At 42.3% G+C, this 72,089-nt stretch overlaps 1 protein-coding gene and 1 pseudogene across 1 annotated transcript; one reads left to right on the forward strand and one right to left on the reverse strand.

Moving 5' to 3' along the window:
- The first annotated feature begins 16,444 nt into the window (after window positions 1–16,444).
- On the forward strand, window positions 16,445–38,237 carry LOC147917916 (CD48 antigen-like; annotated as a pseudogene).
- A 14,118-nt stretch (window positions 38,238–52,355) lies between these two features.
- Window positions 52,356–62,853, reverse strand: LOC147917917 (SLAM family member 9-like). The gene is made up of 4 exons (XM_087417646.1): window positions 62,781–62,853; window positions 57,208–57,591; window positions 54,357–54,647; window positions 52,356–52,759 (listed from the first exon to the last, which is right to left on the reverse strand). The coding sequence occupies exons 1-4, from the start codon at window positions 62,851–62,853 to the stop codon at window positions 52,356–52,358; spliced, it is 1,152 nt and encodes a 383-aa protein (XP_087273772.1).
- Window positions 62,854–72,089: the final 9,236 nt, after the last annotated feature.

Below are 72,089 nucleotides of genomic sequence, written 5' to 3' on the forward strand. Positions count from 1 at the left end.
ATTTATCCATCAATGGGCACTTGGTTGTTTCTGTGTCTTGGCTATTGTAAATAATGCTTCAATGAACATGGGGGTACATATATCTTTTTGAATTAGTGTTTTCATATTCTTTGAATAAATATACAGAAGTGGCATAGCTGGATAATCCAATAGTCTTATTATTCATTTTTTGAGGAATCTACATACTGTTTTCCATAGTGGCTGGCCATTTTACATTCTCACCAACAGTATATGAGGGTTCCCTTTTCTTCACATCCTCTCCAACGCTTGTTATTTCTTCTCTTTAAAAATAGCCATTCTGATGAGCATGAGGTGTTATCTCATTGTGGTTTGACTTGCATTTCCCTAATAATTAGTGATGTTGAACATCTTTTCATGTGCCTGTTGGTCATCTCTATGTCTTCTTTGGAAAAATGTCTATTCAAATCTTCTTCCCATTTTCTACTTGGGTTGTTTGTTTTGCTGTGGTGAGTTGTATGAGTTCTTTACATATTTTGGATATTAACGCCTGATCAGATGTATGATATACAGATATCTTCTCCCAATTGGTAGGTCATCTTTTGGTTTTGTTGATGGTTTCTTTTGCTGTGCAGAAGCTTTTTAGTTTGATGTAGTCCCATTTGTTTAGTTTTGCTTTTGTTTCCCTTGCCTGAGGAGACATATTTGAAAACATACTGTTAAGACCAATGTCAAAGAGCATACTGCCTATGTTTTTTTCTAGGAGTTTTATGGTTTCAGCTGTTACATTCAAGTTTTTAATTCATTTTGAGTTAATTTTTATGTATGGTGTAAGATAGTGGTCTAGTGTCACCTTTTTGCATGTGACTGTTGACTAACTGCTTTATATGCTCTATTATCTTCTATTTCCTTGATGATCTTTTCTCTGTACTTTCTATCCATTACTAAAATTGGAGTATTGAAGTCTGCAACTATTATTGTTGAATTGTATATTTCTACCTTCTATTCTGTCATTTTTTGCCTCCTGTATCTTGGGGCTCTGTTTGTATGTTCATATAGGTTTATAATTGTTATATCCTCTTTATGGATATACCATATTGTCATTATAAAATATACTTCTTTGTCTCTAGTAACAATTTTTGTCCTAAAGTCTATTTTGTCTGAAATTAGTATACACACTCTAGCTCTTTTAGTTATTGTTTGTATGGCATATCTTTTCCCATCTTTTTGTTTTCAGCCTATTTGTATCCTTGGATCTGAAGCATGTGCTCTGGTTGCTGCATATAGATGGATCGTATTTTCATTTTATTTATTCTGTCAATCTTTGCCTTTTAATTAGAACAATCAGTCTATTTACATTGAATTTAATTATTAACATAAAATTTAGCTCTGCCGTTTGTAAAGTTTATATCTGCCATTTTTCTGTTAATAGTCTATATGTCATGTATATTTTGTTTCTCTATTTTGCCATTGCTGTCTTCTTCATGATAAACATATATTTTCTATTGTACCATTTTAGTATCTTGTCATTTTTTTTACTAGATATTTGCTCGTTATTTTCTAAGTGGTTGTCCTGGAGATTACAATTTACATATTAATTTATAAATATTTAGTTTCCATTAATACCAGTTTAATATATATATTAATATTATTATAACACATATAATATTTATACAGAATTCAACTGAATAGGCTGAATTTAAGATCACATATCAAAATTAATATGCCATAATACATCAGTTGTAACCACACAAATATAATTGAAGGAAAAAAGTTATCATTCACAAGAGTAAATTAATGCCTGTGATTAAATATTATAAATGGTTTGCCTTAACTGAAACCTGTCTCTCCCATGCAGATCATGATCTCCACCTGAACTCCCATGAACTTCTCAAGAAGAGGATGATCTTTTTATCACACCCACACACCTTAGGGTATAGAGGTGGTCAAGCCTTCCTTGCTTCTTCCTCTTGGAGCGAGGTCACAATTCCTCCCCCACATGTTCATTCCCCAGTGCTTTAAGGATATATCTGGCTATATTACACACTAACTGCCACAGCACAGTCATCTATCAACCATGCTCCTGATCACCTCTCACCAAAGACAGGATCAGATATTTTCTTCAGCAAAATTCCTGCAGTCATTCAGTATGGCATCAGCACCCACGTGTGTTTCACATAGGATACGTGGCTGCAAGCAATAGAATGCTCAGCAGTCAAGAAGCCACCACAAGCAATGTTGGCTGCAGAGACATGTCTAACCCTCTAGATACACATTAGTAAAAATTCAATATCCAACAATTTGTCTCCCAATACCCATGGATATAGTGTTGCAGAAAATCCAGGGGCCCCCTGACTGGCCTTAACACAGAAACAGAAGAAATAGCAAAGAGGTGGCTTCTGTTTCACTTCTACCTTCCAAGCCCACCTCTGAAAATAACACTTACATCACATCCAGAATGCTAGCGGCAAGACAGTCTGGGAAATGTGGGTTAGCTCTCTTGCTCCTGCAGTACAGTAATCCCACTGAGTGCCTGCATGCCATATCCACCACAATTTCTTCAGTACTCTGCTAAAATTCCATGGGTCAATTCATAACACTTTGGCCAGTCTCCTAAATGCACGTTTCCCACTGTCACTCAGTATCACTTACTTAGTAAATTATAAACCTTGGATCAAGCTAACTGTCCTCTCCATCTGCACAACACTCTCGCTGCCTGACAAAATCACTAGCCTCCCAGACAACACCATTAAAAATTCACAATATCTAGCCTCAAACAATATTTAACATCACTCAGTAATCATTCTTGTGCATGACAGCTACTTAAGTATAATATAAATTTATAATATATAATATATTTATAATATAATAATAATTTATTTATATATAATATAATAATTTATAATATATATTTATATTTATTTAAATTTATAATACCTAGCACATTTTGAGTTCTTGCTATGTGATATACATTGTTAGAATCATTCTGAATGTTTTAACTCTTTCAATACTCATAAATACTCAGTAAGATAGGCATTCTTATCCCCACTTTCCTGATTAGAAAACTGAGACATGGAAAGACTCAGTCATTTGTTCAAGTCCATATGGCTGAAAAGTATCAGAGACAGGATTCAAATACAGATAGTTTGTCGCCAAAGCCCACCTTTTTTCATCATGCTGCTGACTGCTTCTCACATTCAAAGACATCCATCAGCTATGGACAAAATCGTGTCCCCCCAAAATTAATATGTTGAAGCTCTAACTGCCAATGTGATGGTATTTGGAGACGGAGCCTTTGTGAGGATTTTATGTTTAGATAAGGTCCATGAGTGTTGGACCCTCATGGTGAGATTACTGTCATGAGACAGATCTCTCTCTTTCTCTCTCTCTCTCTCTCTCTCTCTGCCGTGTGACGACACAGGGAAAGGGTGACCATTAGTAAGCCAGGAAGTGATCTTTCACCAGAACCCAACAAGCTGGCACTCTGATCTGCTCCTTCCAGCCTCCAGAACTGTGAGAAAAGTAATTTCTGTTGATTAAGCCGCCATGTATGTTATTTTGTTATGGCAGCTGACCAGACTAAGACACCATCCTACCTTATCACTCTTGTCAAATGACAGGGCCTCCTGTGTCTCAGGGGAAAATAGAAAGCAGAAAGGGATGATTTCAACTTCCTATCACCAAATTTTTAATTGACCTGCATTTATTTATGTCTATCCTAACTTTCTCTCCTGTCCCCATGGAAGATACTGAGCTCCCAGTGTCTAAAGTTAGTACCTTCATTGCACCTCAATTCCCTTCTCCTCCTACTTTTTTGGGAACTTGGCTTTCTAATTTTTTTCTTCTTTCTTTGGTATGTTACATTGATCCATTTCTGCACACTCCTTGTTCACCCCTCAGATGTTCTCAGTACTCTCTCTTCATAACACCCCCCTTAACCTCACATCCCCAACTATTGTCCTATTTCTCCCTCTTCTACATCACAGTAACACTTCTACACTTTCTCCAAGACACTCTCTCTTCACTTTCCTCTCCTAGTATTCAGAGCATCGGCAGGTGACTTCTCCAGTAGTTGACATTGTTGACCTCTCTCTCCTTCACAAAACACTCTCTTCCTTCAGTTTTCTTGATATCTCCTTTGCATTTCCCACCTGCCATCCTCCTCAGGCTCTTTTGCTGGCTCTTCTTCCTCTGCAGCCATTCTTCCCTCAAATGTTGGTACTTCCAAGGGTTTTGTCATAGCCCCCTTTCATCTCATTTTTCATTGTCTCACTAGGACATCTACTCTGTGGGTTCCAGTTATCATTCACATATTGCTAATGTCCAAGTCTATATCCCCACCCCACACCATCTGCTTAGCATCAGACCCTGCAGTCAACTCAACAAGTATCTCCATAGGGGCTCACACTCAACATGTCCAATGAATGCTTCATTCATTATCATCATTTCCGACCTATTTCTGTGTTCCTACTTTCAGTCAATGGTCCACTCCAGAAATCTGGACCTTTCCCTTGGCTCCTACCTGTCCCTCTACCCCTAGAGTGGTTGTTCAAGCACCTACAACATGTCAGGACCCATGCTAGAACCTCATGTGCAATAATTTTATTTTATTTTCACAATCTTATGAAGGATAAAAGAAATAGTGAAACTTTAGCTGTTTCTAGCACTCATTGGTAATGAAATTGGATCAGAATTCCCTAACGACATCAGGCGGTAATATTATTATCACCTACTCTCCAAACAGTCTGTGGGAGAAGTGCCCAACTTGGATTAAAAAATGTTTCATATTTTCAATTTAGAACAAACGGTAAGAGAGATGGATCAGAGACTGGAGGTGAGTACACAAGATAATACCTACAGAGCCTTAACAGGGTTCCGTGCCAACAGTGTCTTGCGTCGCCCTCTAATCCATTTTGTATAACTTGGCTAGATTAATCTTCATGTATGTAGACTCCTTCAAGAATTTCAATACACTCCCTACGACCTGGAATCCAAACTTTTTACCTAGCTGTTCATGTCTTTCATTAGTATATAGAAGTATGAACATATTTTTCTACTGGGTTTCTTTCCTGTAATCTTGCTAAACTCAATTATTAGTTCTAGAAGGTTTTCTACATAGACAAGCTTGTTATCTACAAATAATGATAGATTTCCCCTGCCTCTTTCCCAATTTGTATAGTTTTTATTTCTTTTTCTTGCTATAATGCACTGGCTAGAACTTCTATTACAATATTGAGTAGAACTGCTGAAATTGAACATCTTTTCTTATTTCCAATACCAGGGAAAAGGCATTAGTTTTTCCCCATTAAGACTGGCTTAAATGTAGTTTTGGGGAATATACCCTTTGCCAGATGTATCAGTTTCATTGGTTTCTGCTCTTATCTTTATTATTTCCTTCCTACTGCTTATTCTAGGTGTTTTCAATTTTCAAGTCAGAAGATGAGAGCTTAAATTATTTATGATATATTTCTTCTTTTCTAATATAAGCTTTTACTTCTACAATTTTTCTATAAGCCCTAATTTAACTTCATCCCATATAGGTTGATATGTTGTATTTTCATTTTCATTTAGTTCAGCTATTTCCTAACTTCCTTGGAGACTTCCTGTTTGACCCACAGAATATTTACAAGTGTCTTGTGTAATATCTAAGGGTTTGGATATGTTTCTGTTCTCTTTCTATTACTCATTTCTAGTCTAATCTATTACGGTCAGACAACAGACTTTATATTTTTCAAATCTTTTAAATTTGTCAAAGTTTGTTTTATGACCCAGGATAGAACCTATCTTGTGGAACTTTCCACATGCTTTGAAAAAATTGCATAGCCTGCTGTTGTTTGATGGAATATTCTAAAATATCAATTAAGTTAAGTTGGTTGATGGTGGTGTTCACATATTCCATATTCTTGCTGATTTACTACCTACTACTTCCACTTCTGGGAGAGGAGTATAAGAGCCTCTGACTGTAATAGTGGATTTGTCTATTTCTGCTTTCAGTTCTGTCAGTTTTTGCTTCATGTGTTTTGAAGGTCTGTTAGGTGAATACAAGTTGAGGATCATCATCTCTTCTTTATAACTTGACCTCTTCATCATTATGTGATACTGTGATACTGTGATTTATAATACAAATATAATACAAATGTATTATTATGTGATATATCCTTATGTAATACTATGATACCATGATTTAAACTACTAATGTAATACAAATACAAATACAAATATATTTGGTCTTCCTCTCCATTTCTGGCACAGAACCCCTAAAGCCCTTAGAATTCCCTGTGATGAGAGAGATAGAGGTGGCTTTTGTTATGTTAATGAGGTGACTTTCAGAATGCACCTGAAGACGGAGGCTGGTTGCCAGTGGAGCCAACCATGTGGTTAGAGGATTGGAGCTTTCAGTTCTATCTCTCAACCTCTAGGGATGGGAAAGGGACTGGAGATTGAGTTCAATCACCAATGGTCAATGATTTAGTCGAACATGCCTATGCAATGAAGCCTCCATAAAAACCTGAAAAGACAGGGTTGAGAGAGCTTCCAAGTTGGTGAACAGGTGCAGATTTAGGGAGAGTGACACACTCAGAGAGGGCATAGGAGCTCCATGCCCTTTCTCCATACCTTGCCCTATGCATCTCTTCCATCTGGCTGTTCCTGAGTTATATCCTTTTATAATATACTGGTAATCTAGTGAAATGCTTCCGTGAGTTCTGTGAGCCATTCTAGCAAATTGATAGAACCCAAGGTGGGGGTCATGGGAACCTCTGATTTGTAGGCAGTCAATCAGCAGTGCAGGTAACAACCTGGACTTGTGACTGGCATCTGAAATGAGGGGGGACAGTCTGGTAGGACTGAACTCTTAAATGGTGGTCTGATGCTATCTCCATGTAGATAGTGTCAGAATTGAGTTGAATTGTAGGACACACAGCTAATGTCCAAGAATTGCTTTTTGGTATGAGGAAACACACACACACATTGAAGTTGGTACCAGAACCCTATTACATATCCATCATTATTTCCAGGAATTTTTATCCTCTGAAGTCTGCTTTATCTATTAATAGGCCATTCCAGCTTTCTTTGCATTAGTGTTTGCATATTACATCTGTTTCTCTTCTCTTACTTTTAACATATGTGTATCACTAACTTTAAGGCCAAGCCAGATGGAAACTGATGATTACTATGTAATTAGGGCCCTTTAGTCCTGTGTCCATTTGCCTGCTCCCCCAGCCAAGGTGCCCCCTCATCCATTTTCTGCCTCTTCCTGTTCCTCACCACCTGGGTCCTTGTTAAAGGCCCCACACAAATTCCATCACCCCATTATCCATGCAGGCTCTCTGGTTTTCCTGACTGCTGATTTTTCTGAGATCCTGTCTCTCTCAAACCTCTTTTCTTCCTAGCTCCTCTCCATTCTTGCTTCCCATCACACTATCAAGTTTTGCTTGCTATCACAGGGACCATGCAGCCTGAGATGGTTCCCAGGACCCCACCTACTCCTATCTCCCTGCCCCTGTGGGGCTGCATCCAGTGTGTGACAATGATAATGGTTTCCTTTGTGCTAAAGTTCCAGAACTCGACCTAAGGGACAGGATAAATGTGGGGAAGACATCACTGGGTGAGAACTGGAGGGTTTCCCTCACCAGTCCAGCCCCTGCTGAGGTTCTAAGGACAAGAACAGTGACAACAATTATAGTCGTGTCTCTTATCAGAGTTGATTTACCTTTCATGAATTAAAAACACGCTATAAAAATGAGTCAAGGGGACAATGGTGAAAGGAGAGATAGTCGAATATGGACCAGCGTCCACCAATGGCCATGGTCCATATATGGCAGTCTAGTAATTGACAGTACAGTCCAAAAGCAGGCGAAGGAGGCCTTAGGACACTAGAGGTGCAAACTCCCTAAAGAAACAGTTCTGATTTTTTCTTTCTTTTTTTTTATTGCGGTAACATTGGTTTATAACATTGTATAAATTTCAGGTGTATATCATTATACTTCTATTTCTGCATAGATTACATCATGTTCACCACCCAAATACTAATTGCAATCCATCACCACACACATGTGCCAAATCATCCTTTTTGCCCGCCTCCCTCCCCACTTCCCCTCTGGTAACCACCAATCCAATCTCTGTCTCTATGCATTTGTTCATTGTTGTTTTTACCTTCTACTTAGGAGTGAGATCATGTGGTAATTTACCTTCTCCCTTTGACTTTTTTCACTTAACATAATACTTTCAATATCCATCCATTTGTCACAAATGGCTGGATTTCATCGTTTCTTATGGCTGACTAGTATTCCATTGTGTATATATACCACATCTTCTTTATCCATTCATCCCTTGATGGGCACTTAGGTTGCTTCCAAGTCATGGCTATTTTCAATAATGCTGCAATGAACACAGGGGTGCATGTATCTTTACACATTGGTGTTTTCATCTTCTTTGGATAAATACCCAGCAGTGGAATAGCTGGATCATATGGTAGTTCTATCCTTAAATTTTTGAGGAATCTCCATACTGTTTTCCATAGTAGCTGCAACAGTTTGCACTCCCACCAGCAGTGTATGAGAGTTCCCTTCTCTCCGTATCCTCTTCAACACTTGTTGTTTCCTGTCTTATTAATTAAAGCCATTCTGTCTGGCATGAGGTGACATCTCATTGTAGTTTTGATTTGCATTTCCCTGATAGTTAATCATGTTGAACATCTTTTCATGTGCCTGTTGGCCATCTGTATATCTTCTTTGGAGAAATGTCTGTTCCGATCTTTTGCCCATTTTTTAATTGGGTTTTTAGTTTTTTTGTTGTTGAGATTTATGAGTTCTTAATATATTTTGGAGATCAACCCCTTATCAGATATATGGTTTGCAAATATCTTCTCCCAATTGCTAGGTTGTCCCTTCATTTTGTTGATGGTTTCCTTTGCTATGCATCAGCTTTTTAGTTTGATGTAGTCCCATTTGTTTATTTTTTCTATTGTTTCTCTTGCCCAGTCAGACACGGTACTGGAAAATATGTTGCTAAGACCAATATCGAAGAGTGTACTGCCTATATTTTCTTCTAGAAGTTTCATGGTTTCAGGTCTCATATTCAAGTCTTTAATTGATTATGAGTTAATTTTTGTGTGTGGTATAAGACAATGATCTACTTTCATTTTTTTGCATGTGGCTGTCCAGTTTTCCCAACACCGTTTTTTGAAGAGACTTTCCTTTCTCCATTGTATGCTCTTGGCTCCTTTGTTGAAAATTAGCTATCCATAGATGTTTGGGATTATTTCTGGGCTCTTTATTCTATTCCATGATCTGTGTGTTGGTTTTTGTGCCAGTACCATGCTGTTTTGGTTACTATAGCTTTGTAGTATATTTTGAAATCAGGGAGTGTGATACCTCCAGCTTTGTTCTTTCTTCTCAGGATTCCTTTCGCTATTCGGGGTCTTTTGTTGTTCCATATAAATTTTACGATTCTTTGTTCTATTTCTGTGAAAAATGTTGTTGGAACTTTGATAGGGATTGCATCGAATCTATAGATTGCACTAGGAAGTATGGACATTCTAACTATGTTAACTCTACCAATCCAAGAGCATGGAATATTTTTCCATTTCATTGTGTCTTCTTCAATTTCTTTCAGTAATGTTTTATAGTTTTCAGTGTACAGATCTTTCACCTCTTTGGTTAAGTTTATTTCTTGGTATTTTATTCTTTTTGTTGCAATTGTAAACGGGATTGTATTCTTAATTTCTCTTTCTGCTGCATCATTGTTAGTATAGAGAAACACAAGTGATGTTTGTATGATGATTTTGTATCCTGCAACTTTATCTTATTCATTTACAATTTCTAAAAGTTTTCTGGTGGATTCTTTAGGGTTTTTTATATATAGAATCATGTCATCTGCAAATAGCAGAAGCAGAAGCAGAAGCAAATAGCAGAAGAGTTTCACTTCTTCCTTTCCAATTTGGATCCCTTTTATTTCTTTTTCTTGCCTCATTGCTCTGGCTAGGACTTCCAATACTATGTTAAATAGGAGTGGTGACAGTGGGCATCCTTGTCGCGTTCGTGTTCTTAGAGGGATAGCTTTCAGTTTTTCACCATTGAGGATGATGTTAGCTGTGGGTTTGTTGTACATGGCCTTTATCATGTTGAGGTACTTTCCTTCTATACCCATTTTATTCAGGGTTTTTATCATAAATGTATGCTGTATCTTGTCAAATGCTTTCTCTGCATCTATTTAGATGATGATGTGATTTTTATTCTTCATTTTATTAATGTGGTGTATCACGTTGATGGATTTGTGGATGTGGAACCATCCCTGCATCCCTGGAATAAATCCCACCTGATCATGGTGTATGATCTTTTTAATGTATTGTTGTAGGCAATTTGCTGGTGTTTTGCTGAGGATTGTGGCATCGATGTTCATCAGTGATATTGGCCTGTAATTTTCTTTTTTTGTGTTGTCCTAGTCTGGTTTTGGTATCAGCATAATGTTGGCTTTGTAGAATGAGTTAGGAAGCTTCTCCTCCTCTTCAACTCTTTGGAAGAGCTTGAGAAGGATAGGTATTAAGTCTTCTTTGAATGTTTGGTAGAATTCAACAGGGAAGCCATCTCATCCTGGAGTTTTATTTTTTGGGAGTACACACACAGGATTTTTATTTTAGATCTATTTACGCTAGGTCTAGGCAGGAAGCAGAGCATCCATTTTGCTGATATGGAAGGCTGGAAGAGATAGAAACATTACAGATTAGCGGCTCCTGATCCTGCAGCTTCTGTTCGTGGCAGAGGCAGCAGCTTTTTTAGCAGCTGAGTTCTCCAGTGTGGTTCTGGAAGTCATTTCTGGAATCTGACTTGAGTTTGTTTCATCAGCCCTATTAAAACATTCTTGAGTTAATAGATACCCTTTATTAAACATTTTCCTTCTTAAAGTAGCTGAAGAGAATACTGAGTCTACAACTAAAAACTTGACAAATACAATAAATATCATCAAAAATAGTTTCTGGCAAGAGAATCAAAAGGAAAATAGAATATGGAATTCTCTGTCTGACACACGTGGGTGGGAAAGCCGGGAGGATATAGTGTATTTTAATTAATTTATTTTCTATAATCTCAAAAGAAAAAATAAACAGCTGCATGCTTCTGTGTGAGACAGTTTTGAAATATCTCCTTTTTGTGAGGCTGGGCAGCCTAAGAAACACAATTCTGGGGGTGAGTGGCCTCCAATGTTGGGTGATGGGAGCTCCTGTGCTTGGATCACTGATACCAGCCTCTGTGTCCACGGCAATGAGTTGGGAGCCCTGCCCTGAACTAAATTCTAAAGGCTTCAGGATGGGAGAAGTATGACAGATGGACAAATGGGGGCACTGCTTAACCTGTCCTTGCTGAATCTACATAACAGACATTCCCATGGTCTCCAGTCAGTCAGGGGCAGCCAGAGAGCTAAATCATCATCAATGCCTCCACTTGTCCAGCACTTCCCAGTTTACAAAGCACTTCCACCTGTGAGAGACAGGTATCATTAAGATTACCTTCCCATTTTACAGACAAGAAAACTGAAGATACATGAACGTTCATGAATAGATGCAAGGTCTGGAAGCCAGTAGGTGGCAGAGCCAGGACTAGCACCAAGTCCTCAGCCTTTCAGATGAATGGGCTTTCCAGATCCAAGACCCTCTCAGGGAATTGAATCTCCCACACTAAGATGTCTTCAGACCTTGAGAAGCCATAGTGAGGGCGTGGGAGGCCTGTCCCACAGAGGCCTCTCACCTCCCTCACACCACGCCCAGGCAGGGGAACCAAGGCCTGTGGCTGCATCTCACAGCCTCTGAGAACCAAGGTCGCCCCTGGTCAACCACAGCCACCTCGTCCTGCACTCAGTGCGTCACAAATGGGCCTGCGCCTCCACCCCAGCCCACATCTGCAAAGGCTGCTGGCCTTCAAATCCTCAGCTGGTCTCCCAGCAGGGCTCGGGACCCTCACATCTGTGAGCTGGAGGCTGGTGAACCCTCCTCCCTCCCTGGGGCAGTGGACACTGTCCTCAATGGATTGGTTGTCTCAATCCAGCTTTCACAATGTGTTTTCATTTTACTCTTAACCATCCCAGCAGTCATGCCAACTACGTTACCTTTTAAACCTGGAGAAGCTGCACTGGTGGAGACTGCTCCTGTCCCCGCCTGGGCCCAGCTCCCTTGCAGGGCTCCAAACTGACCTCAGTTTGTTGATGACATTCACTCCAACCACATCAATCGGCCCCTTTCTGCCCGACTTCCTTTATCACAAGGTTTCCCTCACTGGTCTTGGCTGTATGAGTTCCCAGCATCTCTCTTCCATCCAGTGGGGGAGGACAGACCACAACACCAAGTATAACCTTCTGCACACCCCAGGGGCTCAGGCCATACCACTCCACCCCACAGGGCAGAGGGTGGGCTCTGCAGATCCCCACATACAGACACTGAGAATGTGCACTTGGACGTTTGAGACCCCCTCCCTATCGGGGCTCAGAGGCAAGGGAGAGCCTCAGTTAACAGCAGGAGCAGTTAACTGGGAAAAGATTTCCCCATTTATAGCAATCAATCCTGATCCTCTGTGGACCTAAGAAAGGATGCCCCATCAGCCTCCAGTCTGTGAGCCTGCTCCCGCTCCCTGGAGTAAGACCCTCCCGCCTGTCCCCTGTCACATGTCTGCTGACCCTCCCAGAAGCAGCTCAAATGGCCTCCCTGCAGGCCTGCCCTGTCCTGTCTCAGATGGAATTAGGTACTCTCTGTGCTGGGCTGTCACAGCACTTTACCAAGTTGTCAGTCATTTGTGACATCAACAATCATCACTGGCTCTTGCCCTCCCCCTTCTGATGCAGGACTCGGGCCCTGTGAACAGGTGAGGTGAGGAGGCCCCTCAGGCTGGTGCAATTGCAGGTCTGCACCTGAGAGTGGAGGTGTCATTTTCTCAACCCTGCCTGTGAGGACCCTGGGGTGTCACATATGCTTCTGAACAAGACATGCAGCTCTCAGCTAAACTACAAGGGGCAGCCATCACTGGTTTCTACTCAGCAAATATCTACTGAACGCACCTGTGTCTCGGCACTGCCAGGGCCTTCCCTTCCCATCCCAGTCACCATCTGCTGCTTCACAGAGCCCGAAGCGGCTTCACAGGAGCATGAGCTCACCCAGCACCTCCTCTTCTGACAGACCTCCTGCCCCAGAGGACACACACCACAGCGTTCTGTGGGAAAACAAAGGTGAGCTCCTCTCTGCTAGTTGTCCCCACAGACCTTGAGCACTGATATGTGCGTTGTCCTTCCCCAGCTAACAACAGGCCCACTCTGTTCTGGCTAGGTGCCTCCCTTCCCCAGGACCCAGGCAGGACTCCATTATGAGTTGGACCCAAAGACAACTTCCAATGTCAGCCATCTTGCCTTCCAGTGAGGACAGCATATGCATCTTTTACTACTCAAATCGGTTATTTGTCCTCAACAACAAAAAAGAAGAGACAGAGTACAAATAGAAACTTAAATTGTGCAGCAATTCTACTCTAGTAGTATTTACTCTATTCAAAAGTGAAAGGACTTGGAGTGAGCTTGAGATGGAAGCTGTAAATCCATGGGTTCCCTTCGGGTCCCTTGGTCCATCTCTCTGCTCCCACCAGCCTTTTTTGGTGGGCAGTGGTATGATGGTAAGTGCCTACCAGCTGCCTCCTCAGGGGGAAAAAGCCCTGGTCTCTAACATTTGACAATTTCTGTGGTGTAAATACGCCCACTAGGACTCATTTCAAACTAACAGCATGATGACACTGAATGCAGAGTTGGGAAAAGATGCATGAAACCAGCTCTCACAAGCCAGTTCTAGCTGGCTTCAGCACACCACTGTCTGGGGGGAATCTGAGGTTTCAATATGCAGGACCCATGTTTCCTACAGCATGGCCCCTAATACCAGCCAACATTTTCATCAGGAAGAAAAGGCATCTCTTCCAGAGCAGGAGGAAAAACTTGCTGAGGGTGGTAGGTCAGCCTGCAATATAGCAGCATCCTAAGGGATTCACAGGAGTAGTATTAACTGTATTTGATTTCCACCTTAAAACCTAATTCTCCCCTTCAATAACCAAAGCTAAGGCTTGGGTGCTCCTCAGCAACATGCCTCCTTCACTGACCTGAGCTCAAATGGGGACCTCACATCCTATCTTCCTCCCCATGAGGCTGTGTATTCTGAGGGCAAAGAATGACATTTTCTTTGAGAGCCAAGCAGGCTTGGAAGCAAGACTCCAGTGACAAACAGATGTTGATTCCATTCCTGCTTCTACCACTAAGCTGTGTAATTGTTGACAGATCCTCAATGGCCTTATCTGTAAAATGGGATAATATCTACTTCACAAGGTTGTTGGGAGGACTAAATAACTATAGTACAAGAAGCAGCCAGCACAGGGCAACACCAACAGGCACAACACCACTGCTTCCCTCCATCTCCCAGGGGAGTGGGTCCTGAACCATAGTCAGACAATGTTGCCACTTAGTGGCTGAGCTCAGAATCACCCAAAGGCCTGCACCCAAAGGATTTGAGCAAAACAGGAACACTGCTTACACAAGAGAAGGGAGTTTTCATAGATTTTCTTGAATAGATGTTTCTTCATTTGCTGTTTGTCCTAAGGACCATTTCCAGAGGCTTTAATTTTTTTTTTAAATAATTTTACCAGTTTCACTGGGGGGTAGGTCAATTGGTATCATGCCAGAAGTCAATAAGTCCTTCCAATACAATTTTGATGGCTTTTATCAATAGGCCTTTATAATGCCATCTGTGTTATAGCTATTACTTAGCTAGTCTAGCAATAAGCCATAGACTCTCACTCTGTTTTCCTTGCCTAATAATCAACTTTTTCATATTTGTGGGCCAAATGACATTTCCTTTGGTGGCTTTTATTTTAACTACTGTTTATTTTTTGTTGTTGTTTGTTTGGATTTTTTGTGTTTTTTGTTTTTGTTTTTTTGTGAGGAAGATCAGCCCTGAGCTAACATCCATGCCAATCCTCCTCTTCTTGCTGAGGAAGACCGGCCCTGAGCTAACATCTATTGTCAATCCTCCTCCTTTTTTTTCCCTTTTTCTCCCCAAGGCCCCAGTAGATAGTTGTATGTCATAGTTGCACATCCTTCTCGTTGCTGTATGTGGGACACCGCCTCAGCATGGCCAGACAAGCAGTGCGTGAGTGCGTGCCCGGGATCCAAACCGGGGCTGCCAGTAGTGGAGCGCACACACTTAACCGCTAAGCCACAGGGCCGGCCCCCAATTTTAACTACTCTGACTTCTAAAGATGCTTGTGATAATTTCCTGACCGCTTTGTGCCATTAAAGACTACTCATTTCCAAAGAAGCAGGACTATAATGAGGCCTGTGGATTTGGGTGGAATCTGTGTCTATGGATGAGAAATCTCACTCTCAATTCCTGACACTTGAAAAAGTGCTACCACCTCAAGTAGCATCAAGCAGAACCAGTGCCCAGATCTTAGTTTCTAATACTGTTCCCCATGAGAAGAACTAGAGCTCTTTGGAGAAATGGCTGAGCCTATAAATCCAGCAATTCCACTTCTGGGTGTATAACTGAAGGAAATGAAATCAGGATCTTGAAGAGAATCTGTCTGCCACCCCCAGGTTCATTGCAGCGTTATTTACAGTAGCCAAGACATGGAAACACTCAAGTGTCCCTCGACAGAAGAGTGGATAAAGAAAATGTGACATATATATATATATATATAATAGAATATTATTGAACCATAAAAAGAAGGAAATTTTGCCTTCTGTGACAATATGGATGGACCTTGAGGGCCGTATGCTAGGTGAAATAAGTCAGACAGAGAAAGGCAAATACTTTATGTTTTCACTTATACATGAAATCTAAAAAAGCTGAACTCATAGGAATAGAGAGTAGACTGGTGGTTACCAGGGCTGGAGACTGGGGGAGATGGGGAGACCCTGGTCAAAGACAACAACATTCGAGTTATAAATGACTAAGTTCTGGGGATCTAGTGTACAGCATGGTGACTATAATTAACAATACTGTGTTATACACTTGAAATTTGTTAAGAGAGTAGATCTTAAATGTTATCATCACGCATGCAAAACAATGGTAATTATGTGAGAGGCCAAAGATGTTAGCTATCTGTTGTGGTAATCATTTTGCAATATACACTTGTATCAAATCATCACATTTTACATCTTATACTTACACATGCTATATGTCAATAATATCTCAGTAAAGCTGGGGGAGAAAAATGTTTATGGTGGTTAGCTTTATGAGGTGAGATAACAAGTGAAATTTATTCTTCCGTACAATTTTCTATGTTTCCCAAATTTTATGAAATCAACATGGATTATAATCATAAAAACCCTTGTTATTAAAAATTTATATGTCCTTTGGTTCATCAGGCAAGGAGAGTGTGTGCTGAGAGGATTCAAGAGGAGGATGGGGATGGGAGGGGGGATGGGGGCAGGGAGAGGAGGAGCCAAGGTCTTACCTCCTCACCCAGCAGTCATGGACTCCTTATGCAACAGCTGGTTCCCCTGCCAGACCCTGATGCTCCAAATCAGCCTCATTCTCCCTGAGGCGCAGAACAAGTGGGACCGCTCCAGAGAGGGTGTGGCGGACGGCTGAGGAGTTAGGCGTGATTGGGATTGGTGGACAGCTGGGGCTTGTATGGTGTTAACATACTGATTCCTCAAGCGTCTTTGAGGGGTGAGTGGGAAGGAAAGAGAGCTAGGGCTCTCATACTCAGAGTATTACATACATTCTCTCATTTCAGCCTACATCACCACATGTTTCCTGAGGGGCTGGGGGTATAATGAGGCTTGGAGGGCAAGACAATGGAAGAGCCCTTGCTAATCACCAGGCACTGTGACATATGACAGGAATCTGGCTTTCTATGTAGCCCCATTGGGTAGATGACACTAACCTCATTTTACATTTGAGGAAACCAAGGCTCAGAGAGGCCAGTTAACTTGCCTGAGACCTCAGAACTACTAAGTCTTACACTAGGAATCTAAGAACTCCAAGACCACGTTCTGTCTCAGACTGCAGAGAGCTGGGGACTCAGGCTGCATTGCCCTTCTCTCCTAGCCCTCCCTCACACTCATTCCCACACCCAGACCTCTGAATTCTTAACTAAGGGAATAGGGGAACCTCTGCTATTTAAAAGAAATTTCTCTCACAACTTCTGTCTCCCCCACCCCAGCCTCTAGGAAAATTATTCCGTTTACATTTCCCAGTAGGGAAATAGCTGCTCCCTTAGTGCCTTACCCCACCTGAATTCTCTTTCCTTACTTTTTTTTTTTTTATTGAGGTCATAAAGGTTTATAACATTGTGGAATTTTAGGTGTACATTATTATTTATCAGTTTCTATATACACTGCATCATGCTCACCATCAATAGTCTAATTTTTATCTGTCACCATATATATGTGCCCCTTTACCTCTTTCGCCCACCCACCAGCCCCCTTCCCCACTGGTAACCACTAACTGTTCTCTTTATCCATATGTTTGTTTGTCTTCCACATATAAGTGAAATCATGTTTGTCTTTCTCTGTCTGCCTTATTTCAATTAATATAATATGCTCAAGGTCCATCCATGTTGAAGCAAATGGGACGATGCTTTTTTTATGGCTGAGTAGTATTCCATTGTATATATATATATACCACATCTTCTTTATCCATTCATCAGTTGATAGGCACTTGGGTTGCTTCCATATCTTGGCTATTGTGAATGCGCAATGAATATAGGGATGCATAGATCTCTTTGAATTGTTGATTTCAAGTTCATTGGATAAGTACCCAGTAGTGGGATAGCTGGATCATATGGTATGTCTATTTTTAATTTTTTGAGAAACCTCCATACTATTTTCCATAGTGGGCTGCACCAGTTTGCATTCCCACCAGTGGTGTATGAGGGTTCCCTTTTCTCCATATCCTCTCTAACATTTATTATTTTTTGTCTTGGTAATTATAGCCATTCTAACAGGTATAAGGTGATATCTCATTGTAGTTTTGATTTGCATTTCCCTAATGATTAGTGAGGTTGAACATCTTTTCATGTGCCTGTTGGCCATCTGTATATCTTCTTTGGAAAAATATCTGTTCATATCCTTTGCCCATTTTTTGATTGGGTTGTTTTGTTGTTGTTGTTGAGTTGTGTGAGTTCTTTTTATATTTAGTAAATTAACCCCTTGTTGGATTTATGACTTGCAAACATTTTCTCCCAGTTGGTGGGTGGTCTTTTCATTTTGTTCATGGTTTCTTTTGCCTTGCAGAAGCTTTTTAATCTGATGTAGTCCCATTTGTTTATTTTTTCTTTTGTTTCCCATGCCTGCATAGACATGGTATTCAAAAAGATGCTGCTAAGACCTATGTCAAAGAGTATACTGCCTATATTTTCTTCTAGTTTTATGGTTTCATGTCTTATCTTCAAGTCTTTAATCCATTTTGAGTTAATTTTGTGTATGATGTAAGAGAATGGTCTACTTTCCACTTTTGCGTGTAGCTGTCCAGTTTTCCCAACACCATTTATTGAAGAGACTTTCCTTCCTCCATTATATGTTCTTGGATCCTTTGTCAAAGATTAGCTGTCCACAGATGTGTGGTTTTATTTCTGGTCTTTCAGTTCTGTTCCATTCATCTGTGTTTGTTTTTGTGCCAGTACCATGCTGTTTTGATTACTATAGCTTCTAGTATATTTTGAAGTTAGGGATTGTGATGCCTCCACCATTGTTCTTTTATCTCAGGATTGCTTTTGCTATTCGAGGTCTTTTGTTGTTCCATATAAAGTTTAGGATTCTTTCTTCTATTTCCATGAACAATGTCATTGGGCTTATGATTGGGATTGCATTGAATCTGTAGATTGCTTTAGGTAATATTGACATTTTAACTATGTTTATTCTTCCATGATATGCATGGAATATCTTTCTATTTCTTTATATCATCTTTGATTTCTTTCAACAATGTCTTATACTTTTCAAGGTATAGCTTTTTCACCTCCTTGGTTAAATGTATTCCTAGATATTTTATTCTTTTTGTTGTGATTGTAAATGGGACTGTTTTCTTGAGTTCTCCTTCTGCCAGTTAGTTATTAGAGTATAGAAATGCAACTGATTTTTGTAAGTTGATTTTGCACCCTGCAACTTAGCTGTAGTCGTTGATTATTTCTAACAGTTTTCTGATGGATTCTGTAGTGTTTTCTATATACAGAATCACATCATCTGCAAACAGTAAGAGTTTCACTTCTTCCTTTCCAATTTGAATACCTTTTATTTCTTTTTCTTGCCTAATTGCTTGGCCAAAACCTCCAGTACTATGTTGACTAAGAGTGGTGAGAGTGGGCATCCTTGTCTTATTCCCATCCTCAGAGGAATGGCTTTCAGTTTTCACCGTTGAGTATGATGTTGGCTGTGGGTTTGTCATATATGGCCTTTATTATGTTGAGGTACTGTCCCTCTATTCCCATTTTATTCGGAGTTTTTATCATGAATGGATGTTGGATCTTGTCAAATGCTTTCTCTGCATCTATTGAGATGATTCATGTGATTTTTATTCCTCATTTTGTTAATGTGGTTATCACATTGATTTGCGGATGTTGAACCATTCCTATGTCCCTGGTATAAATCCCACTTGATCATGGTGTATGATCCTTTTAATGTATTGCTGTGTTCAGTTTGCCAATATTTTGTTGAGGATTTTTGCATCTATGTTCATCAGTGATATTGGCCTGTAATTTTCCTTCTTTGTGTTGTCTTTGTCTGGTTTCTTGTTGCTGTTGTTGTTGTTGTTTGGTGAGGAAGATGGGCCCTGAGATAACATCTGTGCCAATTTTCCTCTATTTTGTATGTGACCTGCCGCCACAGCATGGCTTGATGAGTGGTGTAGGTCCATGCCTGGGATCTGAACCAGTGAACCCCAGGCTGCTGCAGCAGAGCACACCAAACTTAACCACTACACCACCAGACCTGCCCCTGTCCTTGTCTGGTTTTGGGAGTGTGATGTTGGCTTCATAGAATGAGTTAGGAAGGATTCCATCTTCTTCAATTCTTTGGAATAGTTTGAGAAGGATAGGTATTAAATATTCTTTGAATGTTTGGTAGAAATCCCCAGAGAAGCCATCTGGTCCTGAACTTTTGTTTTTTGGGAAGTTTTTGATTACTCCTTCAATCTCTCTACTTGTGATTAGTCTACTCAGATTCCCTATTTCTTCTTGATTCAGTTTTGGGAGGTTGTATGAGTCTAAGAATTTATACATTTCTTCCAGGTTATCCAATTTGTTGGCATATAGCTTTTCATACTATTCTCTTATAATCTTTTGTATTTCTGTGGTGTCTATTGTAATTTCTCCTCTTTCATGTCTAATTTTATTTGTTTGAGCTGTCTCTCTTATTTTCTTAGTGAGTCTGGCTAAGAGTTTGTCGATTTTTTTAACATCTCAAAGAAACAGCTCTTAGTTTAATTGATCCTTTCAACTGTTTTATTGGTTTCTATTATATTTATTTCTTTTCTAATTTTTATTATTTCCTCCTTCGGCTGACTTTGGGCTTTGTTTGTTCTCCTTTTTCCAGTTCTGTTACGTGTACTTTAAGATTATGTATTTGAGATTTTTCTTGTTTGTTGAGGTGGGTCTGTATTGCTATGAATTTTTCTCTTAGAACCGCTTTTGCTGCATCCCATCAGAGTTGGTATGACGTATTTTCATTTTCATGTGTCTTCAGATATTTTTTGATTGCTCCTTTGATTTCTTTATTGATCCAATGGTTATTCAGTAGTGTGTTGTTTAGTATCCACATATTTGTGACATTCTCAGCTTTTTTCTTGTAGTTGAGTTCTAGTGTCATAGCATTATGGTTGGAAAAGATACTTGACGTGATTTCAATCTTCTTAAATTAATTGAGGCTTGCCTTGTTTCCCAACATATGGTCTATATTTGAGAATGTTCCATGTGCACTTGAGAAGAATGTGTTTTCTACTGTTCTTGGATGGAATGTTTTATAAATAACTATTAAGTCCATCTAGTCTAGATTTTCATTCAATTCAACTGTTTCCTTGTTGACTTTCTATCTGGATCACCTACCCATTTATGTAAGTGGGGTGTGGAGGTCCCCTACTATTATTGTGTTGCTGTTAACATCTCCTTTTCGGCCAATTAATAGTTGTTTTTTGTACTTCAGTGTTCCTGTGTTAGGTGCATATAGATTTATGTGTTATGTCCTCTTGTTGGAATGTCCTTTTTGTCATTATATACTGCCTCTCTCTGTCTCTCATTGCCTTTTTTATCTTGAAGTCTACTTTGTCTAATATAAGTATAGCAACACCTGCTTTCTTTCATTTGCCTTTTGCTTGGAGTATCGTCTTCCATCCCTTCACTTTGAGCCTATGTTTGTCTTTAGAGCTGAGTTGTGTTTCCTGGAGGCAGCATATTGTTGGGTCTTGTTTTTTAATCCATCCAGCCACACTGTGTCTTTTGATTGGAGAATGCAGTGCATCTACATTTAGAGTGATTATTGATATATGAGGGCTTAATACTGTCATTTTAACTCTTCTTTTCTGCTTGTTCTATATTTCCTTTGTTTCTTGTCCCATGTATTTCCAACTGCCATTTCAGTTTGGTGATTTTCTCTGACGGTTTTCTCAGTTTTCTCTTTATTTTTCATTTGTGTCTCTGTTCTGTTTTTTGTTTAGTGATTACCATGAGGTTTGTATTAAAGTTCTCATAGATGAGATAGTCCATTTTCCGATAGCCTCTGGTCTCCATTCGCCTAAGCAGGTTCCATCCCTTTCCTCTTCCCTCTCTAAGTTATTGTTGTCACAAACTATTCTCTTTTGTGTTGTGAGTTTGTGATTAAAATGAAGTATTTATAGTTATTTTTAATGCATTGCTTCCTTTTACCTTTAATGTCATAATTAAGTGTTTGCTAACTGCTTCTGATGGAGAGCTGCAATTTCCTGATTTTGTCTGTCTATTTATCTCCTTGCTCAAGGCTTTGTAAACCTTTTCCTTTTGGTTTCAGATATGAGGGCATTTTTTATTATTTCTTGTGTGGGGCGTCTTATGAAAATGAACTCTCTCAGCTTTTGTTTATCTAGGAAAATTTTTATTTTTCCATTGTATCTGAAGAGTGGTTTCACTGGATAGAGTATTCCAATCTGAAAATTTCTGTGTTTTACTATTTTGAATATATCATTCCACCCTCTCCTAGCCTGTAAGGTTTCTGCTCAGAAATCTGCTGAAAGCCTGAAAGGGGTTCCTTTGTAGACTATTCTCTTCTGCCTTGCTACCCTTAATATTTTTTCTTTGTAATTGACTTTTGCCACTTTCACTAATAGATGCTTTGGAGAAGGTCTTTTTGCATTGATGTGATTAGAAGTTCTGTTGGCTTCGTTTAATTGTAACTCCAGTTCCTTCTCCAGGTTTGGGAAGTTCTCAGCTATTATTTCTTTGAACAAGCTTTCTGCTCCTTTCTCCCTTGCTTCTCCCTCTGGAATACTTATAATCCTTATGTTGGATTTCCCAAGTAAGTCAGATATTTCTCAGAGAATTTCTTCATTTTTGTAAGACTTGGTTCTCTCTCTTCCTCCACCTGAAACATTTCTATATTTCTGTCCTCTAAATTACTAATTCTGTCCTCCATAATGTCAGCTCTGTATTTTAAGATTTCTAAATTGTCTTTTATTTCACTCATTGTGTTATTCATCACCAACATTTCTGTCGTTTTGTTTTTTTCAGAGTTTCAATCTCTTTCATGAAGAATTCCTTCTACTCATTAATTTTATTCCTGAGTTCATTGAACTGTCTTTCTGAGTTTTCTTCTATCTCATTGAGTTTCTTTATGATAACTGTTTTGAATTCTCTGTCATTTAGATTGTAAATTTCTGTGACATTAGGATTGGTTTCTGGAGACTAGTCATTTTCCATCTGATCTGGAGTGATAATGTATTTCTTCATGGTGTTTGATGAAGTAGACATTTGCTGGTACATAGCAGTGGTAGCTGGTTGTAGATTCCACCTGCCACCACTGGGAGCAGGTAGGAGCTGTGTTTTCTGAACCCACTGCATCTGCTGGAAGTTGTGCCCATCCACTGGAAGTTATGCTGATAGGGCTTGTCTGCACTTGCCTGTTGGCCACTGCTGCTTGGCGGATCACACACACAGGCATTGACACTCTGGTGGGGATGGGCTGCCCTGGCTGACTGTCCAAGATGGTGAACCAGGTGGAAGGGGAGAGGTGGGGCACTTTCATTCATGCATGCAAGCCTGCTCTGCACTCACTGGCAGCCCACCTTGGCTGCTGGGCTTGGTGGGAGGTGTGCGTGCAGTGGCTGAGCTATCTTGGTGTAGAGCATTCCCATGGGCTGGTATGCAACTCCAAAAGCAAAAACCTTCATGTGGAGTCCTGCCTCTTCTTCCACCTCCTCTTAGAGTCAGTCACACACCAGCCACTGGATGTGGACCCGTGACCTGGATCGCTGCTGCTGGGAAAGGGTGGGAGATCAACTCACCTGCTTCCACTGATTCCTGGAGATCCACTACCCCCACCTTCAGATGTATGACTTCGTGGATCTCTCAGATGTCCTATTGTGCTGTGTGGATATCTTCTGTTGGTTAATGAATGTCCTTTTGGTTGTATCTTAGGGGAGAGAGACTGATGGAACAGCTACTCCACCATGATGTTGACATCACCTCCTTTTTCATTTTTCTTCTCAACAAATGCTCTCATTTCCTGGTTAGCGTCATGGAGTCTGTGGGGTTAGTGAGCAGTTTAGGGAGTCCTGCTGGGGTTTTTTTTCTTGAGATGTAGTTATAGCTAGGCTGGCTCCTTAGTGCTCCCAGAGCACTTCCACTGCTCTGCCATTATAGCATTTGTCACCATTCTCAGAGAGCTGTGAGTGTGGCAGGGAGAGGGTGCACAGGAAGCTGCCTCTGCATCCAGCAGCACTCCCTTTGTGTGCTATTGGATGCCACATAACCACTGAGGGCAATAAGTCCCTCAGAGAAGGAAATGCAGCTGTTCGTGCCTTGGCTAAGCTGGCATTAGCCTTATCTGAATTCTAAGCAGATTTGGGGTACCCATTACCAGGCTGCATGGAGTCTCATGTGACAGGGGAAAGAAAGGAGGTGCGAGAAGGCCTGTGGCTCTAGCCACAGTGTCCTTTTTATCCGTTAAACACTGACAAAATGAAAACACTTTCCTGTAAACACATCTTGGGTTAAAGCAGACTCAGGTAGTTCTGAGTTCATGATTAACTCATTTTTTTTAAGAAATGAAGTTGACTGAGCTAGTGAACTCTTGTCCTTTATTTAAAAGAACAATTTTTAAAATAGTCAAAGGATATGGCATCATATAATCATAATTAATTTTAGCTCCTTAAAAATTTACAAGGGAAAAAATTTATGAAAGTATATTTGCATGTGTCCTCAAGGCAGGGCACAAGATGTGTTGGTATATGAGAGATGAAAATGGCTGTAATTGCACTGCCCTTACCCAGTCTTTCAGTCATTATTGGATTTGGTCCTTCCTGTATGTTTTATGTGTTTATGTACACTAGGAAGATAACTGGAAATCAAGAAACTGGATCTTATAAAGAGGGTGGCACCAACCTTTCTCTAGTGATTTTTCTCAGTTTTCTTATAAATTGGAACTCCATCACCCTGTTCATGGTAAGGAATCTTTTCTGTAGCCTGTGAGAAATAACTTAATAAATTTCTTTAAATAAAAAAGGGAAAGAGAGGCCAGCCCTATGTCATAGCAGTTAAGTGTGCAAGCTCTGCTGCTGGCAGCCCGGGTTCAGATCCCGGGGGTGCACCAATGCACCTCTTGCCAGGCCATGCTGTGGTGGCGTCCCACATAAAGTGAAGGAATATGGGCACGGATATTAGCTCAGGGCCAGTCTTCCTCAGCAAAAAGAGGAGGATTGGCATGGATGTTAGCTCAGGGCTGATTTTCCTCACCAAAAAAAAAAGAAAAGAAAAGAGAGGGAGACAGAGAGAAAACAGGAGTCACGCAGCTTGAGACCACACGGATATATAGATCTTACTTTACTGCTATGTGAAGCTCAGTCATCTCTCTTCATTAAGTTCTTGGTCTTAGGGAAATTCCCTCATTCCTACCTTTTCCTGAACCCTGGCCACTTGTCTTATATTTAATGACTGAGGTCTGTCAATGCAAATAATCCATAATCAATCTATAAATCAAAATTGGGGTGAGTTTGTTATGAGCCAGGTTTGAGCACTATAGCCTGGGGCCTTACTTCTCTGAGAAAAGAAAGGCACCAAAGAAGTGGGGTGTACAGAGTGGTTATATACCACCTTGGAACAAAGAGCATACATCACATATGACAGGAATATCTCCTTTACTACTGTCACAAGATGCTTAGCTAGGACAGCAGGTCAGTGGTCAGCAAGTCAGTGGTCACAAAGCAAACACATCAGGTCAGTAATTAATTCTGAGGCCCCAGGAAGAGATGCTTATCCTTAAAGAAACAGTGATATGGAGGGAAGTTACTTCCTTATCTTTAAGGGCATCATTCTTGTCTTTGGGACATAGTAAATGTTTAAAGCAGATGTTCAATGCATGCTCAACAGGCCACATCAAGCCCTTTTGGAAAAACAAGGTCAGGCTGAAATAGCTTTAAACTGAATGGCTTTCTCATATACTCCAATACGTACTATTGCTTTTCATGTATTCATCCCGTCCTTGTTTATATAACCAAACATCGCTTTGGGGGAACAAACTGTCTCCTACTTTATTTTGTCTGAAAGAGATAACCCCATCCCCTAATTTATTGCCATAGCACAAAAGTGTAATTGAGTGTTTCTAGTTTTTCAAAAACCATCCCTTGAAAGCCTAAATACCCAAAAGAAGAAAAGAAAAGCAGAAAATAACCACATACACAAAGGAAGTTAAACAAAAATTATTCTGCTTAACTTTATGAAACTACATGGAAAAATGAGATAAAATGGACGATTTTCTAGGATAATATAATTCAGGGGAGGAGGAAAAGAGAGTAAATATTTAATGGGTATGGGGTGTTTTTCTGGGATGATGAAAATGTTTTGCAACTAGAGAGAGGTGGCAGTCACACGACATTGTGAATACATAAAATGCCACTAAAAATACATACTTTATAGAGTTAGTTGCATGCATGAGAATCTCAATTCAATGAAAAAAGAACACATGCACCTAAGAGTAGCTGGTATAATTCTTTAAACACGACAAAAAATAACAAGAACTTAGAAAGCTTCCAAAGGAAAAATACTTTGAAAGGAAAAATAATCACACTGCTTGTCTGCAATAATGGAAGCTTGATGCAAGTGAAAGATACTATGTACTACTTAAAGAAAAGGAAAGTAATTGACAAATCCTCACAAATCAGCTAGATGTCACTCACTGTCAGGGTAAAAGAAAATATTAGCACTGAAGTAAGGATTCAGAGAATATATCACCCACGGAACCCATTTGAGGAAAATCCTCAAAAATTTCTCCATCAAATAATAAATTCATCATAACAGAGATCTCCAGAGTAGAGAAAGGTAGAGTCAACAGTGGTAAGAAAAGAACCACTCAACAATTGTAATTAAACAAAATTGATGATGGTAATGTGACTGGGAATTTGTGATTTAAGTGAAAACTAAAGATTCTTGAAATAAAGAAGTCATATTTTTGGAGAAAATCTAATAATGTCTAGAAAGAGAACACTTGACTGCTTCAGTAAAGCCTCTAAGTTGGAAGACTATTACAGGGAGAGGGGTAGGGATATTAGAAGACCGTGAGGTGGGCAGAGAATGTGAGCTAGTGAATGTTCTGTGTTTTCATCCTACTTGGAGTGGTGGTGAGCTGTGGGAAATAGAGGACAGAGGGGTATAATTTGAATATTTTAATATAACAGCAGAGAAATATATGTATTACAAGGGTAAATACTAATGAAATCAAGAAACACAAAAGAATTTTGGCACTACCAAGGAGGAAAACAAAAGTACAAAAGGCAGAGCTGTCACAGTACCCACTCCTCCCTTCTCGAAACGCCTTCTTTGGCTTTTGTGACACTGCGCTCATCGAGTTTTCCCCACTGGCTGCTCCTTCTCCATCTCTCTTCATGGTGGTTGGTGCTATACCCTCTTTTCTTCCCTAGCTATAATCTCCCCCTAGGTGATTTTAGCTAATCCCTTGGTTTTAAGTGCTTGACTAGGGTGAGGGCCACATCTCCAGCCCTGACCTTCCCCTGAGCTTCAGACTTATACGCTATGACCTATTTCACATCTGTTCTTGGAGGCCAAATTTAGTATGTCCCAAAACTGAATTCTTGCTTTATGCCTCCCTTCACTCCAATCCCGCTCCTTTCTAGGCTTTAATAATAATTGCAGCTCAATAAATGTCACACCATCTACCCACTTGCTTAAGCCGAAAAACCTAGAAGTCATCGTTGATTCTTCTTTTCCTTGACTCGGACATCCAGTCCATCAGCAATCCCTGTCAGGTCTACCTCCCAATTTTTCCTGAATCTCTCCACTTCTCCCCATCCCCTGCCATCATCCTTCTCTCACTTAACCTGTTGCAAGAGCCTCCTAACTGGAATCCCTTTTCCTAATCTTGCCCTCCTATCAACCATTCTCCCGATGGTATCTAGCCTAGAGTGATCATTAAAAATGTAAATCACGGGCCGGCCCCGTGGCTTGGTGGTTAAGTGCGCGCGCTCCGCTGCCGGCGTCCGGGTTCGGATCCCGGGCGTGGATCCTGGGCGTGCACCGTGGCACCACTTCTCCGGCCATGCTGGGGCTGCGTCCCACGTGCAGCAAGTAGAGGGATGTGCAGCTATGACATACAACTATCTACTGGGGCTTTGGGGAAAAAAAATAAATAAATAAAACTATAAAAAATAAAAAAATAATAATAATAAAAGAGTAGCACATTGAAAACAGGCTCTACAAAAAAGAAAAAAAAATGTAAATCACACGATATCACTCTGCTAAAAACCGTCTGGCAGCTTCCTGTTGCACTCAGACTACATCCAAACTCCCTACCCTCCCTGCAAAGCCTTCCCTGCCTCCCAGTCTCCTGTCCTCAGATCTCTTCTTCACTCCTGCTCCAGCCATGGCGCTTCTTTGTGTCGCACATGCAGGCCAAGATCATTTCTGCAGTGGAAACTTTGCACATGCGCTTTCCTCTGCCTGGAATAATTCATTCTGTCCTGTCATCATTCAGGACTCACCTTAATTGTTACGCCTTCATAGGAGACTTTCTTAATGAACCACCCACACCTCACATCTCCACCAAACCACCACTATTCTATCACATTATCCTAAGTGTCAGTCAGGGCTCTTGGTTACAAGCAAGAGAAATCAAATGACTAATTGAAGATGTATATGTTAGAGTCCAGCTGGTGGCCCACAGACCTTGGAGGGGTCCAGATGACCAGGCTTTGAGACCACTCATCCAGAGCCACACCCTGAGTCATACCACCAGACTTGGTCCAGAAGAAGCTGTTCTGTCACTCCTGGCACAGACATCATAGCTCAAACCCCAACACCACTGACTTTGGAAACATGCTCTGCTCCAGAAATGCTGCAACCATTGCCTCAGGAAAATGGATATGGCTGCTGACACGACTGCCATTTTTAATAGCGCAGATCCTGTGGGTCTTCTCCCTTCATGTCACTAGCTTGTGTTTGAAAGTCTAGGGTAGGTGTATCTGATTAGAGGACCCCAGGTCAGGCTGAAAGCAGGCTGAGGGCCCAGAGGCATAAAAGTTTGTATCAAAGAAGTAGAATTTCAAGAAAGAGAATAGTCACATGTCAAATGCCAAAAATTGGTCCTGTAAGACTAGGACTGACCAGTTTCAATTGAATTTGTTAACTTAGGGGGTTATTAGTGATCCAGTCAAGAGCAATTTCAAAGAAGTGATGGGCCAGAATCCATACTGCAGTGGGTTGAGGGAAAAATGATGACAGCAGAGAAAGCTGAAATGATTTTCCTCTAGTGTATACAAACTAATGGGAAAATTGGATTATTGGTTATCAACTTTAATATTTTCAGTTTCTTTTTTCTGCAACAAGATCAATGACCATGTTTGGTGCAAGCTGCAAGAAAGGGAAAGAACGTGAGTCTGGGAGGGTGACAGATGTGTGCTTGAATCAAAACTGCCATGTTCTAGGCAAGACCAATGCCTAAGCAAGTTACCTCTCAGCTTTGTTTCTTTGTCTGTAAAAATAGGAATAATTCTCTTTTTATAAATATAAAATTAATGTGATGTGAAAGCAGATAGTACATACAGCATAATGTTTGCTCTGCTTCTTTCCTTAATCTCAGCTATTCTTTTGCCAGGTTCCCAGACAGTCAAAGACCCGAGCTCATCCTGGGGTCCAAAGACCCCAGGACTGGAAGGGACCTGTCCAACCACAACTGAACTCCTTCTTGTCTCCTAACATCTAAGAGATTGAGTGGATTTAGGATTCTGAAGATGAGAAAAAACCAATTCTGGTGTCCTGGAAACCTAATACCCATAAACCTTATTGGGGTGACCTTGAAGAAAAATACAAGCACACATTCAGCCTAGCAGAGCTGGCTTTCTTGAGCATTAGAAATCTCAATCTGGGAATGAATGGACTATATACAGCGAAAAGCAGATTCCACTCAGGAAAATCCGGGGAGGAAGACTTTAGACTCTGTTTATGTGGTAAGATGTGGGACCATGCCCCAACCAGGCATTCCAACAACCACTTTATCTAAAGTAAGTTAGCCTAAAATCAGGTAAAAAAAAAAAAAAACTATTTTTTAGGAGTTTTTGTATTTCTTCTGATGCCCTAAAAATAAAACTAAGTTTTATAGATTATATCTCAGGAAAAACTAGCTAAAATTTCTTAACAGGTATAAAATGCACATGAAATTGGGGGGTGAGGGGAGCCACCCAAAAGGATAAAAAAAACTTCTTCAGTCATAAAATACTGCAAATTTGATTATTAGAAATAAGTAATGTTGACACAGAATAACCAAGAACCATTCTATAAACAAGAGAAAAAAGATGAGTTTACTTGAGCCAGAGTGAGGATTATAACCCAGGGAGGCCTTAGAAAGCGTTCCGGAGAAGTATGGTTTTCAGTACAGTCTTATATCTTTTTAGAACAAAGAACATACGTTAAACACACCCAGGATACATTTTTATCAAAATTTCAAAGAGGTATTCAATTGCACATTAGCAGGTCAATGTGACCCTGACGTCAGGAAAGGGACTAATCTGGGTGTTACCAGTAGGGAGTTACCAACAGGGTGTAGGAGGGGAAATATGGATTCTTATCTTACGAGAATGTATTCTTTACTTTAATGGTTAAGCAGATGTAAAATGTATGTTTGATAGGCCATAAGTCAGGTTTTTTAGTTCAAGCCTAATCAGTTTTGAACCCAAATAGTTACCCCATATACCTCAACATGTGAAATTCACTTGTCAGCAATTATATCAGAAATGTCCTTAATTGGTTGGTTCAAACACTGATTTAAAAATTTTGGGGGGCCAGCCCTGTGGCATAGTGGTTAAGTTCACGTGCTCCACTTCAGTGGCCTGGGGTTCAGGGGTTCAGGTCCCAGGCAGAGACCTACAACGCCCATCAAGCCATGCTGTGGCAGCATTCCACATACAAAATAAAGGAAGATTGGCACAAGTGTTAGCTCAGGGCCACTCTTCCTCACCAAAAAAAAAAAAAAAAATTCTTGAATGACCCAAAAATGTTGGCAAAAACAAAACAAGAAAACTGGACACCCAACAAGATGAAGAAAAAACACCAAGAAGGAAATTGAATGCTAGGACTAGTCATTAGGTAAAATGCTTTTAACAGGTTGACCCGAAATCCAGCTAGACAGATCACAGGACTAAGTGCAGTCCTGATCTCTCCAAATTGAAGATGCAGGAGGAGACCCAGCCCCTATGCCCTGGAGTTCCCAGGCCAATGAGGATCCCAACACACTGACCCAGGAAGCAGAGAGACCTGGGCAGATGTGCAGTGGAGAAAGCACAAAAAGGGAGGAGAGGGAGCTGAGCCTGGGGGTATCCAACCTGCCAGGGCTCTCTCCCCTTGGTGGTCTCTGCCTTCACCCTCCATCTCCTCTGCTGAGTTATCACAGCAGCCTCCTAACTGGCCTCCCTCCCTCTGCTCTCCTCCCCCTTCCAAATCACCTCCAAGCTGCTGATATTTTGATCTTTTAAAAATATTTTTTTTTATTCCCCTTCCTGTTATTCTCCTGCTTAGAACAAATAATACTTCTATCCCCTTCCCCTACAGGATACATGGCATTCAGGAAAAGAAGTCCAATCCCGCACAGGATCTGGTCCCTAGCTGCCCCTCCAGCCTCATTTCCCAACACTTTCCTTCATGAGCCATGCTCCAAATTAGCTACCCTCACCTCACCCACCTGGCCCTTTCTCTTCTTGACATACGCTGGTGGCTCTTTAGGGAATATCCATCTCCCACACCTCCCCTGCACAATCAGCTAATCCTCACCTAGTGGGTGCAGGAGAGGGGTGAAGGACTCCAACACGGGAGATGGGAAAGCTTATAAGAAGAGACTGGGTTGACTGGGTTGACTATCCAAGCTGGGGTATCCGTCATGAAGGGTCGAGAATACACTCGCTGCCTCCCTGGCCTTCAGCTCCTGATTCCTGATCTTGTCTCTGTCTCCTGGGCTGATGAATTCCTTGCATAGCTTTCTGAGTGACATCATACCAATATAGTCTCATCCTATCTCTTTTGGCAACAAGAAATGGAAACCTACTCAGATTAGGTCAATAAGAGGGTTTTGTTTTGTTTTGTTTTTTTGTTTTGTTTTTTTGTTTATTTATTGCAGTAACATTGGTTTATAACATTGTATAAATTTCAGGAGGGTTTTGATTATAAAGATACATAGATCTCTAGGAGGATGATGTAGTCCATGCAGAAATAGAAGTACAATGATGTACACCTGAAATTTTTACAATGTTATAAACCAATGTTACTGCAATAAACAAAAAATTAAAAAAAAAAAAAAAAAACATCTCTAGGAGGAAGATGAATACAGGAGCTCCTCTGGGCCTCATGCTCACAGCGACTGGAAAGCTGATGGGCACTCTCTTCTCTCTGTCAGGAGCCATACAGTCTCACATCTTTGGTCTCAGCATCTCTCTATCTCTCTTTTCTGTCAGCTTTATTCTCCTGGACCTCTCCACACAGCAGGGAACATGGCCTTCTGCAACTATAGGTCCAACTCAGAGAGCAAAGGGAATTTCCTTGTCCATTCCACATGGAAAATACCAGGGAAGGACTCTTACTGCCTGGGCTTGGGTCAAGACAGCCCCTAGAGGGCTCACTAGCCAGGGCAGGGTGAACTCTGATTGGCAAAGCCTGGGACTTGTGCCCAACCCTGTAACCAGGATCAGGGTGCTGTGACTGACAATCATATCAAAAACACAAGGTTGGAGCAGAAGAGGAGTTGCCAGAAAAAGAAGTGCTACTTGCTGGTTTCCTTTTGTCTTGCTTTCCATTTTCTCACAACCCAGCAGTGCCCAAATTAAATCTTCCAACAACACTGGCTCTCTCCCCATTGCCTGTAGAACTAAGTACTCATGTCAGCATTAGAGGCCCTCGACAAATTGATGCCTTCACTCCAGCCTTGTTTCTAGCCGAACACATTGTTTCTCAAATATAGCCTCTCTCTCCCTCACGGCTTTCAGAACTGCCATGTCCTAAGAAAAGGATTTTCAGATCTGTATCAAATGAGTATTTCCATTTTGAAGTCTCAAATTTCTTTTTCTTAATTCTTTTACAAATCATATTTCTCTCTGCCTTGCACTACAATTATTTGTGTGTGGTCTACTCTCCACTTGAGAGCAGGGTCCATTCCCTACTCTCCTTGGCATCTGCCTGGTTTTGTACAGCTCCCAGTAGGCACAGAGGTATTGTATTCCTTTAACCAAATAGATTAAAGCAATATTTAAAGGATACCTACAGAAACACACCTACGTTTTTTAGGATTTTTGATTATTCAAGCCTGATTAATATTCCTTCGCCTATTGAAAACAGCATAGTAAAGATTCATATAAGCCAATTATTGAGTGAACTCTTTAAATATCTAAGATCATGAGCTTTCTAAACACCTGTCTGTGCTTCATAACACTTTGTAATAGACAGTCCATTTAGTTTCATATTTAAATTATTATCTGTTCATTAAATCAGATCTTTTAAGGAAGCTACTTAAAAATATCATTTTCCCCAGGCACATGCTCAAAGAGTCTTGGGAAGAACCCACAAATTTGTATTTTTAGTAACTGTCCCAGATCAGGGGCTGGCAAACTATAACCATGATCTAATCCAACCCAATGTCTGTTTTTATAAATAAAGTTTTATTGGAACACAGCCACAGCCACAGCCACATCCATTCATTTGCACATTGTATTTGGCTGCTTTCTCTCTATAATGGCAGAGTTGTGTAGTTGTGACAGAGACCATATGGCTGATGAAGCCTAAAATATTTAGTATCTGACCTTTTACAGAAAAGTTTGCCTACCCCTCTTTAGATGACTCTACTGACATACTGACCCAGGTACGTTTGTAGGTTTATTATGAGGATTAAATGACTTAATGTAAAGTCCTTAGAGCCGTGCTTGGAAATATTTACCTGCTTCCTAAATGCTAGCTATTTTTTTCTTTTCGTCTGCTAATGGGGTAAATTACATTAATAAATTTCCTAATTATACTATCTTTGTATTCCTCTAATAAACCCAACTTGATCATGATGTATCATGTGACTGTGTTTGATAATATTTACTTCAGGCATTGTAAGTTCTCTGTTTATAACTGACATTCACCCATGGATTTGCAAGTGTGTTTTGTCTTGTTTGGGTTTTGGTATTCTCCTTGTCTGATGTGAGTATTAAAGTTCAACTATCCTTTCAGAGTGACCTGAGAAACATTTTGCCTTTTTCTAAGCTCTGAAACAGAGTGTATAACACAGGAATTTTATTTTCCTTGACCATTTGGTAGCACTTGCCCCCAAAACCATATGCAATTCATGCCTTTATAAGGACAGATCTTTGGCCACTTTTCTCAATTCTTCTAAGGCTGTGGGTGTACTCAGGTTTGCTGCTGCATCTTAATAGAATTTTGATCATTTACACTTTCCTAGGAAAGGATTATTTTATTTACATTTTCAAATTTATTGGTGTGTAGTTGTACATCGTGTTTCCTTATAATTTTTTTAATATCTTTTCTTCATTATGTACCAATGTTCATTCCTAGTGACATTTATTATAGCTTTAATTTTTAGTCAGATATCAATATTTTTGCATTTGGTTGGCCTGTTTTTTAAAATTCAACTTTGATTTTGCTGATAAAATCTCCTTTTTAATTGTTATCTATAAATGTGTTAGGAATATGTTTGACTGCAATTAGCATAAAACTTGATTTTCAAAGGCTTAGGTAAGTGGGGGTTTATTTTATTCACATAACAAGTCAAGAGACAGCATCTGCTGGCATTTGTCCATCTGCACAGCACAGTCACGGGAACCCTGGCTCGCTCTCTCTATCTGCTCTGCCGTCCTCGGCATGTAGACTTCTGTCTTCGTGCTTGTTGCCTCGTGGTCCCAAGGTGGCTGTTGCTCCAGACCTCGTTCCACAATAAAGAGAGCACAGAGGAGAAGGACAAGGGGAAAGTCTTTCTCGTCGTGAGGCCTTGTCTTTTCAGGAGTGAAGAGCTTTCCTCCCACCAGCAGATTCCCCATTGTTCAGTGGTCAGCACCAGTGCAGCTGTAAGAAAGACCAAAACTAAGAATTGAGCTTTCTAAATTCTACAGCAGATGAAGCAAGGACGGGGAGGGAAGTGGGGCTGAGTGTGGAGTGAGCCGCCTACCAGATGGGCCACGTGGCCATTACTGTCTGTTTTTACCTGTTTTACATCCTCCCCTCTAATCTGTTAGGTCTACCCACCTTATGAAAATAACCACTATAGGAATAGTGGATTTGAAAATTTCTCCTTGAATTTCCAACAGTGTTTGTGTTTTGATTTTGTTTTGTTTTGCTTTATGACATTTATACCTTTCCAAACCATGTTGTTAGGTACATATTAATCTAAAATGTCTCTATTTGGCCTGCTTAATGTTTTCTATCTTAAATTTTATTTGATCTATTGTGACTATTGCCACACCTGCAATTGTTTTGTTGACATTATCCTCATCTATGGTTTTCCATCTGTTTCTTTTCCATCTTTCAAAGTCATAAGGTAAGGCATACAGCTGGCTTGACCTCCTCTGAGTCTTGGCTTTTTAACAGGGGGATAAAATGCATTCAAATGTGTTTCTTTTTTTTCACTCCTGACATCTTATTTAATGTTTTATATTTATGTTTCTTTTCTTATTTTTTCTTACCTTTTGTTTTATTACTAGAGGTTTTTTTTGCCTAAACTTTTCTAGTAGTTTTAAAGTTATACTACATTGTATTTCGATCCTACTGGTTACTAAAATTAAATTTTTACTTCAACATTTAAAGATAATCAGTATTTTTTTCTTCCTCTGAACAAAACAAGAACTTTAACATGTTTTTCCACAGTATTCTTAATCCCTCTCATGTTGTATTTATTATATATAAGAATATATATAATTATTAACATCTATATGAGTATCATGTATACAATAATAATAAAGTTATTGTATAGATCATGTTTATTAATTATCTAGACATAACCTAGCATGGAAGGGCCTCAATCACCTGCCCCTGGGCTGGGAGCCAGAATCTCTTGGGCAAGGGGAGAAGGTTCCTTCCCCAGGCCTGTAGTTAGAAACCTTACACAGCAGCATCACATTGGTGACAGTGGGTGATACATTTGGGTGGTCCTCCAATCCTGAAGTTCAATTTCTCTTCTGTCCCCTCATACCCCAGAGCCCATCCCCCACCCCCAGATTCAGACTCATTCATCATCCAACACATCAGGCTGGTGCAATGTCAGCCTGGAGAGTGGGACCCCAGGAGCACCGAGAACCTGACAGTGACCTGGCTGAGCAATGGTCTCCCCAGGGAGCTGGAGCAGAGAGAGACACTGGGACCGGCCCCCAACTCCGGGAATCTAAGCCTGAGCCTGCCCCTGAGCCAGTCGAATGGCCCACTCACCTGTGTGGTCAGCAACCCTCTGGACGAGAAGAATGCAACCTTACACCTGGAGAACATCTGTCCATGGGCAGGTGAGTGTGATCTTCTGGGAAGTGTGATGAAAATGGGCTAGCAGACAATGGAGGAGGGACAAGACTGGGTGGACTCAGGGAATATGGTGGGACTGGGGAACATTTTAAGGCAGTTTATGTGGTACAACCAAAAGGTCCCCACCCCAGTGAATGGCCACACACTCATTATAGTCTTTAAACTTGCAAGTTCAGAAAGTGGACCTATATATGGAGACTGCTGCATCGCCCAGAACATAAATATGAGACTAGCATGTGGGCACCACTTTCCCAGCCTTGAGGAGCCTGGAAGGCTAAATAAGCCATCAGAATCCAAGCAGGGGAGGAGAAGGACTTGAGGATTAAGGACTGATGATCCCTTGGCCCTGGAATGCCCTGTCCCCCAGATTCAGGACCCCTCCCTGGATGGGCTGGACATGCTTAGCGCATTCAGGCTGATAGATGCCCGTTTTTTGCTAGATGCCAGACATGCCCTTTCTGAGAAGATTACCACCTCTGAGTAGGTAAACCACAGTTCAACCCCCTCCTCTGAGCAGTGAGATCACCTGCAGTCACTACAACCAGTTACCACACTTCCCCCATCAGCCTAGGGGGTCACTCCGCAATATAAAGGGACTGTCCAGGGTAGGTTAGGACGTGGGAGCCCCTACTAAGGAGCCTCAGGCCCTGGTTTCATAAAATACCAAACTCACTACTTTCCCTAGGACTACATGGCAGGAACAACTGATGGACAAAGAAGGTGTAATGATGAGTTCAGCTGCCCCCTCCCACCCAAGTCACCTGAGCTCTGCTTGCTCACATGGGGCTCCGTCTGAACAGTCTCTTCCTTGTCACTTCCTCACTCACTCAGCCACTCAGCACTCAACCCTCACATTAGGACTGAGTGCCTACTATGTGCTGGGGGTGTCAGTGAGAAACAAAATAAGCTCCTGCCCTCAAGGAACTTACAGTGCAGTGGGGCATCACCACGTACCGGCTGTGTGACCCTAGACAAGTGACTTGATTTTGGGAGCCTTTCTGTAAGATGCTGAATAATTGTGTCTACCTCATACGGCTGTTATGAGAATTAAAGGGGGAATCTATGTAAAGTTATCAACACAGTGTATGACACATATTATGTCAATAATTATTAGAAAATACTTCAAAAAAGAAGAGGAGTAAATTTCTAACTATAAAGCCACATGTTACGTGCCGAAGTTGAGGCAAACACAAAGGAAATGGTTCAAGTACAAAACAGAAAGAAAGAAATTAAGAAACCGCTGCAGGAGTTGGGAAAGGCATCCCAGAGAAGGGAACACCTGAGTAGGGCCTTGAAGGATGAATAGGAGTTTTCTTATGGCAGTGTGAGAAACATACCCCAAAACAGAGAGCAGAACATGCCCTGAAGTCTGGTGACCCAAGATTCTTCCATTCCCTCTCCCTCTTGGAATGTATTTCTCTTCTGGGAGTCCAGGAAGAGAAAAGAGAGGCAGGCTGAGGGGATGAGCAATGGCACATCCAGCTAGTGGGACCCTCCAAGCTTCCTGTGCAGAGATCATATTGAAAGTCTGGCAGAGGAAACGTTAAAGTTACAGTGGCCAGTGTACAAGGAGACTAGAAAGGAGGAAACCTGTCATGGCTACAGCAAGGATGTACACTTGGGATACAGGTCCTGAGCCAGGGTAGTCCCACCTCCTCCCCCTACCTGCCCACCAGGCCTGACTGAGGCAGACCTGACCCCAGCCTTTGACCCCAGGTTCACTTCAGAACAATTGGCTTTGGAAAGGCATCCTTCCCACAGTTCTGATGGTGAGCCTGGGGGCTGGAGTGTGGATCTGGATGAGGAAGAAGATGAAGACTGAGAGAGGCAGGTGCTAGGGAGACCCTGAGGGGAGCACTGGGATCTGGGGCCCTAGGGGAGGGCCAGTGGATGTAGGAGACCCCAGGGAGGGAGCAGTACTGGGAAGGACAATGGGCAGATGGAGGCCGAGACCTCTCCTAAACTCTGCTTGAATTCTAGAAAGACATGGAGGAGGGCAGCTGCCATTCATACAGCTCCAAGTGTGTTCCAGTAGTCCACATGATCTAGGAGAAGATCTGGAAAAGCGCAGAGCCCCAGGGGGACGCCTAGACCACGAAGACGCTGGAGCCATGAGGGGCCTTGGCAAGATCTGCCCCACCGCACCCTTTACCCTAGATTCCCCAGATATCCCTCCTTAAGGTGGAGCTGGGTGTAGACCCCAAGTCTTTCTGACCCATCCCACTGAGACAGCAGAGCAGCATGAACTGCTCCCCTGGGCTCCCCACCAAAGTTTTCTCACTTCACAGATTGTGGGCAGTGACTCTGCTACTCGAATACCCAAGTATGAGAGGTGAACTTTTCAGCGGTCAGCCATATTTCTGACCTGTGACCCACTTAACCCCATTAGGGAACACCCATGGTTAGACAGGACCTGCATAGGGATGGTCAGGGGACAGAGATACTTTCCCAGAATAGGGAGGGTCCTGGTGCCCCTGAGAAGGATGGGTCTTTACTAGAGGACCTTCAGGATGTCACAGCCCAGCCCACTACCCAAGAATAGAGAAATGGATGGCCTTTGACTATGGACAGAGCAAGAGGCTGGCAGATATAAGATTCAGGGTCAGTTGTGCCTTAGAAGGGAAAGGTGGAAAGGGGGGGAAACATATTTTTAGCTCCATCATCTACCAGGCTTAATTCTAAGCACAGTAACTGGGCTATCTCAGGGTTTGTCAAATTCAAGGAATTCACAGACCCTTTTATTTTTATTACATAGTATATGCATACAGTATAGAAGTCAAAAGACATGTCTTGTTGAAATGATAATTTTCCATCATTGTTGCTATTGTAAATAGGGTCTTTTTCCCATTATATCTTCCAACTAGTTGATTAAAATAATACATACATAACATAATAATTAAGCCACATTATTAAATTTCTCTACTGTTTGTAACAGTTTTTCATTTGATTCTTTTGAATTTTTGGGTAAATAACCATATTATCAACAAATAATTATAATATTTGCTTCCTTCTTTCCAATTTTTATGCCTCATTCCCTTCTCTTGTCTAATTGCATTTGCTAATACCTCCAAAACCATTTTAAATAGTAGTGATGATAAGGAATGTCCTTGTATTGTTCCTAACTTTAATATAAACACTTCTAGTGTTTCTTCATTAAGCATGATGTTGTTATCTGGTTAAGGCATATATATTTTATCATGTTAAAAAAGAATGTATTTATTCCTATGTTATCAAGAGTGTTAACGAGAATAAAATGTTTAATTTTATCATTTCTCTCTTCATCTATGAAAATATCATATGGTTTTTCTTTTTCATCTAGTAATAATACATTAACAGATTTCCTAATATTGAACTATTTTTCCAATGTTGAATTGAATCCCACTTGATGTATTATTTTTTTAATGTGCTACTCTTTGATAATATTTATATTTGGGATTTTTGCATCATTATTCATGATGAAATTCTCCTGTATTTTTTTTCTGCTTTACTCTGTCAGTTTTGCATTTGTGTTATACTTATTAAAGATTCCTTTTATCCTCACTTCTTGTAATAATTCAATAAAAATTTGCCTTATAGTCAAAAAAATATTCCTTTTAAAGTAGAGAATTCCCATTCCCCAGTGTTGATTTAAACTATTTTTATTAGAAATTTACTTAAAGATGTATAAACATAAAAGTATATACAAATGTTTTATGCTTATAGCTTTTATACTATAAACCAAAAAATGTGTATAAAGTAAATAAAAACAAGGTAGTAAAACAAAAAGGAATGGTTAATCAAATTAATATTCACACCTATAACTTTAATGTTGTGGGTGTTTTTGTTTTTCTGAAACTAAATCATTAATGTTGAGATTACAGGAAAAAAAGTGTAGGTTCACATCAGGTTCTCTATATAATTTATTTTTTTAACTTTAATACAAAGAATGCTAGTTCATATACATTTATTATACAACACTTTATTAAAGTCTTTGTTTACCCGTTCAAGATAGTCAACTTCATTCTTAACGAAACCTCTGCTAGGTGACAATTGATAGATCTGTAAAATTGTTTTCTTCACCTGAAAAAAAATAATGTAATAGCGTTATTGAAATCTTCACTCAATACATATCTATCTACTTACTACTGAAATCCTAGATCGAAAAAATTCTTCATTGGATATTTGCTACCGTAGTGAGTATTTACTACACTACCACTAATGAACTTTCGTAAGTTGTTACTGCAAAGATAGAATCCCATACCTCTGCTTGCAGTCAGACATGCTCCTGACAGCTACAGAGCCGGAAGTTCTGAGCTTGACATGCCTGTTTGAGAACTGCTGAGAGCCAATTAGCCAGACGCCAATTCAGCAAATTGTCAAGTCATCAAAATGATCAAGTCTATCGATTTTCCAGAGACTTCTTTCTTTTAACTATGTATAAAGCATAAAGCAATTCATATTGGATAGAACAGTTTAACAGCTTTTGAAGATTTCTGTCATTTTCATTGACAGGTTTTCATTCTTTCCACCTAAGATCACCTAAAGCAATGTTCAATTTTTCTCTACTCAGGTCCTTGGTAGGAAAAAGAAAGAGAAGTCGGTTCATAAGACAGCCTGAATTGGCGATTCTTGAAAGGGGGAAATTAGGAGGCAGTGAGATGAGGAGACTGACAGGCAGAGAAAGGGGGAGACTGAGGGCCAGGGAGGCAATCTGAACCCAGAACCCTGGAGTCTTTGCTTCCCAAAGTTCTCATAGGCCCTGTTAATCCATCTGATTCAAATAGTTATAAACTTGATCAGTAATTGATAGAAGTAAATATTTTATCAATTTAGCAAATTCAGCAAATTGATTGTCCAGTGATTTGCTCATTTAGGAAATGGATTCTTCTGTGAACTGTTTTTCAGCAAGCTAGTTTTAGATGAATTGACCTTTGAGCAAATTACCGTGAGCCTTACTGCTTAATGGGTAAGAAATTTGGCTCTGGGGCCAAGCTGCTGGCATTAAGCCCTCAGTCAACTTACTGGCAGGGACTTGACCTCCCAGTGCCTCAGTCTCCTATCTATAAAAGGGAATAATCAAAGGCTTCCCTCACAGAGTCACTGGAAAAGTCAGTGAGTTAACACACTCACAGCACTCAGAGAAGCGCTGGCATCGCCAGTGCTCAGTGCATGTTATTACTGTCCTTCTGCCCTGCCCCACCTGATGACCCAACCTACTACCTGTCTCCTCCACGTGAACCACACACTGGACAGCCCCCGTCAGGGCCACACTCTGTGTCATCATCTGGTCCTTCTGTGAAGATGCTTTAACACAAAAGCAAGCAGAGCCCTGAAAATGCCTTTGTTATAAGGTGGTCACCTACAGGATCCAGAACACACACACGTTAATGTTCAGATTATTATCAAAATGAAAGCATGACATACAAACATTCTAATGGAGCACTTGCAGGCTCCTGAGACTGCCAAGCACACCACTTTGGGCAACACCACTCTTGGAGCAATGGACCCAGACAGGAAAGGCAGCAGACAAAAGAGCAGGAGGGGCGGGTGAAGCCTGTGAACCACAAGGATGTCACACCACATGGCTGGCCCAGGATGATGGGAGGAGTTGAAAAAGAAAGGAATCCCATAGGGCATTCCTCGTGGAACAGGAATACCCCACTCAGTGGAGACTGTTTCTGTGTGGTTTTCACAGAACTGGAGCAGACAGAGCAGACAGGATTCTCTAATTCCTGTTGCCCAAAGCTCATGCTCTCTTCCTACTCTTCCCAGGCTACTATGAGACCAAACAAAGAAGACAAGCCATTGTATCTAGTTCTCTGATTTCTGTGCTAAGAATTCAGTGTCCTGACAGAAAGCGAAGTCAAAAGGAGTATAATACACATGTTTGTTGAGGCAAACAGCAAAATAAACAGGATGACCTCAATCAAAGACAAAAAAGCAAAAAAAAAAAACCAACATGAGACCTACGCAAATAATTGGTCCTCCAAAACAACATAAAGGAACAACAGTTTACAAAAAACTGATGAAAACAGAGGTGAAAGATGAACTAAGATATCAGAATACGACTGGGGGAAGAGCTAAGAAAATAATCAAAGAGAAAAGTGATTTTTTTGCAGAATTTAAAAATGCAAAGAATAGAATCAACAGTACGGGAAACCCTGTCAATGATGTGGAAGACAGGATGAGAAAATAATATAAAACCAAGAGGGAAGCAATTAGAACAAAGAAGAGCAATGTGGACTGACAATGGAGATCAAATGTATAGATAAGTAGTGTCCTCCAGGAAGAGAGAGAAGGAATGGAGAGGCAAAAATACCATCATCAACACCATCCATTTCCAGCCCCCAGGCCATCCATCTTCTCACTAACTGACCCGGCTTTGTTCAGTTGTCAAGAAAAGATAGCTGGTATCAGGGACGAGGTGGGGGGATTCCCCTGATCTCATGGTAAGCATGTGACCCTATTCTGGCCAATGATTTGTGAGAAAAGTTCACTGGGAGCTTCTGAGAATGACTTCCACCCTGACAAGAGGAAGGAGGGTGAGGAGAAGCTCCTGCCCCACGCTGCCACTGGCTGTTGCCTCTGAATGTGCCCGTGTGAGACTGTGTTGCTTGAGACTATTGGAGCCATCTCAGAGCAGAGGGGAGGTCAGGAGAAGGCAATGTCTGACCCAGAGCCCTGGCATCCCTGACCCTGGTCCAAACCCAGCCACAGTTTATCTCTGAGCTTGGAAATTACCAGGGGATCAGCACAAGTGATGTTACAGATGTGGGAAGGAGCAGCGAGTAGACAGGTGGAAGGGAATGGTTTTGGCATTTGGTATCTGCTAGTCATAGAGTGCAAAGAAGGAGTGGGTAGAGATTAAGTGGAACATGGTGATTGAAATCAGGTTTTGGACTTCTTGTTCAAGATGTTCATGAACCAAGTAGATGCATGTGTCCCCTCTCCTTCACCAGAACCTTAAAATTACACTAAATTTATTTTGATTAAGTGTGTAAATCACAACACCAAAGAGAGATAGGGAGGTAACTAATCAGCAGACCAGAGATGCCTGGAGTTTCAGAGAGAGAAGGAAGAGGGCTGCCTAGTGGGGCAGAGCCAGACCCCAGACCAATTACACCAGAATCTCTGGGCTAGTGCCCAGGGAACAGTATTGTTTTAATGACCCGGGTGAGCCCAATGTTCAGCCAAGTTTGAGAACCACTGACCTAGGACACACATAGGGGCACAGCAGGGGACAGAGCTGTATTCCCAGAGGAACTCGCAGGGACTCTGAACTCAGAGGGCCAGGTGGGATGGAGGGTGGGGTGAGAATGGGGCTGAAACAGGGAGAATACTGGGAGGTCTGTGCACGGAACAGTTAACCCCCAACCCTCTGTCAAGCTCCAGGCACAGAATGTCCAGGAGCCAGGCATTTCCTTCCTAGACATCAGCGAAGGAGAGCTCTTCTAAAACCACAACCGAAAACAAAACACCCTGAATGCACTGTCTGGAGAGATCTCGGGCAGCTTGTATGGGTAGAGGAGCCTCAGCAAAGCCCTCCTCGTTCTGACACTTAGGGGTTCCCCAGCATAAAAACCAGCCCCCTGCCCCCACCCTAAGGTGGAGCCTGATTGCCCACAGAGCTACTTGGCTCATTTATAAATATAAGAGGAAAACCAAGAACACCAGAATCAGCCCCCAGTACCTAGACCCTGGCTGTAAGGCTGTCCCTGAGCCAACATCAGCCTCACCTGTGTGGTCAGCAAACATGTGGACCACGAAACTGCCACCAATGACATCAGGGAAGTCTGTCAGGATCAAGAAAGTGCCCTGCAGGGTGAGTGTGCCCAGCTACTGAGACTCCTTTCCCAGGAGATTGGTGGTGCAGTGGTTGCTGCTCACCATCCCCAGGAAATGTGATATCCTACATCTCCAGCCCTTGGGACAATACCAGGTGAGATGAATCAGAGACAGCAAAGGTTGGCATGTGACCCAGGAAACACTGAGGGATGGTGGAATCGGGGCATTTCGGGAGAGCAAAGAACAGCTATCCAGGCACTGATGTTTCTCTCTGCTCTGCTCTAAATCCCACTTGAAGGGCCATTGAATGTACAAGGAATCATATTTGTAATAAGTGACTTCAAGACGGAAACTTGAAGGTCAAGAAGGCAGGTTTTGACTCAATATTGGAGGAGAACTTTCTGTAGTCAGAGTCATCCAAAAATGGAATAGAGGCTCTGGGACACAGTGAGGTCCCTTTCACTGGTGGAATGTAACCTAGGTAAAGTCACTTGGTGGGTTGTTATAAAGTGTAGGATGGAATAGGACTCCACGGTGAGTTTGCTTCCAACATGGACAGTTCTTAGATTCTAGGAATTTCTCTGTGGCAAAATCACATAGGATTATTCCAAACCCCAGAGTCCCAGTTTCCCCAGAACCATCAGGTGGAGGAGAGTGCCTGCACTGAGCCAGCCCACTGCAGGGAGCGGGGCCAGTCCAGGATCCATCACCCTGAAGCCTCTCACTCTCCGCACCAATCTTGACCCAACAGGGACTAGAACTCTATTCTTCTCCCCATTACTGTGAACGATATCGTCAAAAGACCTTTGCTCCTTGGGCTCCGTGGGAAGCTGGGAGCTCAGCTCACAAGAAAGGTTTCCAGCAGAAGAAGGGAAGTGAGAGGAGCCCAAGCAGCCTAGACAACTGGATTGGGAGCTTATTTCTTCTCTTGTGCTTTGTCGAGTTTTCTAAATCATAAATGGATGCTTTCTATATTCTGCCAAGTTTTAAAACACATTTGTTAGCAAAAAACTTGCTTATTTTTTGAGATTTGAAGGAATCCACCTGAGGGAACATGCGGCTCTTGTGCCCTTAAAAAGAAAATACTTATATAAGCATTACAATGTTTTCTGTGTTAATTTTTGAGGTCTATACACACATGTAAATTAATTTTAGCAATTCATATTTTTCCAGAAATTGTCCGTTTCATGAAGATTTTTAAATTGAATAGTTGTTAATTACGTACTACATTCTCTTAGAGTTTTTTCTAATTGTCATTGTTGTTTTGCTGTTTTAAATATGAGAGGATTGGGCCGCCCCGTGGCTTAGCGGTTGAGTGCGCGCGCTCCGCTGCTGGCGGCCCGGGTTCGGATCCCCGGCGCGCACCGACGCGCCGCTTCTCTGGCCATGCTGAGGCCGCGTCCCACATGCAGCAACTGGAGGGATGTGCAGCTATGACACACAACTATCTACTGGGGCTTTGGGGGGAAAATAAATAAATAAATAAAATCTTTAAAAATAAATACATAAATAAGTAAATAAATAAATATGACAGGATGTTACTGAAAGGCTAAGTGATAAATTAGGTGAAGATTCCAGCCCTGAGAGCTACAGAATCCCATTATTCAGTTCATGGCTTTTCTTTTTGGGTCTGTTTGCAAAAGCAGTTTGGTGGTTCAGCTGGTAGAATGTGGTATTGAGGGGGTGTCTTCTCCCTCCACTCCCTCCTCTACGACTTGGAAAAAGAGATAAGTGTGGGTATTTATTTGCTTGTTTTTTTGGTTTTTGGAGACCAAATAAAACATCACATACCTGGATCACAGGAGAGGTATCAAGATTCCAGCTCAAACACCAAGGCAAGACTTAATCTCACAACTGAACATGACCAAAGGAAAACATGTCAATCTGAAGGAGGTTAATAAGAAATGGAGCATAAAGAGAGGTGAGGGACAGAGACAACTGAAGTTATGTCAGGCTGGCAGGAGAATCCCATGCACCAGGCAGGTACATCCTACCATGGAGATGAAGAGCTTAGATGAGAAAGCCATTGGCATCCACACCAGCAGCACCTACTCACCTGCCCTGACTCAGGGCTCCCTGAGCAGCCCAGTGACACCTTATTTCCCGTGTGGCCTGTCTCTGGGAGACGACACACCAGTCAGTTATCCGGCCCAGTTAGCAAGTGTGCTTCTTAGTCTAAATTAATAAATCAGCATTCTGGTTTTGTCTTTCAGTGTCTTTTGACATTTGTTGGCAAGATTTTGCATCCCCAAGGCAAATCACACAGGGCAATGGATGAAATAGGGCTTCTGGGCTCAGGCTCAGAATCTGTGTGTCAGACTCTGAACTTTGGTGAAGACATCAAGGTAATTCCGACCTGTGGGGTCTCGTCATTCACTCGTTCTTTCACTCAACCAACATTTCCTGCACTGTGTGCTGAGCACACACCGAGAACTATCTTGGAGATAAACTCTCAGTCTCTCCTTGCCATGTACATTCCCATTTGAATTTTATGAAGACTCCACATAGACCAAAGGTTTCAGTTCTCAACCCTGATCATGCATCAGAATCACCTATTGAGTTTTTTAAAATTTGGATGATATCCAGTTTGGGGATAGGGTACAAGCTTCTCTTCTTAGAAGCTCTCCAGTTGATCTGATAAACAGCCAGGATTGTGAATTGAGTCATGGGGAGTGTCCATTTGAATCAATTAGACCAAAATTGTCACTTTGCCTGTACTGTGTAGACAGATCCAGAGATATTTGGGATTATTTCAATAAAGATTGTGAAGGCATCAATTCAACACAACGGAAAGAGAAAATGAGCATAAATACTATAACAAGTTTAATAGATGATAAGCTTCCTGTTGACACACTATGGCTTTATCTATCTGAACACAGCTCTGCTCATGTCACTGCCCTGATCAAAAATTTTAATAGGTAATCTTTTTTCTGATAAACTTTATAGAGAATACATACTCTCCGATAACTCATTTAATATTTCAGGGACAATTTCCCACTTAAATATATACAGATGTAATTTATACCTCTTATCACATCTGTAGTATTCCATCATGTGGATGGACTATACTCTATTTAACAGTATATAGTTCTCAAGAGCAAGGGCTTTAGAATCCACCACCAAAATTTAATCACAGCTCTGTCATTTATTAGTTACCTGGAGCAAGTTCATTCACTCATCAGTGTTTCAGTTTCCTGAGAATAATAATGGTACTTGCATAATAGGATTTGCAGTTTACACTCTAAGCCCTGAATTCCCACTTGTCTTTAAACTACAGCCCAGATTAAATGCACCCTAACTCACAACACTTTGAAGTACTATGAAGAAAAATAGAGCCTGGAGGAGGGAGGATGGCACCTGGAGGAGTTTGCAGCTTTAAGTAAGGAGGTCAGGGTAGACCTTACCGAGAAGATAACGTTTCTACAAAAACCTGAAGGAGGTCAGGAAATGAGACGTGCAAATACCTGGAGGAAGAGAATTCTAGGCAGAACAAAGGCCCTGAGGCAGGAGCATGCATGGTGTATTGAAGGAAAGGCGACAACCCAGTGTCCTAGAGTGAATTAAGGAAGGAGGGGAACATCAGGTTCCCATCTGACCGAGAGATAAGGTCAGATGGTACAAGGCCTTGCAGATAAAGTGGACCCATGGGGGAGTTCTGAGCTAAGGAGTAATGTGATGCAACGTAGGTTTTGAAAAGATCACTCTGGACATTTTGAAAACGGATATTAAGGGATTAAGACAAAAGTAGGATGACTGAGGCTACTGCAATAGTCCAGGTGAGAATTGATGGGCCCATTGGACCAGGTGGTGGTCAGAGGTATATTGTTATGAATATATATAGGCAAATAAATATGTGAATATATATATTGAATGAAAAGATATCAATATTTGCTGATAGAGTGTGGGGTATGAGAAAAAGAATGCAGTCAAGGATGACACCAAGGTTTTGTGGCCAGAACAAATGGAAGGATTGAGGTGACATTTTTTGCGATGTGAAACTGTATGGGCAGCATGTTAGGGGAGTTTGAATTTAGATATGTCCAGCCGGAGATGCCTGTTATACATGCAGGTGGAGATGTCAAATAAACAGTTGGATATTTATAACGTGGAGTCCAGGGGAGGGATCACATCTGTAAGTCCCTTCTCCACGTAAAGTCATATAGTCACAGGTTCCGGGGATTAGTGCACTGCTATAACATGAAAAGAGAATGAGTGTAGATAGTGAAGAGAGCTGGTCTGGGTAGGTCTGGGTATGAACCTTGGGATATTCCAAAACTTAGAGGTTGGAGAGATGGGAAAGAAACTGATAAAAGAAACTAAGGAGCAACCACTGAGTAGGAGGAAAAGAATGGTGAGTGGGGAATGCAAGGTTGAAGACAGTGTTTCAAGGAAGTATAGGTGCATTGCAGCAGAGAGGTCATGGGAGATGATTACTGAGAATTGACCACTGGATTCAAGAACATGGAGTTTCCTGATGACCTGGACAAGAGCAGATTCAATGGAGCGGTGGGAGCAATGCATAACAAGAGAAAATTCGAGAGAAAGAGATTTCTTCAAATAAGGTATAGAAATGGTCAATGGGCACCTGAAAAGACATTCAACATCATTAATCATAAAGAAATGCAATTCATAACCACAATGAGATACAACTTCACCCACATTAGGATAACTACAATCAAAAAAAAAAAAGGTAGAGTTGGAGAGGATGTGGAGAAATCCTCATACATTGCGGGCAGAAATGTAAAATGGTGCAGCTGCAGGTGGAAGATAGGACTAAAAGAATGAGAGGAGGATGGAATATAAGGATTATGGAGGATAACCCAGTGGAAGATGGTAACTGGTTGTGTGACTAGGATGAGGGAGAAAAAGGCAAAATGAGTGAAATTACGATCTCTTGTGGACCCAAATCATGCCTAAATCACTAAAACTTGGGAGAACTTGTGTGAGGTACTTAACATTTGTGGATTTTATTTTTCCATCTGTACAATGGGGATTTCTGCCTCAAAGAATGGTTGAAGGTCTAAATGAGAAACTTATGTAAAACCTATTGAATGAAGTTACGAATAATAATCATGAAGGGAGCTAGTTTGAGGATGGGGATGCTGAAATCCACAACACACCTTGTACTAGAGGAAAGAACTCCTACAAGACTCAAGAGGGGGAAGCATCTCTTCATCTTTTCTGCTCTGGAGTGCAAGGTCTCTCATTCAACGTCTCCCGCCCATCAAGGCCTCATTGTCCACTTAAGGGAGAATTTCTCTTTCAACCGTCAACTGATCCATCCAACATCAGGATGAGCTCATCCCAAGTTGGGGCACCTGAGTCAGAATACCAGGATGCTTGGAGATCAACAAATGGAGGATATTCCCATCGGAATATTCCAGGATTCCAACATCTTCCATGACCATGTGGTAAAGGGTAAGATGTGAGTGCTGGAATCATCCAGGGTTGGATTTAAGGCTTTGTTCTGCCACCAACTAGTTTAGGACATTGGTTACTTGTCCTGCAAAATAGTGGTAATAATACCTACCCTAGAGAGATCTTGAAAGAATTGGAAGAAATAATATTTTAAAATTCCTGCGACAAAATGCTAGCCCTGGCGGTTTAGTGGTTAAGATTCAGTGCTCTCAGCACCATGGCCCGGACTTGTTTTATGGTCAGGAACCCACACACCTGTCTGTCAGTTGTCATACTGTGGCGGCTGCATGTTACTGTGAGGGTGAAAGCTATGTCACCAGTATTTCAAATACAAGCAGGGTCACCTATGGTGGACAAGTTTCAGTGGGTTTTCAAGACTAAGACAGACTAGGAAGAAGGACCTGGCCACCTACTGCCAAAAAAAATGAAGTGAGATGGAGAATTGCCTGATACAGCGCCACGAGGTGAGAGTGGCTCAAAGAGACCAGGCCGGGTTTTGCTCTGCCATACACAAGGTATCTAGGAGTCAGAATCCCTTCAATGGCACTAATAACAAAGGACAAATCCTGGTTCATTATAGGCTTCGAAAGCCCAATTCCATGGCTTTTTTTTTTTTAATTCCCTGCTTTAGGTGGGATGGGAAGGGTTAATGGGTGGTCACTGCTCCTGGGCTGATGGACATTGACACTCAACCATGACCAGTCACCTGGGATGCCAGTGAGGAGATGTCATCTTTTTCTCTCTCAGCTTTCTGCTCAGCCTTAGGGAAAAGAGGTCAGAAACAGCCTTATCGTTTATTATTGTATCCCCCTACTCCTCCTTTATCCAGGCACCATCCAGAAAGCTCCTAGCATTGCTTCATAACGCTCAAGCCTTTACTCAGAACTCTGCTTTCTGAGGTCAGGGATAAAGCAGCTGAGCTGAGCTCAGCTAAGATGGGAGGGGAACAAAGAGACCCAGCTGGACACCTAGTCCAGTAGATAAGGCATCACAGTTCATAGTACCAGTGAGTCTATCTCTGACCCAAGAGCTGGGATACAAGGCAGGAAGCAGAGGCTTTGAGGAGGTGAGGACCCCCATGGAGGGAGAAGCTCCCACATACCCCAGTGTAGGCTGCATCAGGCCCCCAGGAAATGTGAGGCTGGAGGTGGGATGGCAAGTCCCCACCTCAGATCTCTGGGCCAGGCAGAGTCATGAGAGGTCTTTGGCAGGGCCACGGGAGGTCATCATGTCCATCCTTGCTTCCACGTGGACCCACTACCACAAAGACCTTCAGCAACCTCTGTGTTCTTGGTCTCAGTCTGATGAGCGCCTGTGGGAGGATGGGTTACCCAGACCCTCCACAGAGACAGGTGCTTGTCTTCTTGGTCCTGGCCTCCTACAGCCCCAACACCTTCCTGAGGGAGCCCCAGGTTAGTCCTGCAGGGAAGACTCATGACTGACTAATCCAGGGCAGACTGTAGCAGTGGCCTTAGTTACGTCCAAGTTATTCGAAAAAGTCAGTTGTGGGAGAGACCATTTCCAAACCTTTGGGAACCAGACAGGATCCATGTAACACGTGGCTTAGAAGGGAGCTTTGGGCAGTATGGTAATATTTCAACAGGCAGGGATGGGAGCAAGGAGCAAGGAGAGGGAACTGTCATTCTAGATGGAGGGAGCCAAGTGAGCAAAGAGGAGCTGACCTAGGGTCTGAGACCAGCATGGTTGTGGGGATCTGAGGGTCAACAGAAGAGTCTAGAGAGGGCTGATTCAGACCTTCCCACAAGGTTCACCCTTCACACACCACAGCAGCCCCACCAAGGCAGGTGTGAGGGCACTGCACATCTAATCTAACCACCAAGTTCCCCTAATCAGGACGGGGGAAGAGCTGAAGCTCTTTTCCTAAGAATTCAACTCCCAACTTTGTGAGTCTGGGGTCATTCTCTGAGAAACAGAAGACTTGAAAGGGCCTGAAATAGTACAAATTTCTCTTCCCACTCCAGAAGAAGGTGAGTTTGAGACCCATGGGCTGACACTCAGGTCAAGGTTTAGGTTTGCACAGGTGCCCAAGAACAAGGGCTCTGGCCAGTATATAATGTACACTAGACACTCTCCCCAACACACACACACACACTACCCAACACCCTCAAGGGAGCCCAGCCCCACATAAGGTGCAAAGGGAGCCTCAGGCCAGTCCCTTTGTGGGCTGCCACCCACCATCCTGCCTCTATTGATCTGCAACTCAGCATCCAGCACCAAGGGCCTCACTCCCTCCTTTGTGGCATGGTCGACACCTCTACACAGTCCCAATGTTTTGGTTCGTGTTCTCAGAAAGACACACAGCAGAGGCTGTGGGGATTAACATGTGCACAGTCAGCAGGGTCCCCTTTGGGAAGCCTCAGGAGGAGACGGTTCAGGAGCCGAGTCTATGACAGAGGAAGAACACTCGTCCTGCAGGGGTGAGGGTCATGAGTGGGAGGGCAGCTTGGGGAGGTGTCAGAAGAAGTGACAGGGCCACATGTGCCCAGGGAGTTGAGGACATGAGGGTCAGAGTAACGCAGACCAGGGGCAGCTTGAGCTGGACCAGAGCTGGAAGAGGCGGGTGTCTACAGGGATCAAGCTCAGCATGGAGGTGTCCCAGGAATGGTGATTCCCCTTCTTTCTCCAATTAAATTATCTTCATGGCCTGGCCTGGCTTCTGGACCTCACTGTAGACAGTAGTGAGAGGCTCCTTTTCTTCTAGATGTCGGTCACACATACCCTAGGAATGCAAGACAGAGGGTTTCTAGAACAGCTGAGGGATAGAGAGGCCCCAGAGGGACCCACAAGGAACCAATGCTGCTGACATGAACTCCACGTGAATTCCCCCAAAGTGCCCAGCACTACACTGGCCCCAGTTGTAAAGTTTCTTAGTAAATACCGGTGACTATCTGGAAAGAGTTAAAGAGACATCTGGCCAGAAATGCCCAGACCCATTCACAGAGGGACCCGGGAGAGCACAGGTTGGGCACTGCTCCCAGCTCTCATGTAGTCCCTGCCCCCTTGAGACTAGTGCTGGCTCAGCTCAGCACACTGGATGTCACCATCCTGGTTCCTGTGTTCCTCCTGCAATTCTGCACCTGAGTCACACACAGAGTGGAGCTTGAATCCGGGTCTTGGAAACCTGTACCCTCCCCTACTGCTATGAACCCCAAGGCCATGTCTACACACCATCCCCTCCTCAGGGACATTCCCTGAGCAGCAAAAAGCAGGAGAGAGGGAACTGAGGGCCCATTGGAGGAGAGGAGGTATCTGAGCCAGAAAGGAGAAGTGCAACTTGCCTCCTCCAGTCTCCATTGTCCTCTTCCCAAGTGTCTTCCAAAGGCACAGTCCAGCCCCGAGGATCAACAGCACAGCCACGATGGTTCCTAAGATGGCTTGCAGGGGGCCAGCGATGGCCTGTCCACGTGAATCTGCTTCCCTCACACAGAGAGAGTGAAGAAGGTTAAGGCAAGAGAGAATCTGAGACATCCATTGCCAGGAGAGATAGAGAGAGGAGATGGAGAAGGCTAAAGGTCCTGGTTCAGAGGCTGAAGAGGAGGAGCACGGAGGTTCATTCATTGAACCAGTTCCCGAGCTCCTGCTTGGTGCCAGGGATATTGAGACAAACAAGACTTGGTCCACACCCTTGGAGCTCATCATCAAGCAGGGAAGACTGAGAAAATAACAAAGTCTGCTAGCCAGAGGGATCGCCGTGCAACAGAGGTTTACACCTTGTACACAGGTCTTCAGGGAGGGCCTCCCAGAGGCGGTGATGGGTAACCTGAGTCTTTAGGGAGGAATAGGACTTTACCAGATATTCAGGGTGGGTGCAGCATTCTAGGAAGGGTGAGCATCACATTCAGGAAATGGCTGTGTCAGCAAACCAGCCCATTGGAGTTGCCAGGACCCCACTGCAGCAGACAGGAGGGGCTGGACAAGGAAGGTCAGAGGGAGGCAGGAGTCTGTGTTCAGAGGGTCTTGTGGCTCCTGCTGAGTGTTGAACTTTTTCTGAGGTTTGGTACGGGGGCGGTGAGGGGAGGGTAACAGGGGGTTTTATGTGATGCTGACACATCAGGTCCCTCCAGCAGCTCATAGAGGATAGGTTAGAGGGGTGAGGCTGCACAAGGGGGCACCAGGTAATTCATTCATTCAATGAAACACTGTGAACAAACTGTGCCACAAGCTGTAGTTGGCACAGGGATTCAGAAGAGAACAAGACGTGGTCTCTGCCCTCATGGTGTTCCAAGCCACGGAGGAAACAAGCATTACCACTTAGTAGGGGGCCAGGGACCCTCCTTAAAGGTGACGCCTGAGGGCAGCATGGCTACAGCCCCTGCAGGGCCCTGTGCAAAATAAGCATGAGGAGCTCTTTGTTGAAAAATTGTTAGAAATGTCATGATGGCCACTGCAGAGCTTCAAACCCAGCATGGGGCCTGTGTGACAACATGGGTCACGTGTTACTGAAGTCAGCCGTCCCTGAGGGAAATCTTTCAATAAGAATAAGGCAAGAAATGAAGGGGAAAGGTGGGAGGAATGATGGTAGAGGAAACGGCATATCCAGAGGCTCAAATATGGCAATAGCAGAATGCGTTCAGAAACTCAAGCAAGTGGTGCGGTGTTAAGTGTGTCACTGAGGCCAAAACCATGGGCAGAGGAGTGTCTGAGCCCTGAATCCTACAGGGAGTCTCTGAGATCAGATCCTATGTCAGATCCTACAGATCCAACACAGACAAGTGACACAATCCAGTTGCTTTTCCAAAAGACCACTCTGGACTCACTGTGGATGATGGGTGCGGCGGGGAGAGGGACTAGACAGCTGCCTACCAGCAGGGGCACCAGGGGAGAGGCACAGACATGAGAGACATTTAAAAGCAGGATCAAGTTGGATGTGTCTCCCAGACTCCTGTATAGAGTGACCAGGTGGAGGTGGTGCTGATGAACACGGTGGGGAGAAAAGCCCAGAGTCCTCAGACTCCAGTGCTCCCTGAGCTCCAAGAGTGCCCCTCCCTTCTGGGAGGTTACACTCACCATGGGCACAGACCTCCCCAACAGCGGAGGTGACAGTTTTCTGGTCCACAGAGTTGCTGACCACAGAGGCGAGGCTGGCACTGGGCTGGCTCAGAGGCAGGCTCACAGTCAGGTTCCAGGAGTTGGGGGCTGGTCTCGGTGTCCCTTTCTGTCCCAGCTTGAGGCCCTTGCTCTCCCAGGTCACATTCAGGTCTTTTTGGACCTCCACAGCCCTGCACTCCAGGGTGACATTGCACCAGCCTGCTGTGATGGACTGTGACCGGACCAGGATCTTGGGACAGGGCACAGGCTCTGGGGTGAGAGGAACTAGAGAATAGAGCCTCACATGAGTGGAGAACATTACAGTTTGCACGTTCTCATCCATTATCTCACATGAAGCTCTGGTTTCCTCCCTCTATGGAAGGTGAGACATTTTATAGATGAAATATTATTTCCCCAAAGCTAAATATATAGTGACAGACAAGAAGGAAGGGAGCCACTGACTTAAGCCTTATGTGATTTCACTAGACTGAGCAAGTCTTAAAAATCTCCCACAAGAAAATAAAGCCTGCACTCCACCTACCGGAGGCCCACTTTTTTAGAAATTGGGTCTTTCCTAGAAGGAGAAGAAGTCGAGAATGAAGGACTTGGCCTGGTCCAGGGCCCTCACCCTGCTTCTCCTGCTGAGATGATGCCTGGGCCTGCAGAGCCCACGGTGAAGAGCCAGCTCTGGGAGTCCAGAGAAAGAACCCACTTGCCCAAAAGTGGAGACATTTGTGGGAGATGCCACATTTGTGGTAGCAACTAGAAATGACAGCCCCGAGTGTGGTTAGAACATGCCACTGGACTTGTGGTACAGAGAGGAAGAGAAGTGACAGATTTACAAGCCAGTTATTGAAATCCCTTGGGGACCTAAAGCTGTCAAAGCCACTCTCTCCATAGCAGGGTGTTTCTCTATGCAGAGGAACTGTAGGGAAAGAAAGGGTTACTAAATGAGGTTCTTAAGAAGTGTGGCAGGGCAAACTTTCTCCTATATCTATGGAGTCTCCTTGGGCTGGATTTTGTGAGTGAGGCTGGCCTCAGGCTGGGGCTGAGTAAGAACAGGGACAGGGAGAATGGACTACACAAGGATTTCTAAATTATGGTGGGCAGAATAGTGCCCCCCCCAAAGATGTCCACCTCCTAATCCTCAGAACCTGTGAATATGTTATGTTAATGGCAAAGGGGAATTGAGGTAATAGAATTAAGCTTGCTAATCAGCTGACATTAAAATAGTGAGATTATTCTGGATTCTCCGGATGGGACCAATGTAATCACAAGGGTCCTTAAAAGTGGAAGAAGGAGGGAGAGGAGTTCAGAGGGCTGCACTGTGAGGAGGACTCGCCCCACCATTGCTGGCTGTGAAGACAGAGGAACATGGCCAAGAGCTAGGAATACAGGCAGCCATCAGGAGATGGAAAAGGCAAGAAAATGTTTCTCCCCTGGCTCTTCCAGAAAGGAACCCGGCCCTGCCAACACCTTGACTTTAGCCCAGTGAGACCCATGTCTGACTTCTGACCTACATACAGCACAGTAAGGCAATAAATGTGTGTTGAGTTAAGCTACTAAGTTTGTAGTACAGTAATCCCTCCTCATCCATGGTTTCCCTTTCTGCCGTTTTGGTTATCCAAGGTCAACAATGGTCTGAAAATATTAAATGGAAAATTCCAGAACAAAACAATTCACGTTATAAATTGCATGCTGTTCCGAGTAGTGTGTGGAAATCTCAAATCATCCCACTCCATCCCACCCGGGACCTGAATCATCCCTTTGTCCAGTGTATCCAAGCTGTATAGGCTACTGGCCCATTAGTCACTCGGTAGCTGGCTCGATTATCAGGTCGACTATGGAGGTATCTCAGTGCTTGTGCTCAAGTAACCCTTATTTTACTTAATAAGGGCCCCAAAGAGCAAGAGTGGCAATGGTGGCCATTCAGATATGCGAAAGAGAAGTCATAAAATGCTTCGTTTAAGTGCAAATGTGAAAGTTCTTGACTTAATAAGGAAAGAGGGGCTGGCCCACCATGGCGTAGCAGTTAAGTGTGCGCGCTCTGCTGCTGGCGGCCCGGATTCAGATCCCAGGCGAGCACCGATGCACCACTTGTCAGGCATGTTGTGGCGGCATCCCATATAACGTGGAAGAAGATAGGCACACATGCAAGCCCAGGGCCAGTCTTCCTCAGCAAAAAGAGGAGGATTGGCATGCTTGTTAGCTCAGGGCTGATCTTCCTCACAAAAATCATCATAATAATAATAAATAAGGAAAGAAAAAAAATTGTATGCCAAGGTTGCAAAGATCTACAGTATCTGTTATTACAGTATATTGTTATAATTATTCTATTATACTATTATCTATTGTCCATCTCTTACTTGCCTAATTTATAAATTAAACTTTATTATAGGTATGTATGAATAGGAAAAACATAGTATCTATAGGGTTCAGTACTATTTACTGTTTCAGGCATCCACTGGGGGTCTTGGAATGTATGCCCCTAGGATAAGGAGAGACTACTGTAATTTGTTACAGCAGCAATAGAAAACAAATACAGAAATTAAGTAAACTCAATGCTATAAACAATAAGTGTTATGACAAAAATTTCATTTCCCCCAAATTTCCATTTTCCTCTCCCAAAACACTGAAGTGATTTTATCCCTGGTATGAATCTCAGCTCTGGCCCCCATTTGTGGTGAACCCACTTATCCTAATTTCAGGGAGAAAATAGAGCCTAAAGGCTGGCGTGTGGAAGGAGTCCTGCAAAATGCAGCCTATGTGACACTCCTAGGTACAAAAGAAGGACATAGCCATGGGACTGAGGTGAGGGTGTGTCACGTACCATAGACAGTGAGGTGGAAAATCTGGCTAGATTCATCTCCTCCGGTGAAGATGGCTCGAGCTCGGTAATACCCACTGTCCTCTTGGGTCAAGTTCTCGATCCTCAGGGACGTCATGTTGGGCACATGGACCCTCTGCTTGTACTTGTCCTGGAGGTTGACCCAGGTTGGAGCCCCTTCTGACCCATTATGGACCCGCAGCATGACTGTGTATTTTAAGTCAGGGCCAAAGCCCCACGAGATCTCCTCCAGCTCTGCTGCTGGCACACTGATCACATGAAACAACACAGAACCTCCTCGGATCCCCTTCAGTGAAACATGGGCTCCAGAATGCTGACCTCCAGAACCGTGTGCTCCAGAACTCTTGACCCCAGGGCTGCAAACACCTAGGGCATTGGAAACAGGAACCCTGAGCATTTTTCAATCAAGAATAAAAGAGAGAAACACAGAACCCATCTTTTTAATGAAATCCACCCAATATACTCCCTTGATTCTTGAAAGGCAGCTTAGGACAATGAATTTGAAGGAATTCTGGAACCAAGTCCTGGTTGTAGTGGAGTGTAACCTTGAACAGGTTACATAAACCTGCTAACCTGCAGTTTCCTTACCTGCCTCAAAATGATAGCATGAATTAAATGAGATCAAGGATCAAAAGCACCAGCACATTTTCTGCCACACACTAAGTGCACATCTGTAGGAGGTAGCTTCCAAAGTGGGTCCAAAGATCCCTCCCTCCTCATGTTTACACCCTTTGTAATCCCCTCCCCTGGAGTGTGGTCTGTACCTAGTGACTTGCTCTGAGGAACAGGATACTGCAAAGGTGATGGGATGTCACTTAGCGATGGGAGGTTACACAAGACTGTGACCCATCTTGCTCGCACTCTCTCTCCCTCCATCTGATGAAGCCAGCTGCCACGCTGTCAGCTGCCCTGTGGAGAGGCCCACATAGCGAGGAACTGAGGGCAGCCTCCAACCAACAGCCAGGGAGGAACTCAGGCCCTCGGTCCAACAGCCACAGGAACTGCATCCTGCCAGTAATCAGACGAGTGAGCTTGGAAGTGGATTCTTCCCCGCTGAGACTTGAGCTGACTGCAGCCCCAGCCAAGACCTTGCTTTCAGTCTGAGAGACCCTGAGTCAGAGGACCCAGCTACACCACTCCTGGATCCTGACCCTCAGAAGCTGTGAGACTGTACATGGTGTTGTTTTAAGGCACCAAGTTTTCGAGTAACAGGTTACACAGCAATAGATAACTAATACAGTAATGAAGGTTCTGTCCCTTCTCTCTCCTTCTAGGCAGTGTAGTAGTCAGGATGGGCTAGGCTGTGCTGAGGTAACAAATAATTATAATACCTCAGAGTCTTAGAACAAGGGGAATTCATATCCCACACCATATGTCCCATGAGAGAGGGAGGAAAGGGGCCTGTCACACGTGGCAGAGGCTCCACCACCTTGTAGCTGCACCACACAAAACCCACAGCGTCCTAACAGCCTCTCAATCCCACTTCAAAGTGTGTTTTTATTGAGATGGGTTGAGGTGTCAGACTGGGTGATCTAATGTAATAGAGCGGTCTAAAGCTTGGACTTTAGAGTCAGTGAGACTTAAGTTGAGGCCAGGTCCTCCATTTTCTGGCTGTGTGGACTTGAGCTATTATTTAACCTCTCTGCCTTCAGCCTTCTCATCTGTGAAATGGAAATAATAACAGTGCTTACCTCATGGAAGTATTCTGGGGATTTAAGAAGATAAAAGCTTTCAGCACAGTGTTCAATAATTGTTCCATAAATGTGTTCCACCTCATTATGGTGATGATTATTCTTGACCAAGCCTACTTGGGATCAGAACCAGATATTCCCAGGTCCCAGGGTGGTGCCCTTTCCTCTCCACCAGCTTCCCCTCTCAGGGGTCTCCTCCTGGGTACACGGATGGGCTCAGACACCCATGGGTGCAATCCCATAGGTGGCTGTAGGGAGTCGAAGTCTAGTCAGGGACTTCTTGTTTACCAAAGCCCTGAGATTGAAAGGAAATTTATTGCTGTGTCCCCAGCAGCTGGCTTCCATGGCCACTGTCAACTCCCTTGTTACCATATACCTGAGGTCATCCGTGCTGCTGAGGAGAGAGGTAAAGATGGAGGGAACGGCAGGCTACATGTTATCCCAAGCATGGGTTAAAAAATTTTATATTATCAACTCTATTTGGTGTGGGCATTTTCCCCTTTCTTTAGTGAGTTGCTTTGTAATTGTAAAAGTATTGTGTGTTCATAAAAATCTATTATATGGATTACGGAGTTGATTCAAGTAAAAGTTCGAAGAGTGCCTCCTCCCAGTGCTAAGCACTGTTATTGACATGTAGCCTTCCAGAGTTTTCTCTATGTAGCCACAAATGCCACAAACTCTGTAAACAAGGGCATCTGTTTATACATTCATTCCAGCATTCCTGATGGCCTGTATGGGCATGGTCTCCGACTCTTCCTTTGAACAGGTTCTAGCAGCCTCCTGGTTCCCTCATTTAAACAAGGAGTGAAATAAAAGTATTCTGTAATACCTCAATCAATCACGGCATTCAGAGTTAATCACATGTTGAAATATGCAATTATAGGTACAGCAATGGACACTAACCAGAAGTGCTCTATTTAATCTGGCGCTCAAAGGAACAGCCCTGTCCCAATGGGGAAACGTGCAGGTGGACTTATTGAGAGACAGCATTGCAGTCTCCAGTGTGGCCCCTTCCTAAGGGATTTTCACCAGTAATTCTGACCAAACAACGTTTGTCTGTTTCCCACCAGCGTTGGTAAGAGCAGTTCAGAACCAAGTGAACAGAGAGAAAGAAGCTGGTATTTTCTGCTAAACAGACAGAAACTGAAAAGCTCTGGCCGAGGTTCTCAGGTAGCTGCTTCTGAACAGCACACCTGTAGCGTGCTTCCCTGAGCAGGGTTTGCAGACCAAGTTTCCACACACTGGGGGAAGGAGATGATATCCTTCCAGGTGGTCTGGAGACCCCTCTCAGGAACAGAGACAGAGAAAACAGGGGGCCAGGCTGGATCCCAAAGATAAGTCTTGAAGAGGAGGATGACCTCCTTCCTTGAAGGGCTGAGGAAGTGACCACAGGGACTGCCAGAGGTCTTCTCTTTGAAGGTGCCCTAAATGGGCTCATCAGCTGGCAGTCCCTGTCAGGACACAGGAATAGGGCAGGAAAGGATGAAGAGACAGAGCAGAGACCTGGAAGTAGCCACAGGAGAGTCCTTTTTCTGGGTGGAGGCACCAAATCCCAGAATGTCATAGCCGGGAGGGACCTTAGAGGGGATCTGCCCAGGTCCCTCCTTTCACAGAGGAGGAGGTTCCCTGGTTGGTGACCTTGTCCTGGGTCACACAGGGCAGAGCTAGACTCTGGGTCTCCTCTCTTCCCTCCCAGTGCTTCTCCCCTGCAGGGAGCTGCCCATCAGCTCTCCCACCCTTACTCTGCCCTCCCCAGGGCTCCTCCCTCCCAGCACTGTTGTCTGATCACTGATGGGATCAGGTCCTGGAGTCTCATCCTCCAATTTCCCTCTCCTGGGAAAGAGGAAGCAAGCAGTTAGAGGGCTTAGCAGAGCAGGGACTTCTGGCTAGGAGAGAGTTAAACAGCAGCCCAGCTCACCTCCCCACTTTCTAGAAAGGAGGGAACCAGGGATAGAGGAGGCTCAGCCCTAAGGCTGCAGGGCGGGATCTGCCCCAGAATCTGGGTGGTGAGCACCAACTGTGAGCAAGATGGAAGAAGACTTAGAAAGAGAAGGAAGGCAGCAAGAGCTCTCTGATTTACAAAAGATATAATCCTGAAGAAGAAAATAAAGCCTGGGGAGGACATGACAGTAAACAAGATAGAGTTAAAATTCATTTAAATAAGATACCATTTAACACTGAAATATCATCACAAAATTTTCTCCATTTTTGTGACCTTTCCATCTTTTTTCTTCCTCCCTCCCCCCCCCCTTTCTCTCCACTGCTTTCTCTCTCTCTCTCACTCTCTCTTTCTTCCTTATATAACCTTACAACCCCAGGGCCTATGGAGAAAACTCTAAATAATTTAACATATTTCTCCATTTAAATAAATTTGAAGAAGTGGAGAAAGCCTACATTTTACCCTGGACACAAAGTTACCTAGTTAGAGGGGTCTAATGCAAAGCTCACTGTTAATTCAAGACATCCTGTGTACAAATGCTCTCTAATCCACTATTTCATGTAATTCCCTGCAACTTCACATAGTGGCTGGGATATTAGAACAAAAAAAATCAACAATGAGAGCTTTCACAGCTTACACCTGAATTCATAATTCACTAGTTATTATTATTTTCCCATTAATTCTTCATTTACTTTCGTTACATGTAAACATAAAACCTCCGATAAAGTCCTAGATGAGATATTTGGCCTTCCTTAGGACAGTCTTTATTTTAGTTTCCTTTTTGCTTGACCCTCCCCCCTCGCTACCTCCCCTTCCTCTCTCTCCTCCCCAGGTTCACCCTCTCTGGGAACCCACAATAGCAGTCTACGTTTCCTTCCACATTTTCTCCATTTGTAAACATGACGGTACACAGACACCCTTAAATTTTGAAGGCTCCTGTTCATTTACAAAATTACAATTTCACTTATATTCAGTCTCCTGCATCTTGCTCATGGAAATCCAAGCATCCGAGTCATGGAAATTGGAAATCCCACTCAGACAACCGGTACATTCGTTTTTTATCCCTCATATTAGTCCATGATAAAGACACTCCTCAATTTGTTCAATCATTCCCAAACTGATGGTACCTCCTTTGTTTCCAGGGGTTTTCTCTAAAACAGTGCTTTCAGTCTGGGGTCTGCAGGACCTGAGCAGCATTTGGCAGTGGAGGGAGATGCAACCCACAGGCAGGAAAAAGGGGCCCCCCTAGAGGATTCACTTTACACAAAGATAAATACTTCTCAACTTTTTAAGATGAAAAATAACACTGTGGTGGAAAGCAAAATTCACAAGTAATTTTAAGTTAAATGTGAGAATTCCAGGGACTCTCTCTCTGTGCTTGGAGCTGAGCCCCTAACCTGGACGAAGAGCAATCCTTCACTCTCCATTTTCAGTGGAGAAGCCCAAGAAGCCCAGAATAGAGTTGATTCCTCCAGCTCAGACACGGGGGTGCCACGTCAGCCCCCTCCTCCACATGACAGCTGCAGAGGCTGTGAGGGCCCCTATGAGTTCCAGGCCAGGGGTACCCTGTTCCCAACCCCTCTGTCCCCAGGAGTGGTTTCTTTGTCTATCTCCATCCCTCTCCCCAGGCAGCTCCAGGCTCTCCTGGCTTCACTGCTATTGCAGCAGAAGTGGCCTCACCTCCTTGTTAATGAGCCCTTAATGAAGCCCCGCCACCCATGGCTCAGGGTTCCCAGCCTCCCCACAACCAACAGGCCATTTGTTCTTTCTCTTCACCCCTGGACTCTAAACCAAATGCAGTGCATTTGCTAAATTGCAAGAGTTGTATTGCCTTTTCATTCACCAAAGACATCAGACAGGGGAAGGAGACTCTGCCTCCCTGCTCCACCAAACTGCCCTCCCTCCCAGGAGCCCCGGAAACTCACTGAGGAGGAGACTGGTGAATCCCAGGAGCCGGTAGGCCCAGCAGAGGTGGGGGTCTTCTGAGCAGGGCCCCATCACAGGCTACCAACCAGCGTGTTCAGCTGCAGAGGAAACATCTAGGTGGCAGAGACAAAAGCAGAGGAAAAGCTTCACTCAGACAAGCCCCTTAGACTCTTCTCCACCTCAAGGGCGGAGCTAAATATTAGTCCTGGGATCTCAGCCCAATAGTTAGAGTAAGCCATTCAGATCTTTCATATCATCCCCAGCACCTACAGGAGGACCTCGATAATAATTGCAGAATAAATTATAAACAGCCTAATTCTATGACGTGCCTGGGACTGTGTTGGATAGGCCCCCTCACTGGGAGAAAATCAGCTCAGTGATCTCACACTTTCCACCCCTACATGCAATTGAAACCCTTACCTGTTTCTCTGGTTAACAGCCTGCCCCAGAGAGCCCTGCCCGCCAATCCCAGCCTGTGGTCAGCTCAGAGGTCACACTATTACAGCCAGGCAGGGATAAGCCTCTCCTGTCCTTTGTCCCTACGAAATTTAATGAATCAAATTTCCATTCAGATTTTCCACAAATTTCAACTGTCAGTTGCGTAAATAAGAAGCTGTGAGCAAGACAACAAAGCTCTTTGTGGGAAATGTCATACCCCTACACCCCCAATGTCAATATTGGCATTTACCTAATGCTGGAACCTATATGGCTTTCTCAGCTGCCACTAGTGCTAGTAATGCTCCCTACACACAGAACAAAGCAACCCCCACAGAGACTGATAGGCTCTTAGCTACATCACAACCAAGTGTTTCCCTCTAAGCCTCTGCCAGCCCTGCTCCTGCCATCACAAAGGGGCAGGGATGGAGACCTACACACTCCTCCTGGCCACACCTCAGCTGCCTCAGAGTCACCGCCCCCTACTGAGGGTCTGGCCCTGGACTCTTCTCCCCAGACTGAGTACACTGCAACATCCGAGAACTTGTTTCCCATAACCTAGGGGAGCAGCACCATCTTCCTAACTCCAGGCCAGTGCCTCCTTTTCCTCCCCATTGAGGCTTCCCCCTCAGCTGCCCAGGTACAGCAACCCAAGGCTGGATCTGCAGGACTGGCCCCATGACCATGCACTCAAGGTAGTCAGGGCACTGTATACTAAACCCATTTTATGGATGTGAAACCCGAGTCCTAAGGGGTTGTACAACCTGCAAAATGTCCACAGCAAATCAAGGGTCAGGGTCTGGACTCTTAACAACAAACTCAGGAAAATAATCCCCAACATCACAGCTGCAGTCCATTCCTGCTGTGTGGCCTCAAGCAAGTCACCTGAGTCCAGTCTGTGCATCCCCTAAACTGCTCTGCAGCATCCCACACAAGAGAATATTCAACACTGGCTTGATTCCCCCCAAACTCACCTAGTAATGGGGAAATTACTTCAAAAGGCAGTCCATGAGTCCTATACTCAGAACCTTCTTGTGGAGTCAAAATCTGGGCAGCTCATCCACTGGTCACTCTCAGGGTGATGGGGAGCAAGTCTCATATGTCTCCCTCCCCTATGTCCCTACACCTCTTGTGAGAGAACTCTTCTTGTGAGAACTGTTTCGTTATAAAATCATTTGCTTAAGAGGGGAGTGGGGAGGAGGAGCCTAGAGAGCGGGAACCAGCAATGTGGGTGCAGGCCAGGGACACTGCAGAGTCAGACACTAGACTTTTTCATGCTGGGAAAATGCCAGGGACTTTATAGAAATCAAGATGTGTAACTTCATTTCTATATCGCAGCCATCCTGTGCCAAGGCATAACACACAAACAAGCACACACGCCAGCCACAAAACCTGTGGTAAGAGTGTACTACACACAACTACCTGATGCCAGGAATGTTTTGGGAATAAAGGAAGGCACAGCTGGATCTACAGCAGCACAATGTGTGGGGCAGGAAGGACCAGATACGAGAAAAAGGTAGATTTCAGTGAGCTGAGCAACAGGAAGAACATGAGAGCTGAGAGGTGACCAGGAGAATGTAAGTTCCATTGAATTCACAGAAATCGTAGGGAATTCTCTGGACCTCCAAGGGACTTGGTGTGTGGTCATATCTATTTTATTTGAATTCCAAAAGGGCAGGACACCCAGTTGAGAGAGTGTCATGTGAAGAATATATTTATTGAATATCTACTCTATGCCAGAGGCTTTACATGTGTTTTTTCAACTAATCCACAATATACATTTAATTAAATCTTCAAAACACCATATTATCTAAGCATTACATGCACTAATAAAGGAGCATCCAGAAAGTCCAAAGAGCTTAAATAACTTATCCAAGGTCATTTTTTAAATAAATGGCTAAGTGCTCACAAGCTGACAACATCATCTCAGCAATAGATAAGCCCAGGAGGAAAAGGAGAGTGTAGATTCTGAGAAATTCGAGTCATGACTGTGAAAGATCCTGGAAAGAGAGAGATTGGCTGCTTTATAATGTGAGGGGAAACGCTTTCCCCAGGAGGAGGGCTAGGTGTTTAGGTAAAGAAAAGTTGGAGGAGAGGATATGAATTATGCTCTTTTCCCTGACCACCCTGCCTGGGTGAAAGAGAAGAGCCACCAACCCGGCCATGAATGGTTTGCAGCAGAGCAGCAGGGCAGCCCCAGAGCTGAACTGGAGAGAGGAGGAGACAGCAGCAGGTGCAGACCAGTCACTGCTATCCGTTTATTCATCCTTCTCTCTTCTTCTATAATTCAACTAATTATTTGCTGATAAAATAATATTATAATCAGTATTTTCATTAAAAATAAATAGAACTAGAACTTTAGAGTGTCATAACAAGATAATGTTTGATTTCAAGGGGTTATTCAGGGAGAAGTATGTAAATGTTGAACAATTTTAGCCATAATTAGAAAGCAATTAATAAATTACAAAATATGTTAAAATGTGAAAGATGAAAAGGTCAGAGTAAAGACCTTCAAAAATTCTCTCCTTCATAAAAGCAGTGAGAAAACTGGCCTGCTTTTGAGAGACCCTTCTCAGAATACTGGAATTTAACTAATGGTTTCCAGGAAGCTGAGGAGCATTTATTCAAGAAAAATGGCTTAACATCAATAAGAACAGGGAGCTTTGTGGTGTTTTAATTTTCCCTAGTCACTACTCTGCTCTCCAGCAGTGCTGTACACTGGAAAAATAAATGTCTGTGTTCTTGGTGAATACCAGCGGCCTTGCAGCCACCAGAAACAACCCATTCAAAGCCCCATTCCCAGGAAATTGTTATTATTTGACATGTCTGGGGGTACCCCTGAAGACCCCAATGGTAACAGAGTCTGTAATTGATTTAACTTGGAGTTCTCCCACTGTGAACAGCCCTTTACTCAGCAGACTTTGACAAAAGCAATTGCAGGCAATTGTTTGACTTCAGGACTGCCTGAAGTAGTGGACAACAGTTAATTCAAATAGGCTAATTATAACCTTATAACGGAAACTTGGGGAGGGAGATATCCATACAGGCTTTGAAAAGCTCTGACTGGAGGATTGCTGGAATTTAGAAGTTTAAGCACATGCGTGTGGCTGTGGGCATGCTCAGAAAAGGCCTGAGAAGGCCTTCATCCCCACCTGTAGCTAACATTGGGGCTCTGTGCAAGCAGGAGTTGAAGACTAAACGCACAGTTGTCAAATGCCTGGATGAGTATGGAAAAAAAGACCAACATGCACACAGAGACCTTTCCTCAGCAAAGACTGGGAGACTTATTGGTCCCAGGCATTTAAGGAAATATCTGCACAACATTAGCTGACTACTAGGCCAAATGAGTAGAAACATCAGTAGCCACACACAACAAAGAATGCATATGAGCAAAATTAGTTCAGAAATACAACTAAACAAACAAGAAAAACTACAACATACAGAAACAATGACAAGCTCTGGAAAGGGAAAGAATCTGATTTTCAGAGTTGCCATATTATACTATTTTAAATGACCAGTTTTAAACAAAAGGATATAAGGTATGAAAAGAAACAAGAATATATGATACATTCACAAGGGGAAAAAACAACTTCCCTGGAGAAGCACAATAATTCCACTTACTTGACCAAGACTTTAAGTCAGTTGTTTGAAATATGTTCAAAAAACTAAGGGAAATCAAGTATGAAGAACTCAAGTAAACTATAGGATCAATGTATCAAATAGAGAATGTCAATAAAGTTATAGAAATTGTAACAAAGAATCAAGTAGAAATTCTGTAGTTGAAGAATACAATAACTGAAGTAAAAAATGCACTGGAAGAGCTCAACAGCAGATATGAGCAGACAGAAAAATATTCAGTGAACTTGAAGATATATAAATTTGGATTATCCAGTCTGAGGAATAGATACGCACCACTTATCAAGCCATGCTGTGGTGGCATCCCATATAAACTAGAGGAAGCTGGGCACGGATGTTAGCCCAGGGCCAATCTTCCTCAGCAAAAAAAAGAGGAAGACTGGCAACAGATGTTAGCCCAGGGCTAATCTTCCTCAACAAAAACAAAAAAGTTAAAGACAAGAAAGAATCTTAGAAGCTGAAAGAGAAAAACAACTTATTCTGTACAAGGAAACCACCACAAGACTATCAGCAGATTTTGCACCAGAAACTTTGCAAGCCCGAATGGACTGGCATGATATATTCAAAGTGCTGAAAGAAAAAACTACCACCCAAGGGGCCAGCCCAGTAGCATGGCAGTTATGTTCGTGCTCTTAGTTTTGGCAGCCTAGGTTTCTCAGGTTCAGATCCCAAGCACGGACCCGCACACCATTTATCAAGCCTTGTCGTGGTGGCGTCCCATATAAAGTAGAGGAAGATGGGCACGGATGTTAGCCTACAGCCAATCTTTCTAGGTAAAAAGAGGAGGATTAGCAACACATGTTAGCTCAGGGCTAATCTTCCTCACAAAAAAAAAAAAAAACTGCCACCCAAGAATATTCTACCCAGTAAAGTTGATGTTCAGAATTAAAGGAGAAATAAAGCATTTTCCACAGAAGAAAAAGCTAAAGGAGCTCATCACCTCTGTCTATAAATGTTAAAGGAACTTCTTTAAGCAGAAATGAAAGAGCAGTCTTTTGTAATAGTAAAGTACAAATATGAAAGTATAAATCTCACTGATAAAGGTAAATATATAGTAAGATTCAAATAATCTAAGCTTGTAAAGGTGGTGGGTTGATCACTTGTAAAGGTTGAAAGACAAAAGTAGTAAAAATAACTATAAATACCATAATTTCTTAATGGCAACAAAAGAAAAAAGATGTAAATATTCATATCAAAAACAGAAAATGTGGAAGGGGGCAGTAAAATGTGGAGCTTTAGAGCATTCAAACTTAAGATGTTATAAACTTAAAATAGGCTGTAACAAATATAAGTTATTTTATGTAATCCTCATGGTAAACACAAAGAAAAAACACATAGTACATGCACAGAAGATAAAGGAATCTAAGCATACCACTACAGAAAGTCATAAAATCACAAAAGAGAAAAGAGAAGAAAGGCACAAAGAAATTACAAAACAGCCAGAAAACAATTAACACAATGGCAATAAGCAAATACCTATCAATAATTACTTTAAAAGTAAATGGAATAAATTATCCAATCAAATGACATAGACTGGCTGAATGGACTAAAAAACTAGACCTATCTATATGCTGCATATAAGACACTCTCTTCAGAGGTAAGGACACCGACAGACTGAATGTGAAGGGATGTAAAAAGACATTCCATGCAAAGGGAAACCAAAAGAAACCTGGGTTAACTGCACTTATATTAGACAAAATAGACTTTAAGACAAAGAATGTCATAACAGACTATGGTCATTACATAACGATAAAGAGGTCAATTCAACAAGAAGATAGAACACTTGTAAATATTTACACATCCAACATAGGAACGCCTAAATATATATAGCAAATATTACCCAACCTAAAGGGAGAAATAGATAGCAATACAATAATAGTAGGGGACTTTAATACCCCCACTTTCATCAATGGATAGACCAACCACATAGAAAGTAAATAAGGAAACCTTGGTTTTAAAGGACAGGTTAAAGCAAACGGACTTAACAGGTGTATACAGAGCATCCCATCCAACAGCAACAGAATAAATATTCTTTTCAAGTGCACAAGGAATATTCTCCAGAATAGATCATATGTTAGGCTACAGTACAAGTCTTAATAAATTTAAGAGGATGGAATTCATATCAAGCATGTTTGCTAACAACAATGTTATGAAACTAGAAATCAATTACAAGAAGAAAATTGGAAAATTCACATATATGTGGAGACTAAACAACATGCTACTAAACAACCAATGGATCAAAGAAGAAATCAAAAGATACCTTGATACAAATAAAAAATGGAAATACAACATAGCAAAACTTACAGGATGCAGGAAAAGCATCTAAGAGGGAAGTTCATAGTGATAAACACTTACATTAAGAAACAAGACAAATCTCAAATAAACAGCCTAACTTTACAGATAAAAGAACTAGAAAAAGAAGAACAAATGAAGTCCAAAGTTAGTAGAAAGAAGGAAATAACAAACATCACAGTGGAAATAAATGAAATAGAGACTAAAAGACAATAAAAAAGATAAATGAAACTAAGAGATGGTTTTTTGAAAAGATAAGCAAAATAGAAAAAGTGTTAGCTAGACTTACCAAGAAAAAAAGCAAAAGGACTCAAATAAATAAAATCAGAAATGAAATAGCCAACAATACAACTGATCCCACAGGAATACAAAGGATCATAAGAGACTACTATAAACAATTATAGACCAAAAAACTGGACAGCCTAGAAGACATGAATAAATTCCTAAAAACATATAACCTACCAAGACTGAGTCAGGCTGAAATAGAAAATCTGAACAGACCTATTACTAGTAAGATGATTGCATGAGTAATCAAATCCTCCCAACAACAACAACAAAAAAGGCCCAGGGCTACATTCACCCTTCACCAGTGAATTGTAGGAAACTTTTAGAGAAGAATTAATACCAATGCTTCTCAAACTCTTCCAGAAAAATAGAAAAAGAGAGGACACTTCCAAACTCATTTTACAGGGCCAGCATTACCCAAAACCAAACCAGATAAGCCACTACAAGAAAAAGAAATTACAGGCCGATATTGCTGATGAAGATACATGCAAAAATCCTCAATAAAATATTAGCAAACAGAATTCAACAATACATTAAATGGATCTTGCCCTTTAATCAATTGGGATTTATTCCATGGATGCAAGGATAGCTCAACATCCACAAATCAATCAATATGATACACCACATTAACAAAACAAAGGATAAAATCACATGATCAACTCAATAGATGCACAAAAAGCATTTGACAAAATAAAATATCCATTTGGGATTAAAACTCTCAACACTGTAGGTATAGACAGAACATACCTCAAGATAAGAAAGGCTATGTATAACAAGCCCACAGCTAACGTCATGCTAAAAAAAAGCTGAAAACCTTTCCTCTAAGATCAGGAATAACACAAGGATGTTTACTTTTGCCACTTTTACTCAACATAGTATTAGGAGGCCTAGCAAGAGCAATTAGGCAAGAAAAAGAAATTAAAAGACATTCAAATCAGAAAGGAAGAAGTAAAACTGTCACTATTTGCAGATGACATGATACTATGCATAGAAAACCCTAAAGACTCCACCAAAAAACTGTTAGAACTAATAAACGAATGCAGTCAAGTTGTCGGATACAAAAATAATATACAAAAAATATTTGCGTTTCTATACATTAATAACAAACTATTGGAAAGGGAAATTCAGAAAACAATCCAATTTACAATTGCATAAAAAAGAATAAAATACCTAGGAATAAGTTTGCCAAGGTGGTGAAAGACCTGTAAACTGAAAAAAATAAGACATTGATGAAAGAAATTGAAGAAGACACAAATGAATGGAAAGATATTCCACACATATGGATTAGAAGAATTAATATTGTTAAAATGTCCATACTACCCAAAGCCATCTATAGATTCAATGCAATCTTTATATAAATTCAAATCACATTTCTCACAGAAATAGAAAAGACAATCTTAAAATTTGTAGGGAAACATAAGACTCCGAATAATCAAAGCAACCTTGAGAAACAAGAAGGCAGCTGGAGGCATCATACTTCCTGATGTCAAGCTACACTACAAAGCTTTAATGATAAACACACATAGATCCATGGAGGAGAATAGACAGCCCAGAAATAAACGCACAAAAATATGATCAATTACTTTACAAAAAAGGAGCCAAGAATATACAATGAGGAAGGAGTCTCTTCAATAAATGCTGCTGGGAAAACTGGATAGCCACATGTGAAAGAATGAAACTGGACCACTATCTTACACCATTCACAAAAATTAATTGAAAATAAATTAAAGACTTGTACATAAATCTTGAAACCATAAAATTCCAGGAAGAAAACATAGGCAGTTAGCAAAAGACATTGGTCTTAGTGATGATTTTTTGGATTTGACACCAAAAGGAAAGGCAAAAAAGCAAAAATAAACAAGGGGGACTACATCAGAGTAATAAGCTTCTGCATAGCAAAGGAATAAGTCAGAGGGACAAGGTCAAATACCGTATGATTTCCTTCATTAAGTAGTAGATAATAACAACAATAAACAAACACATAGGGACAGAGATTGGATTGGTGGTTACCAGAGGGGAAGGGGGGAGGGAGGAGGGTGAAAGGGATAATTCGGTACATGTGTGTGGTGATGGGTTGTAATTAGTATTTTGGTGGTGAACATGATGTAGTCCATGCAGAAATAGAAGTACAATGATGTACACCTGAAATTTTTACAATGTTATAAACCAATGTTACTGCAATAAACAAAAAGTAACTGCTTAAAAAAAAAAAAACAAAAAAAAAAAAAAAAAAAAAAAAAAAAAAAAAAAAAAAAAAAGAAAATATCAACAAAATGAAAGGGCAATCGACAGAATGGGAGAAACTTTTGCAAATCATATATCTGATAAGGAGTTAATATCAAAAATATGTAAACAACTCATACAACTCAATAGCAAAAAGACACAAACAATCTGAATAAAAAATGGGCAGGGGAAATAAATAGACATTTTTCCAAAGAAGAAATACAAATGGCCAACAGGCACATGAAAAGATGCTCAACATCACTAATTATTAGGAAAATGCAAATCAAAAGCACAATGAGATATCACCTCATAACTGTTAAAATGGATATTATCAAAAAAGACAAGAAATAAAAAGTGTTTGTGAGGATGTAGAGAGAAGGGAAGTTTGTGCACTGTTGGTGGGAATGTAAATTGGTACAGCCACCATGGAAAATAGT

The sequence above is a fragment of the Ceratotherium simum genome, chromosome 2 (assembly GCF_057802395.1).
Source record: "Ceratotherium simum simum isolate JZ-2026a chromosome 2, ASM5780239v1, whole genome shotgun sequence".
NCBI classification, from domain to species: Eukaryota; Metazoa; Chordata; class Mammalia; order Perissodactyla; family Rhinocerotidae; genus Ceratotherium; species Ceratotherium simum.

Excerpts from the sequence above, each read along its gene's own strand:
- LOC147917917 (XM_087417646.1), bottom strand. The coding sequence starts at position 62,853 with ATGGGGCCCTGCTCAGAAGACCCCCACCTCTGCTGGGCCTACCGGCTC. Across the intron at positions 54,648-57,207 it reads TTTCCACCTCACTGTCTATG|AGCCTGTGCCCTGTCCCAAG; the intron begins GTACGTGACACA and ends CTCTCACCCCAG. Across the intron at positions 52,760-54,356 it reads TGGGGAGGTCTGTGCCCATG|ATTCACGTGGACAGGCCATC; the intron begins GTGAGTGTAACC and ends TGAGGGAAGCAG.